Source organism: Medicago truncatula, chromosome 4 (assembly GCF_003473485.1).
Source record: "Medicago truncatula cultivar Jemalong A17 chromosome 4, MtrunA17r5.0-ANR, whole genome shotgun sequence".
Lineage (NCBI taxonomy): Eukaryota > Viridiplantae > Streptophyta > Magnoliopsida > Fabales > Fabaceae > Medicago > Medicago truncatula.
The window spans coordinates 49,016,438-49,086,087 of record NC_053045.1 but is presented as its reverse complement, the minus strand read 5'-3'; the positions used below and the strand labels follow the sequence as shown (position 1 = coordinate 49,086,087).

Here is a 69,650-nt window from a genome sequence, read left to right as displayed (position 1 = left end):
GAGATAGAGGCTTCATTCTTCTGGGTATTCTTATCTTCTATAGTAAACCCTTGAAAAGGTGTCCCTTCGACATCGTCTGCCCCAATGAAAGAGAAAGATGACAAATGACTCACTAATAAAGCCTCTTCACCGTTTACAGTTACTAGCTTCCCATTCTTTACAAACTTCAGCTTTTGATGCAGCGTGGATGTGACAGCTCCTGCCTCGTGAATCCAGGGTCGACCCAGTAAGCAACTATATGAAGCTTGAATGTCCATGACTTGAAAATTAACTTGAAAAACTTGTGGCCCAACTGTGATGGGTAGAACCACCTCTCCAAGGACATCCTTCCTCGAGCCATCAAAGGCTTTCACCATTACCCCACTTCGTCTCAAAGGTGCGTCTTGGTATGTGAGTTGGGTATAAGTTGTTTTGGACAACACATTCAAAGATGATCCAGTATCCACCAGCACTTTTGACAAAGCATCGGTTTTACAGTTCACAGATATATGCAGCGCCCGGTTGTGGTTCCTTCCTTCTGCTGGGAGCTCTTCATCACTGAAACTCAAGTTGTTGCATGCAGTGATATTCCCTACTATTCCGCCAAACTGACCCACCGTTACATCATAATCCACGAAAGCTTGTTCTAAGACCTTCATTAATGCATCTTTATGGGCCTCAGAATTTAGTAATAAAGACATTATGGATATTTTGGATGGAGTCTGCATCAGTTGGTCAACAACCTTGTACTCGCTCTTCTTTATTAACTTGAGAATCTCATCAAACTCTGCACTTGTACCAGCCCCATTGGGTTGATCTACTTCTTTGGCGATACCAGCATCTTTAGTCCGAACCTCCTTGTTTATTGTAGCATCAATCTTCTTTGGGAACACTATGGGAACAACGCGCCCATTTCTCAGAACTCTACTGTCTTCAACAATATTATCCACACTAGACAAAGGCGGTATTGGAACCTCACGACCCTCTTCAATCATGGTGGCATTGTATTTGTATGGAATGGCTTTTTCAGAAGCATATGGCAGTGGGCCTGGTAAGCAGATCACCAGAGGGGTGATAGTTGACTTTCGACTGTCGTAAAATACCTCCAAAGGTCCTTCGGGAGTTATTACACACACATCATCGCACTTCCTTTCGATCACAAGCTCTCCTCGGTCTAGAAGCCCTTGAATATCATTTCTTACTTTCTGACATCCTCCGGAGTTCATAAGGCATATTTCACAGAGGTCATGATCATGCTCAAAAAGGTCGGCTTTGCATAACTTGGCATGTAGCGGGACCAAAGGTGTTCTGATATGTTGCACATTCAGAATGGGACGAGTCTTTTGACAATTTTCGATCATGTTGACTGTTGCGGCACCATGATTCGGCAATGGGTTTGTTTGAACATTTGGCGCCGAGTCTGTGAAAGTTATTTTTCCATCATTAATCAACCTCTGCACTGTGCTTTTAAAGGCATAACAAGTTTCAATGTTATGGCCACGGCCCCTTCATGGAAGTCACAAGTTTGGTCAAGTCTATACCAAGATGGTAGTTTTTCTGGGATAGGAGGAGCTGTTCTGGTTTGGACAAGGTTTTTCTTGAGTAAGCCGGGAAGTAATTCTGCATAGGTGACTGGTATTGGGTTAATCGGCATTCTTGGTGGTCGAGGTTGTTGTGGGCGTTGTTGATAAGGTTGTTGTTGGAAATTTTGTTGAGGGTATTGTTGGTATGGGTATTGTTGGTATGGTTGTTGTTGGAAATTTTGTTGAGGGAAATTTTGTTGTTGAGTATTTTGTGGTGAAGGATTTTGTGGGAGTTGAGGATATTGTGGTATTTGAGGATATTGTGGTACTTGAGGATATTGTGGTACTTGAGGATATTGTGGTATTTGAGGATGGTTATTTGTTTGTTGAAAAGGGTGAGAGGTAGGTGTGATGGCAGCAATGTGTTGATAGGCTGGATAAGTTTGTTGAGGCCCTCCATGAGTCACCATACCGACTTCTTGTTCTTTCTTCCTCGGGAAATGGTTCCCAGTCTTCTTGGTCCCACTGGCAGGAGTTGTATTCTTTACTAAGCGTCCTTCTCGGACTCCTTCTTCTAACTGTACTCCCATACCAACCATTTCCGCGAAGCTCTTTGGTGTACTCCCGACCATCTTTTTGTAATAAAAATGATTTAGAGTTTTTAGGAAGAGCTTGGTCATCTCTTTCTCCTCAATGCGTGGGCTGACTTGGGCAGCGGTGTCTCTCCACCGTTGGGCGTATTCTTTGAACGTTTCTTTATCTCCCTGAGTCATGGCTTGGAGGTCACTTCGGTCCGGAGTCATGTCTACATTGTAACTGTACTGTTCCACAAAAGCTTCACAAAGGTCACGGAAAGTTTGAACCCTTGTTTTGTCTAGGTTTGTGTACCACTTTGAAGCAGGGCCAGTCAAACTTTCTTGGAAATAGTAGATAAGAATCTGATCATCTTGGGCATACGCAGGCATCCTTCTTACATACATTTTTAGATGTTCCTCAGGACAAGAACTCCCTTTGTATTTCTCGAAATCTGGAATCTTGAATTTGTGAGGTACCTGCACGCTTGGTACCAAGCAGAGATCGTACGCAGTCTTCCCGAATTTCCCTTTTTCATGGAGAGCTTTCATGTCTCGGCGTAGTTCATCATACTTCTCTCGTAGGTCGCTTACCTCCTCGTAAGCCTCTGCATTCCCTGAATGAAAGATAGGCTCTTCAGTTTGCGGAATTGTATGCATCACAGGTGCTGAGTAGGTCATGGTGGCGGGAGTGGCCCTCATGGCAGGTAGGGGTACTTGAGCCGTGTACTGGTGAGTGGGCATCTGAGCTTCACAAGTGATAGGACGAAATATCTCCCCAGCAGTGAAAGGTGGAAACCAAGGCGTGGAACGTTGCGGAGCGGACAGCATTGGAGTGTCAGCACATAGTGTCCAAGAAGAAGATGCCTCGGCCTGAGTTCTGACAGGAGGAGGAGGTGGAGGTGCTTGTGATCGGGCCTGCGCTTCTGTTACGGCCTGAGCTTGAGTTTGAGCTTGTGCCAATGCTTGCGCTTGTGCTTGAATCTGTGCTTGAGCTTGAGTCTGAGCTTCCGCCATTGTTTTTATTAATTCAGCCATCTCGTCCATCCTAGTCTGCATGGCTGTCATTTCTTCACGAAGTACCCGATTTTCTTGCTCAAGGTAATCCATCTTCTTCTTTACTTTCGCTCGAGTGTAGTGAGTACGGGTTGACTTGTAGATGATACGTGGGGCCACCGTATGAAACGAGTTGACCCTTTTTCTGGAAAAGGAAGTTTGTGTGAGACTTTGATTTGAGACTATGAAATGCAGGATGATGCATGATTGTTTATGCAAAAATGGACGTATATTTTTTTTATCGAAGGACTTATGAAAGTATTTTTGTAAATATCATAGTTGAGAGTTCCATTTGAATAATTTACATATTACGAGATAATTCCCTTTCTAAACAACGAAGCCAAGGGATAGACTTTGCAAATAAATAAGATAAATATCTAACTTAAAGCTAAAAACAAAAATAAAAGAAAGACTGGGAACTCTCAAACTCTTTGAAGTAGACTATTCATCAGAATCTGAATGTGCATCTTTGAAGAACTCCCAACGCTCTCCTGCGCTGATAAATTGTGATAGCCTTGTGCTCTGAGCTCGGATCTGAACATTCTTTTTTACTATTTGCCGTCTCAGCTTGTGAACCTCATGCTCTTGTTGTTCTATCTCACCACTCATAGTTTCCATTTTGAGCATAGCTTCATCATACTTCCTCTTCCAAGTAGCACCCACACATTCCGATTGGGCCAACCTCTCTTGACATTCCTCCACAGTTGCGGGGGCCAAGGGTAAAGCCGGCGCTGGGGTTGTTGAAGATAGGTACCTCGGCAAATGATATGGTAAGACCAGATCGGAAGCTCTATTGATGACCCATTGAGTGTAAGACCCCTGTAAAGAGTCTGATCTCCTCGCCAATTGGCTTCTATTGAGTGTGCGAATGGCATGCCATGCTTGGACAAATCTCCCTCTTTTGTTTGAGGGATCTTCATGGTTAAAGTAGAATTCACCCTGTAGGTAGATGTTATCTGGCTTAGCTTCCATTGGACATCCGAACTGACGTTTGGCAAGGATAGGATTGTAGCTGATTCCTCCTTGCGTACCGAGAAGGGGTACATTTGAGTATTCTCCACAACTGGCAATGATGTTCGTGAAGTTATAAGTAGCACGGTACCAAGTTATGTCGGATGGGGTAAGGGACATGATTCTTTTGGGCCAGGAGAGATTTTCTGGGTTGGCTTGAAAGGAGTGGGTCTGAGGTAAGTGAGAGGTAAACCATTTGTATAGTAAGGGTGCGCAACCAAGGATAGCTCCACGACCTACCTGGGTTCGATCGTGAATGGAATGATATATATCAGCTAACAATGTGGGGACTGGGTTCTTTGTGAGGAAAATTTGAATGGCATGGATGTCAACATAGTTATCAATATTCGGGAACAATACTAGGCCATAGATGAGTAAAGCTAGGATAGAGTAAAAGGCCTCAACATTGTTTGTTTTGGAAAAATTGAAGGCTTGTTGGTAAAGAAATTTAGTAGGTAAGCTTGGGAGATTCCCTTTTAGGGTGAGTTTTTCTTTTATGAGGGAGGTTTTGAGATGGAGGGCATTTGCAATAGTGGCGGCTTTGGGAAAAGGTTCTAAACCAGTAAAAGGTACCCTATCAAGTACGGGTAGGCCAATTAAGTGAGAGTATTCTTCGAGGGTAGGCATAAGCTGGTAGTCAGGAAAAGTGAAACAGTGGTAAACAGGGTCATAGAACTGGACCAAGGTCTCCAAGCACCCCTTCTCGATATTTGTCCAGAGGACACCAAGCAATTTCCCATGACGATCACAAAAATTCTCCAAGCTAGTTACTTCAAATGCAAGCTTCTTTAAGTTCTCTAGATCCAATTTCCTGAATGTAAACTTCCTAGTATTTCTTCTTTCCATGCCTATGATATTTACAAAAACAAGTATAAGCCCTTCGATATTTTTTGATGAAAAAAGATAAAAATTATGAATGAATGCATGTATGCATGATTATGCGTAGGTTAAGCTCATCATGTTGGAGTTTAAAGGTAGTAACCCCCATTTGGTAAGGACTATGGTTTCATTTGTACCTGTATCACGGGTTCTATCCAGTTCCCAAAGTCATCAACTACCTCCGAATGTTATCAGGTTACAAGACTACTCTTGATCCAATAATATCCGTAGGAAAGTTTCATTTGAGTGTAGTATCGCGTATCAACTAATTCAAGACTACTCTTGATTAGCCACCGCACTACGTCCTAAAAAGGCTAAGATGGGTTAAGGGTAACTAAAGGTCCTCAATTTCGACGGTCACTTGAAAATACAATGCCAACACGACTACTCATGTCAACATAAAATTACTTCCAAGATCCCTCCATTGAGTGGGGTTGTACCACATGAACCTAAACACGAGACTTGACTCTCGGAAAGGCACTTTGGTTATACCACCGTCCTATCTTATGTTTCTCTCAAGCCCGGGTGTCGGGCTTTATCTCACCACTCATATTTAAAAAGAAAGGAAGAAAGAGAGAAGATAAAAGATATATACAAATTATTTCCATCTTTATTTTTTGTTTTTAAGCAAGTTATAGCATAGAGAATTAAATAAGGCCAAGTTAGGCTCAACCCTCTTAGGGGATCCCCAGTGAAGTCGCCATTTCTGTCGCGTCATTTTTTGGAGATCAAGGCTATTTGATTAGCTTTTGACTCACTAATTTATTTCACGACCGAACATTTAATTTTTAAGGAAAAGGGGAAAAAGTTCAAAACACCCCATATTGAAAAGATTTAGGGTTCGGGGGTTAGTTACATAAAGGGAAGGTATTAGCACCCTCTATGTCCGTAGTACTCTACGGGAACCTCTTGGTTTTATTTAATTTAATGTGCTATAACTTGCTTGCTTTTTGAAAAAAGAAGTTAATGTGATGATTAAAAGAAAAAGAAAGTGAGACCTAATTTATCTACATTTTTTATTGTTTGAAAGGACATGGCCCTCTGCCTACGTACCCGTGAAGGATCAAAACCTCGTAGTTCGGGGTAGAAATTGACGTTTGATTGGTTGTGTGTTTTTTATTAGTTTTGAAAAAGGTTTTAAAAATAAAAGCCAAGTGGCAAAATAAGCTTGTTTGTGTTTTTTAAAGAAAAAGGACTCAAAGATGATTAGATTGATTGAAGTTTGATTAAGAAAATAAAATAAAAAGGACGATCACTTGATTTAGGATCAAGGCTTATTATAAAAAATACTTTTTGTGATTTTTTTGGTTATTTGCATGTTTTTGTTGTTTTTGAATAATTGCTAAACTAACGGGGCATAAAGAATAAAAACGCGGCTACCCTAAGTTAGAAATATAAAATCTATGACTATTACATAAAAAACCTATTTACATTCTAAGGTCTGCAATAAAAATTAAAATGCTAAAAAATAAATAAACAAATACGAAAAGGAATAAGAAAAAAAATAAAAAAATGGTCCAAACACAAGGTGGGGTGCAGTAGTAAACAGGGGTATGCAGAAAGCAAAAAAGGAACTGGGCTTAAGGAAAACGAACCGGGTCGCGGGTCATGGGTCATGGGTTGACCCGTTTGGGGGATATATAAGGGCTGTTGGGCCCTTTTTCTTTCATTTTTCTTTTTCTTTCTCTCTCTTCCTCACCGGTCTCTCTCTTCTTCTCTGTTCTCTCTCTAGCTCTCTTCTTCTCCGGCGAAGGGGATGGGGGTTCCGGCGGTGGTTGGCCGGCCAGTGCGGCGGCGCCACCGCGCCGGAACCCTAACAGCTTTATTTTTTTAATTTTTTTTTGCTCTTTCTCTTCTACTTCTCTCCCTCTGCTCACTTCTAACCTTCAAATTCTCAAAACCTTTACCTAAACGTCTAGATCTAAAAAAGAAAGAGATTTATACCTTTTTGTTTCTTGTGGTTCCGGTTTTGTTATGGTGTTGGTTCGCGATTTCCTTTTGTGTGTGCGTTGCCGTGTTCTGTGTTCACGTTGAGTTGTGCGCGTGCGTGCTTGTGTTGCGCGCCTGTGCGTGTGTTTGTTGTGTTACCGTGCCGTGTTGCGATGCCGTGTGTGGGTGTTTGTGCGATGCCGTTGTTGTTGTTGCGGTTCTGCCGTGTTGCGATGCCGTGTGTGGGTGTTTGTGCGATGCCGTTGTTGTTGTTGCGGTTCTGCCGTGTTCTTCCTCTCTTTTTTCGTGTTTTTCCTTTGTTGTGCAGGTCTCTATTTATAGAGTGAGTTTGAAGCTTGAATTTGTTACTGATGAGCACAAAATCAGTGGCTTGTGGAGGAGAAAAAAGGAAATGCGTCTGTTTGTTACTGGATTTGTTTCAGAGGAAGCGTGAATTGGATTTGGATTGGGATGGAAAAGGAACAGAACGTGTATAAGGATTTGGACTATTTTGTTGGACTTATTTTGGACAATTTTGGGATTTTAATTAAAAAGAAAAAAAATTAAAAATAATAAAAGGATAATGTCTATATTTTTGGTTTTAAAAAGGAAAATTTAAAATGGGAATAAAAGAAATTTAATTTAAAATTAAAATTAGAGTTCTAAATTAAAAGATGGAAATAAATAATTAAAGACTGAGAGAAGAGGGCCCGATTCGGAACTTTATGAGGTATTTCAAAATACCTCCCTGCCGAATTTTTCACTGAAATGCGAGTCTGGTCCGAGTTCGGAGACGTGTGTCAGTGGGACCTTAGGTCAAAATTTGGGGTATGACAAAGTGGTATCAGAACTCTGATTCGGTTTAGCGGGGGAGCAAGGTTAAGAGCCTAATATCTGATCCACGTACACATTTTGAGAGACACACACTTCGGAGAAATATTGTTAGATTCAAGTGTGAGCGGTTAGTCCTATTTTAGAGAAAATTGTTGGATTCAAGTATGAGTGGTTAGTCCCCACATGAATATAAATGGACAAAATGTTGTATTTATGTATAAGAGAAATGACTCATAGACCTAAAGTCTTAGGATTTTGGATGGAGACGATGTGTCTCCCTCTGGTATCATCTTGGAGCATTGACTTGTCGTTTTTTTCAATGTTTTTTTTTTGAACAAATCAAAATGAGATTATATATAAACACGAGGCTTAATAGCAGTTTTGGCCCCCTATATTTTAAGAAGTTGTGATTTTGGTCCCCTAACTAAAATAATTTGATTTTGGCCCCTATGTTTTGCCCCCTTTGCACTTTTGGCTCCCTAGGCCAATTTTGACCAAGTCAATGCTGACGTGGCGCTACATGTGTAATTTTTTTAATTAAATTTTTTTTAAAAAAGTAATTTTTTTAAAAGTATTTTTTAATTAAAAAAAATATATATGAAAAAGTATTTTTTATTTTTTTAATAATTAAAAATTTTTTTTTAAAAAAAAATTACACATGTGGCGCCACATCAGCATTGACTTGGTCAAAATTGGTCTAGGGGGCCAAAAGTGCAAAGGGAGCAAAACATAGGGGGCCAAAATCGAATTATTTTAGTTAGGGGGCTAAAATCGGAACTTCTTGAAACATAGGGGGCCAAAACTGCTATTAAGCCTAAACACGATGAAGCCTCCCATACAAGGTGTGCAAAAGAGTAACACCGTCAACAAGTACAAGAATTTACAAGATCGTGGTGCCACCTAAAGAGAGCACCAACCGAGAAGCAAAATAAATTACATCATGACACCCATACAAGAGATGAGGTGTTTCCACCAATCGTGATAATTATAAGCAAATGTGACCTGTTTAGATTTCAACCATAAGAATGAATTTAATTTAACCTTTTCAATGAGAGAGTAAGGATTTGAAATCGTATTTTGGAAAACACGGTTGTTCCGTTCAAATCACCCAAATAGTTGCAAACCAAATAATTGTGAAGAACAAATGCTTAGATCTATTCATGCCACCCATCTTAGTGAACTGAGTAAATTGATGTCGAAGTTCACCAGAATGCACAAAATAAATACGAAGCCAGGTCAATACCTGAGACCAAAGCTCGCAACCAACATTGCAATGGAGAAACAAATGCGTAGCCGATTCAGATGAACCACACCCAGCTGGACAAGCCGTGTCAGACAAATAGAGAACACCTCGATGAGCCAAATTGTCTTTCGTTGAAATTCTATTGCGAAGAAGGCGCCACATCCAGAGAGACACCTTTGAAGGGATCTGTTTATACCAAACATCATCAACAAGAGTCCTATCCATCCTTTCACCGGATGAAGTAATATGACGTTAGGCACCTCGCACTGAGTAACCGTACACATGATCTAGTAACCACCACCAAGAGTCATGAACTGAATCCTGCAAAACAATGTTATTTAAAAGAGAAGAAGACTCCCTCACACTCTCCTCCTCTCACGCAAACAGACGGCGTCTCCACCCCCACGCCCCTTATCTTGCAAAGAACTTCATCAAAGGTTACCTTAAAGTTTGAACCTGCACGTGGTTTTTCTAATTTTTATTTATTTATAAATCTTATGCACGTCTCTACTCTCAAATATTGTGAAACTTCTTAGTTCTTCCATCAGTGTAAGTTTAACCATTCCCAGCAACCGAGTCCAGAAAGGTATCATTATTTGAAGGAAAAGCTGGTTTTAGATCAATAAACATGATCATATATTTGATTGCCAAATAGACTATTTCACATTATCTTGTTTTGTACTAGCATATATAATATAATATATGACCCTTGTGAATCATCATGATGTCAAGTTGGACAATGGTTTTCATCTAATTAGACCACCACTAATAAAATGAAGGATAATCCAATTGGTTCTAATTCTAAATCATGTATTTTTTTTAAAGAAATAACGGTAATTTATTGCTTGTAGAAAATATTTAATAGTGGAGAAATGTTTGACAGTTCATCTCTTCATATTCGTAAAAAAAAATATTTGTCAAAAAATTATGATATTTTTAAATTCACCTAAAATCAAATATATTTCAAAGTGATCATCACCTGTTCGAGTAGATATATGTGTACTACTGTGAAGCCCGGATACGAGATACGATACTGCATCGATACGGAAAAATTTCAAAAATCAAGATACAATACGGCTGGGATACGTTAATAAAAAATTTTATATAATTAAATGTATAATATAATTATAACCATTTTTTTAATATGCAAATATATTAACAAACACAAGAAACCAGACTCGTAGCACATAAACATAAATATAAATAATATTGACAATTAAGAGAGTGGTCATTAGTCAATTACATACGCAATATATACAAAAAGAGCACCATCAGTGCTATACATCAATGCTACACTATATCCAAAAGGAACTTGTTAGTGTTATACTATATCGATTCAAAAAAGAAGCACTATATCCAAAAAAGAACACATCAGTACTAAGAGTTAACACTAACAAGTAACTAACGTTTACATCTCCTCTCCTCCATTCCCATAATCAAGATACAAATCAGCTTCCAAATCCGGATCATCCAAAGACAACTCTGCTAACTCAATTCCAACACCATCAAGCGTTTCATGCGCATCTCCACTAATGTCCCACATTCTTGATTGTCCTTTCTTATATCCATCGTCTTTCCTTGACAAGAGTCGAAGATTAGTATGCACATAAACCAAATCTTCTACCCTTTTGGATCCATTTTGTTTCTTTTCAAAGAATGGATAAAAGAGAAAGTACTCCAATTTCTCTCACAACATAAGGAAGAACAATGTTGCACAAGAAACTTTAAACCCTAATTTCTCGACGGTGGCCAAAGTGGACGACAACCACTTTGGAAGAAAAAGTTGAAACCCTAATTTCTTAGAAAGGGAAAGATGCAATTGTTTGTGTGGTGTGGTGTGGGTCGTACTGACACTAAAGAAAGAGAAAAGAAATGTATATATATTATAGTAATATAATGTTTTTATTCTAATTTTTTTTTTAAAAAAAAAAAACAGAAATTAAAATAATATAAAAACCACAATTATCTGTGCGTATCGGAAAGTATCGGATAATAATTTTTTTTTAAAAATAAAATTTAATATTTGGATACTCTCCGAATACGTATCGGAAAGTATCGGACAGGTATCGATGCAGGATACGCAGGGGATACAGTACGTCATCCATTTTGAAGTATCGGGGCTTCACAGATGTACTACGTTACGGACAAATAAAACAACCAAAGCAACAGGAGGTTTAGTTTATTTATTTATCTTTGTTGAAGAAAACAAGAGGATTTAGCTTTGTGAGTGAGACTAGGGTACCATTTAATCCGGCTTTTTTTCAGCTTCTCTACATTTTTAAGGAGAAGTTAGGCCAAACACAATATCAATAAAGTACCTTCGAAAAGAAGTACTTTTTTAGAATGCATAAAATTGAATGGAATGAGCTTTAACCAAAAGTTGTTGAATATTACTTCAAAAAACTACTTCTCCGTAATTTATTTCACAAGCACCTCTCTTCAACTCACGCTGACAATCTTTTCTTTTATTTTTAAATATTATATTTCAATTTATTTATTTTTTTTCTTCCATTTAATTTTTTTAGGAGGAATTTTATTATCTTTTTATCACTTATATATTTAATTTAATATCGTTTAATTATCACAACGTCACAAATATTTTTATTCATGCTGTTATTGAATGACACCAAATATTTTTATTCCCTTTCTTCAACCTCACAAATACATACACACACATTAGCGTTTAGAGTAATATTTTATGTCCGTATGTCTGTTTTTTTGTTACGCTAATGCGTATAATTTTTTATAGTGTTGCGTAATGCGTATAACTATTTTTATAAAATTTTAATTTTAATTAAAAGTACAAGTATAGATATGCCTAAAAAAATTATACTTATATATATTTTACACATTTATATTGTAACAAACTATGCATATCTTTTTCTTATTAAAAGAACTAAACATATCTTTTTCAATGACACCAACAATGTAACAAATATAATATCATATAATATAAATTCTTATATTTTTAAATGACACAAAAAATATGGTATTCTTATAACAAAATTTGTTATACAGTATAATTGAAAAAGAAAAAACAAACTATTCTCTATATACACACACCATATACATATTATAGATATATTTTAAACAAGATGATTTATGTTTTTAATTTTCCAAATTACTTTGATTCATGTTACACAAAATAAACGTCATTGAGTAAATATAGAATCTGTAAAAAAAAATATCTTTTATATTTTAAACATTTTTTCCCTTAAAAAATATTTTAAACATTTTCTTTATTTATTATGTTAATTCATAATAAATTCAAAGTTTTGTCCTCGTGAGCTTAACTCAGTTGATATAGACAATTCATAAATATATGCAAGGTCGCGGGTTCGAACTCCGGACACCACCAAAAAAAATAATAAATTCAAAGTTTTGTATAATATTTTGCCAAACAACTTTTAACTTAAAAATAACTTTAGAACTAAAAAAAAATATAGAAACCAAACAACTTTGGTTTTTTCCTTAAAGTGCTTTATTTTAACTTTGTGTTAAAGTATATTTTAAACCAAAAAATTTTTTGGCTAAACGATACCTAGGTCCAGAGATATGTATCCAAGTATATAGATAAATAAACACTGAATCACACTTTCCATCTATTTATCTATCCACTTTACTACCACGATTGATCTTATATAGAAAAAGATATAAATATTAACATATAATGTGATCAATTATATTTTTGACAAATAAGACTAAAATTAGCTCCCTTTTCTTGACAAAAAAATAACCTATTTTTTAAATATTGTTTAATGTACCGTCGATGTAGTGTTGTTCTTTTTTTTTTTTTAAAAAAAAATTAGATGTGACTATTTTTAATTAATAATTTAAATTCCTATTGTAGTGGTGTTGCTCTTATTTGAAAGGATTTTTATTTTATTTTGGAGAAGCTAAAATGGAATTATATAACCAAACCAAAAAGCGATTCCCAAGCACAAGATGTGCCTAGGAAACCACTACAGAGTTACAGACCGTCCAGAAAACAAAAATTTAGTCAATGCCCAGACAAGCTAAGGGGCATGACCACCACCGCTGAGTGACATACATAAACATGGCATTCTTTGCCTTCAGCCACCCTAGAGATAAAAATTTGACATTATCTAACAGATGGGGAATCGGGGTTACAATATTATTGAATAGACGGTTGTTACATTCATTTCAGATACACAATAACCAAATAAGTTTCAAAATAATTTAAATGGGATAAAGTTGTAAGTATAAAATTTAAATAAAGGATAAAGTTGAAAGTGAAAAAACCACCTCAAAATCATGTACCAACTTTATATAGATATAGATATTCTCGTGTCAACTCATGCTGGAGAGTAATATATTTACAAATTAGACGAGGACAAGGAATACAGTTTAATTTTGGCAATTTTAAGGGTAGGAAAATGTTCCATATAAACTCATGCGTTTTCTCCAAAATTTCAAATTATTTTTTGCAATATATCGTAGAAATCTTTTTGTAAAAGTTTCTTTATTTTTTTAACAATGAATGAATTCAATATGAATTTTTAAGCTTACACCACTTAAAAACTCACATTTTGTTAAAAAATTCTAAATTTCGGTGCAATATATTTTTTTAATATTGTAAATATTTTTGAAAAATTTACTCTAACGTATGAAGGATAGATATGAGTTGATATAAATTTGATATCAAAAATCATGAGAGAAAACATTTGTGGGATCAAAATTTGCTGAAATTTATTAGAGAGACTAAAAATAAAATCTGAGACATTTACAACGATAAAAAGTTATTTAACTCATTAATATATACCACTCATTGTAAATAAAAGTTTATTTATAGCTTCTCATCCTCACGAATGAAATGATAATTCAATCGACGTTGACTCCACAAAAAATAAAATGATCATTACAATTTAAAACTCATTTTATATTTAATATTTATCATAGAAATACTTTATAACTCTAACTATCGCCAATAATAAGTATATGCATACTAGAATAAATCATCAATTTTTCTACCAAAAAAAGAAGAATAAATCATCAATTTGCTTTTAAATTATTGTTCTCTCCAATTAAGTTTTTTTATTCAACTCCAGTTTAGTCTTTAAACTAATACACACAGACACACACACACACACAATAAGTAGCATGTAAACTATTTTTAAATTTTCTTCTTAAAAAAAAACTATTTTTAAATTTTCAAGTTAGTCGCCCGGTTCTTTTAAGAGTAGGAAAGAGAGAATGATAGTTCAAGGACTATCTTGATCAATTAAAAATAATTTAAAACTATTTATTATAATTTTATAGTTTATAGACTAAATTGAAAAAGGGCAATGCTAAAGAGTTCCTGGGGCAATGGTTAAGCATTCAAAACAAGTAAATTTTCACAAAAAAGTAATGTAATTATTATTTAATCAAAAGTAAGACCTTATTTTTTCAAGACAAAATTTTTATTCATGAATTCCTTAACCAATGCCCCGGGGGCACTGGTTAACAAGACCCATTGAAAAAATATCGTTGATGGACGAATTGATAATATATTTTATTTATTATCAAGGTGGCTTTCGGTGCAATCGTTATTATACTTTTTTTTTTTTTTTTTTGAAAGCGTTATTATACTTTTCTACTCGGGAAAAGGAAAAGCACAAGATAACCTTCATTGACTTGTGTAAATAAAAATCTAACTGTTAACTACCATAACGGATTCCAGTTATCTTAATTACTTTTCATAAAGTTACTCTCTTGCAGTCCTATTGGCATAGAATCACAACCCACCCAAACTCAAGAAAAGCATCAATCATCATTATATGCTATAATACAATGAATTCAAGAGCAGCGTTATCTTATTACTAGACTTTCGATAATGCATATTTGAGTAATTGTGTAATAAAATTAAATTATTTTACATAGAAAGTGTGCGTTCATGTAAATCGTATCAAATCTAAATATTACAGGTGAAGAGTTGGATATAGATTCTAAGATGCTTGCAAGGATATCAATTTTCAATGCATTACCAGGGATTTGATTCAGTTAAAAACTAAATATTTATTATATCGGGTGCATTACCAAGAAGAAAATGAAGATATAGTTGTATAGATAATTGCAAAGTGTGTGAACATACTAAGTTGTTAGATTTTGTGTTGGATGACAGTTGCAAATACTTGAACAAGAAGAAAATGAAGATAATATGATGATGGTTGCACAAATAAATTCCAAAACTCGTGTGAAAAAATTAAGCTTTAGCTTTGATTCGCTTCTATCAATTTATGTTAATCGGATGCAAATGAATGGTGAATTCTCTTTAGAAAACTTTGGAATTTTTGATATGAATTGCACAACCATATCAAATGGATCGATCAATGATACAAATGAATGGTTAAATATAAAAATCATGTTCGTTCGTGTTGTTTCACAATTGCAAAAGAGGCGTTGAACCCATAGCCTCACCTTGTTGTCCAATTTAATCAAAGGCAAGCACAAACCACTAGGTAGAGCTGTCAAAACGGATGGCCCAGCCCTAACGGGCTTCGGACTTTATCGGGTCGGGCCAAAAAGTCCGGTTGAAAAACGGGCTTGAAATATACTACCCGAGCCCGGCCCTACACGGGCCGGCCCGTATTAAAAATTACATTTTTTTTATATAAAAAGTACTATAAAATACTCCTATAGATTTTTTATAAATAAATTTTTAATATGTTTAAATAATGTCTAGCACAAAAATAAATTGTAAACATTTTCTTCATACACTAGTCGTAAACTAAAACGGCGAGGAAAACAATTTTAAATAAATTAGATACGTTATGTTTATAGATAGATATTTACTTCCCTAAATAAAAAAGTTATAGATATTTATATATTTGATCTTTAAAATTATAAATAACGAAACGAGTAAATATAATTTTATATTACATTCATATGTGTTAATTTATTGAATTTTCACTTTTATTTTTTACTTGGATAATCAACTAAGTAAAGAATTATTTGAAAAATATATATAATTTATGGGATTTTTTTGTTATGCGGGCGAACGGGCTACCCGCGGCCCGTTCGGGCTAGCCCTAACGGGTACGGGGCTTTTTAGGGCCGGGTTAAAAAGCCCTATTAAAATTCGGGCTCAATATTTAAGGCTCAAGCCTTATAATTAATCGGGCTAAACGGATCGGCCCGACCCGTTTTGACAGCTCTACCACTAGGCCACACAATACGTTTGTAAATTGAATATCCATCATTATTTAACTATTCAACCAATGCTACTTTTCAAATTATATATTTCGGAAATATCTCCAACAATCCTCCATTTTCAAAACATATCTAAATAAATTATTTCAAAAATCTCATGGTTTCAGATAATGATATCACATGATATTTATCAATTCTTAATAAGTTAAGTTGTCACCCATTTTCAAAAAGATTGGTAAGCAAACTTTAAATTAACTATTCATAAAACAAATGTTCATACTAATACATATTAGAACAAACGTTTTCCTTGTACATATAGAAATAATTTTGGTGGTTCATACATTTTGGTGAAATGATACACATAAGAGATGTAACTTTTCACGTACCATTTAATACATAATCATGAAAGAATATATCTATTAGGCAGTATCAAAAGCCACAAAGAAACACCTATTAGAACAAATCATACCTCTGTCTTTGCTTTATGTTCCAGGACTTCCATTATTTTGAAAATCCCTCACAACAAATGCAAATATAAAGTCAAATCAAAGACCTATACCTCTTAGAGTGTGTTTGGAAGAAGTAATTGAGAAATTTTAAAGAATTTAAAATTCTAAGCAATTTAAATGATTCAATTAAATTATTTTCATTTCTCAATACTTTTGTTTGGATGAGGGAATACAAAATTTCATTGTCATCATTTTTGGGCAACTTTTATAAATTTTATTTTTTTTGGGTCATTGAAAATTGAATTCAAGGGTCAATTCATAAATTTCAAAAAATTTGAGGGGTCAAAATATAATTTATGAAAACTTTGAGGGTCAAATTGCAATTTTTTGGAAATTTATTTGGGTCAATTTGAAAATTTTGGAAAATTTGAGGACCAAAATGCAAAATTTGAAAAACTATAACAAATAAGAAGTTTGAAATTCTTAACTTTTAGGTGCCATTTGAAATTCTCTAAATTTAGCTTAAACAAAATACTTCATAAATTTTCATCATTTTAAAAATTCTTTAAATTATTATCCAAACAATAGAATTCACCTAAAAGTATTTGAATTTCCTCAAAACATTACATTACCTCAAAGCTTCCCCATCCAAACACACTCTTAAGACTCAAATAGTGGGTTACTATTGGTTATTAGTGTAAAATAAATAAATTTAGCATGCTCCATTAGGTTCTTCAAATAAAGCATGAGTAAGGCATATTGATATGCTAACAGGACACATATTTCTTTCTTTCATCCTATGCATAAATTCTTTAATTATTAGCATAGTATTGATGTAGCAAGGTGAGAAAAATGAACTTATTGAAATTCATTATAGGCTCATATATGGGAGGGACTGTAAACTACTATTTATACAGAACGATTCCTAATAAGTAAAGGATTGTCAATTGTTTCCTTTTTCTATTTAATAGCATAGCATACATGCAACCTCCCATTTACAATTGTATAGTGGCCACTGTACTATGTGCTATTTTGTGCACAAGAATCAACTCCAACTATTCTTGAGTTTAGTGCAGAAATATTTTTTGGTGCTTTTGTGGATGCTAATGACATCTTTTCAGTGTTTAGTCTCTATGGAAAAATTTCAAAGATTATGTCACAGTCCATGTTCATATTTTGATATTCTTTTAAGCTATAATTCTTTTTAATAAATATTGAGCTTTTCCTACCATTACTTATTTTAATCACTCTTCTTATTTTTCAATTCAAGCTTTCTTTAAAAAAATCGTTGCAGTTCTTGATCTCTCAAACACTAGAAGCACAATCGTCTGCAACTAAATCTTAGTCGTTAAATTTAGATTCCACCTTGATCTAACCACTAATATTTGGTTACACCGACCACTCATCTTCAGATGATCCAGGTTCGTGGCTTTGAGTAAGATATCCTGATAGAAAGAGTTAAGATCCTCTTGATTTGATAAACGGAGATAATCATAGCACTAATAGAAAAAGTTAGGATTGATAATATTTAAAAACACCAAAGGGTATTTAGGTATTTTGAAAAGGGCAAGCTAGGGACATTAGATGGGGACCTCTTATTATATCAATAGTTAAAAAAAGAAAGAATAAAGCAATAATAATTCCCCCTCCAACTCTTATTTAAAACCTTCAATCCAACACCTCATTGAAGCCAAGAAACTAAGTGCTCATATATACAATAATTTCTATCTAGCATCCACATTACAACAACCAACAACATGACAACATTGTCAAATTATTTCTATTCACTCTCACAAACTCCACACAGACTTAGGAAAAGAATGCTAGCAACATGGACACCAGATCAAGAATTCAACCAAGTCAGGCAGAGGTCTGGTGCAGACATGAAAAGGAAACTTAATTGGTATGATCTTATAGCTCTTGGAGTTGGAGGAATGCTTGGTGTTGGTGTGTTTGTTACAACTGGTCCTGTTGCTCTTCATCAGTCTGGTCCTTCAGTCTTCATTTCCTATATCATAGCTGGAATATCAGCACTTTTATCTTCTTTGTGTTACACTGAATTTGCAGTTCAAGTTCCAGTTGCTGGAGGAGCTTTCAGTTATTTAAGATTAACATTTGGTATAAATAAAACACCTTTTATTAGTCTTCGTAAACTTGGCTCAGTTGGTAGGGACATTGCATAATATATGCAGGGGTTGGGGTTCGAACCACAGACACCCCACTTCTTCATATTTAAAATGTTTGAGCTCTAGCCACTAGGCTGCTACCAGACAAAAAAAACACTTTTTATTATATATCAGCACTTTTAGTATTGTTGTGTCAGTGTCGTATCGAGTGTCTGTCGTTATTTATTTCTTTTTTTACACATGATGCAGGAGAATTTTTGGGATATTTTGGTGGGGCAAATATACTAATGGAGTATGTTTTTTCAAATGCTGCTGTAGCTAGGAGTTTTACAGAATATTTGAGTTTTGCTTTTGGAGAAAATAATCCCAATGTATGGAGAGTAGAAGTTCATGGATTGCCAAAGGATTATAACATGTTGGATTTTCCAGCAGTAGCTCTCATTCTTCTCCTCACTCTTTGCTTGTGTCATAGGTTTGTTTCATTTATTGTTTCTGTTTCTTCAATCCTTTTCCTTCTGTTTTTTAGTTTGATACTGTATTAAGGTTTTAAACTGTGCTTATTACGCTGCAAGCATTTAATATTGATGCATAATGCGAAAAAATGTGGTTGACGCGGTTGAATTGCTGCTGTGATACCGTTGCAGAGACTTTAAAATCCTTTATATTGCAGTTGCAGACCATAATTTAAAACTATACTAATTAGCTTAATTGGGGATCCTTATTTCACTGGGTGGATATTTGAATATATTATCATATTATGTGACAACTAACATTGGTGTTTTTATAATGAAAGGATGGAATTAATGCTGAACCATTATTTACAATTTTGAATATTTAACTGGCTTTAGTGGATTTTGAAAATGATTCTTTCATTCCATTTTTTTAAACCAAATAAATAATTATATCATTCTTATTATTTGATGATTGATTTCAGTACAAAGGAAAGCTCCATATTGAACCTCATTATGACAGTGTTCCATGTGATTTTCTTTGGATTCATCATTGTGGCTGGTTATTACAATGGAAGTACCAAAAACTTGGTCAATCCAAAAGGGATAGCTCCTTATGGTGTTAGAGGTGTTCTTGATGGAGCAGCAATAGTGTACTTTAGTTATATAGGCTATGATTCAGCTTCAACCATGGCTGAGGAGGTCAAAGATCCTTATAAGAGCCTACCTATTGGAATTGTGGGTTCAGTTCTTATAACAACTTTACTTTATTGCCTAATGGCTCTGTCTTTGTGCATCATGGTTCCTTACAATAAGGTCAGTCATATATAGTTTAATATTGACAGTCAACAAATCACAATCTATCGCACATGCGACTTTAAAAATAGTCATGCTTAAAGTCAAGTATGCTTAATAATTTGACGAAAAAATCTATATGCTGACAGTGTATTTGAATTAAATACTTAAAGGTTTAGGGTTCGAACCCTGATAAGGAAGAAAAATACTAACATAACAATTAACATACTAACATCTGTCACTAAAAAAACTAAAAATTAGTTGAGCAATGAATTGGATACAAATATAAATTACTCCTACAATAAAAACTCTAAATTTTAGCTTCTAGTAAGAATTCCTTCTAGAGGTAAAGCAATTAAACATATAAAAATCAATTTTATGTGTATTAAAACACTTTTACACATATTATATTTGTTGTTTTGTAGTGATTATAAAGCTATATATTCTTTGAAATGGTTACTAGATATCAGATAAAGCATCATATTCAATGGCTTTCCTCAAAATTGGTTGGAGTTGGGCAAGCAACATTGTTGGAGCAGGTGCCAGTTTAGGTATAGTGGCTTCTCTTCTTGTTGCAATGTTAGGACAAGCCAGATACCTTTGTGTCATGGGAAGGGCAAGGCTTGTTCCATCTTGGTTAGCCAAAGTACATCCTTCAACAGGAACTCCATTGAATGCCACTATCTTTTTGGGTAAGCAAATTGTTTGTCATCAAATACTTTTGAAAATTTTCAGTTATGAATAAATCTTTTAAAACTTTTGGATTTTATTTTTGAGCTAATATTGTCTTCGAGGTTTTAGCGCAATCATAAAAGTTTGATTTTATAAAATATAGTTCAATTATATTCAGATATAGTTGTAAAATGACTATTGACTCTTTTATTGACGCAGGATTTTGCACTGCATCGATTGCGCTTTTCACAGAACTAGACATTATAATTGAATTGATCAGCATTGGCACGCTAATGGTGTTCTACATGGTAGCAAATGCTCTAATCTACCGTCGCTATGTAATCATCGGCCATACACCGCCTTTACACACACTGTTGTTCCTCTTTCTTCTCTCCCTCACTTCCTTATGCTTCTCCATAGTTTGGAAATTCAAACAGCAATGGTGGGGTCTCTTACTCTTTGGTGGCTTCATGATCACAATCACATCTCTTTTCCAACACATGGTGCCTTGTAACAACAACCTAGTACAACAAGAATATGCTCATTGTTGGTATGTGCCATTCATGCCATGGCCACCTTCAATGTCCATCTTTCTCAATGTTTTTCTCATGACTACGCTCAAAACACTCTCTTTCCAACGCTTTGCTATATGGTCATGTTTTATTACCATGTTTTATGTGCTTTATGGTGTTCACTCTACGTATCAAGCTGAGGAGATTGAGAATTTGGGTGGTGTTAATCAAGTGGTCCCAAATTTGAGTGTAACCAACTTACAAACTAAGGTGGAAATCCAAATGCATTAGTTATTAGTTGAAGCACATTGTTCTCCTACATAGACACTAAAATTGTACATATATATTGTGGGGTAGAATTGATGTTTTCTAAAGGAATGTTGTTTTTGTGATTATGCTATATGTCTTGTAAGGTTTTGGGTACGTATAAAAAATATACATGTTTGAAGACGATAACTTCTTAAACGAATCTTAACTACCTCAAGATATTAGTCTTCATAATTATATGTGAGGATTACATTGATTTTAAATAGGAAAATGAAATTTTCAGCCAAAGTTTCTTGAATGAAATTTTAATGCTACTAAATCCCAAGTTTGACCAAAACTTACACCCATGACTCCTTTATTTTCGACCAGAGCAAGTTTTTATTTGACGACGGGCAATTCACGGAGCTTTCGGGACAAAACTGCTCGCAATAAATAACAGTCCCCTTTTAAATAAGAAGCAAATTAATCAACCACCAATCATTCTTTAGTTGTATATCGAACCAACTCAAATATAAGGCATCACAAATCCTTGTTTAAGGCCATAACTAATACTAAAACTTAACTTCTAATAAGATATGAGATAATTTGTTAAAACTCAAGGATTATTTTTATAAATTGTTAATACTCAAACCCTTACAAATTATCTCATATCTTATGTTCCAGTAAGCATTTTTCTAAAGTTGAACAACGTGGGGGGACAAACTGCAGTTTACCTTCAATTTATGACAATCCCAACGTTTCTCAAAGTTTCTTAATCTATTCGGATTTTAAGATTCATGTGTTTATTTATAAAAGAGTTACGAAATTCGTAATAATATTTTATAACAACTTTTGAAACAACATATTTCATCTCTATTTTGATTCGGACAAAAACAATAAAAAGATAATTGTTTAAAAAATGATTCTAAAATAGTTGTAGAATTATCCGAATTTCAAAACTCAAACAAATCACATAGCTTTGAGGGCACTTTGAGAACCACGGGGGAGACATGAGAAACAGTCTCAATTTACCGAGTCTTTTGGAAAACACTGCCGTCGTCTTGTTATCATGGGTCAAGAGAAAAAGTAAGATTGGGTTAACTTAACAAAGATGTGTTTGGAATGATCTTTTAACTTATTTTTCTGCCACATAACAACCTTATTTATTACTGTTATCTCCAAGTGACTACCCATGATTCCTTCGGCTGCTTACTCTCACTGCATATAATATAAAGACAACAATAATGAATGTCTCTATCTCAATTCAATTCTACAAAATCAGAGTTTTGTCGTCAAAAGAAAATTGGTGCTCATTTTTCTATATTTAAGTTTAATTTAGACAATTTTTCTTTGTCCCCCGATTAAATCCCAAAAGATATAAAATATTGGACAGTATTTGTTCACTTTCTTTACACCTTTCAAATTACATACATCTTTACATATCGCATTTTTGTAACGTGCACTATTCACATGACTTACTTTGTTCATACTTTTTTTAACTAACAAAGTAATGCTATATATGTATAGCAAAACATATCTCATGAAACCTTCCCTAAACATGTATTTCAATTACATGCCATGTTTTTTACCCGATAATATAGTTCTCTTTATCAGTCAACTATGTGTTGCGTTTCATTTATTTTCTACTTCCGTATGTATTGCGTTTCATATTTTTCTACTGCTTTTTTCACCCCCTTTTGTCAATGCTATGCTCATCTAGCCGACGTGCTAACTAACCCCTTCAATATGAAAGTCATACTATATTCTACATCAGTGACGATGAAAACCAAAATAATTGAATCATTAAGTAATTAAATATTACATTTTCAACTAGATCATCCATAATTGATATAATGATAATACATAAAATGTAACTGGCATGGAAACTTTATATAGTCAACTTGAGACTTTGAGTGGTTTGGCGGGATTAGAATAAAAATAGTACAATTATTGATGATAGAATAATTTTAATTAATTAAATAATTTATAAAAAGTAGTACTATGAAGGACACCTAGATCTACCTTAATTTGTGACTATAAAAACCCATGCTAAAGTACAAGTTCAACACCTCTCCAGCACAAACACATTAAGCCATAAAAAGAAACACAAATGTTGGGAGGAGAAGCAGATCGAGTGAGCATAGAGGATGAGACAGAAACAACAAAGGAGATTACGGAGAAAAAGCTGAAAGATCGAAAGGTGTCATGGGCAAAACTACGTCGTGTAGACTCCCTCAATTTAGAAGCTGGAAGAGTTTCTATGAATGCAAACCACAATTCCAAGGTCTTCATGCATATATATTTCATATATAGTATTGTATGTAAGAATTAATATTTTCCTCTTGACAAATTAATTATATGTGACATGCAGGTGGGTTGGAGCGTGACATTGACTTTGGCATTTCAAAGCATAGGAATTGTATATGGTGATATTGGTACATCTCCACTTTATGTGTATGCAAGTACTTTCGCTAAAGGGATTAAAAACAACGATGACATTCTTGGAGTATTGTCTCTCATAATCTACACTATTGTGCTTATCCCCATGCTCAAATATGTTTTCATCGTCTTATGGGCTAATGACAATGGCAATGGTACGTAAAAATTATATATTTGACTCTTTTTCTGGATTGTCTAAGTGTCTAATATTTAAAGTGTATTTCATAAAAGTTGCTTAATTTTTCTATCATTGAAGTAAAATATGTTTGAGTTGTATTAGTATAAGTATGATTTCACGGTGTGAGAATTTAATAGTGGTTATAGAATCAAACTTGTGATTGAAGATGCTATAAGAGTTTGAAAATCAACCTGAATGAAGATTGAAACTCCAAAGATTAACCAAGTTTCGGTTCAACTAGCTAGTTGGACCCGATTCTAAAAACACCGTTTCATTTGAGTACAAAAGGAAAACTATCTGATTTATTAGCCTTGGTTTTAGAGTCAAATTTGTCCTTAAGTTTAGCCAGATCCAATCTTGATTTAATTATTATGCAGTAGTTTATTGTAATTATTCTGGATCATTATGGATAGTTTATTGTAATTATGTTGTCATCGACCAAGATTAATGCACACACATTAAAATAAACAACTGATACATACTAGTACTCCATGCATATGATGGAGTAACAAAGAAAAAACATTAATTATACCTTCGAGTTTTAATTTCTTTTATGAAAAATATTAACTTGTCCCTAATCTTGCACCAATGATAATAATTAAAATTAGGCAAATTCTATGGTACATCTAAAAATATTTTTTTTTTTTTTTTTAAAGATAAACCTTCCCAAGTTCCAAGGTAATACCAAAAAATAAAAACCTACCCTAGGTATTATTTTTAGGGAAACCTACCCTAGGTATGTTTCTCACAATTTGGGCGAATGGGACAAAACCTTTTTTTTTTTTTCATTTTAAATTCGAGAATTGTTTTTAATTTCCATAGGTGTTCAAGCGAAATAATGATATTTTTCAATTGTAACGTGTTAAATTCTTTTTATAATTTTAAATACTTGTCTACAATGGATCACTTATGATATATATATATATAAACATGAAGTAAATTAGTAACTTACACTTACTTAATATTATTAAAGAGTAAGTTAGAAATCAACACCCGCTTTTATAATTTTTATCAAATTATTTACATCCACTTTTTTTTTACAAAAAGTGAAAAATTATTTACACCGACCTTATTAGTTATTTACATTTACTTTAATCATTTCAAATATTGTTTTCTTAAAAGCTTGTCTTATGTGAAAATAAATAAAAAATACACAATATTGTGCAAAAAATAACTTTGACGTTATAAAAAATACACTATTATTAGTTGTCTATTATTTTTCTACGAAGTCTTTTTTCTTGTTAGAAGTACAAATATTAGCAGCGGATTTTGGTTTATCTTATGCAAAAGAAAAAAAAGATTCTAATACTGACTGTAGTTTAAAGATATTTTGATTTTAGAGCTTTGTAAATTAAATAATTTTGACAGTATAAAATGAAGTGATTATTTTGAATGTATGTAGGTGGAGCGTTTGCACTATACTCGTTGATATGTAGGCATATAAAGATGAGTTTGGCTCCCAATCAACAACCTGAAGACATGGAACTCTCTAATTACAAACTAGAAATACCATCTAGCCAGCAGAAAAGAGCCCATAAACTGAAACAAATGCTTGAGAATAGTCATTTTGCACGAATTATACTTTTACTTCTAGCTATAATGGGTACTGCCATGGTCATAGGAGATGGGATTCTCACTCCCTCCATTTCAGGTTGGTTATAAATAAATAGTTTAACAATTTAATACTTGAGTTGTATGTATGAGCTTTGATACAATCATAATATTTTTATTTTATGCAGTCCTTTCTGCTGTGAGCGGGATCAGTACATCATTGGGTCAAAGTATGTACTTGATTTAATTCTTTATTCTTTATTCTTGTTGTAAATGTTTTTATTCTTTAATGCATGAATGAGAATGCTTTGTGTCTTTGTTTTTCAGATGCTGTTGTGGGCATCACGGTAGCAATTTTGGTTGTCCTATTTTCTTTGCAACGATTTGGTACTGATAAAGTGGGAGTCTTATTTGCTCCAGTTATTTTAATATGGTTTATTTTTATTGGTGGTATTGGTCTCTACAATTTATTCAAATATGACATTGGAGTATTAAAAGCTTTTAATCCAAAATATATTGTTGATTACTTTAAACGAAATGGTAAGGAAGGTTGGTTATCACTAGGTGGAGTCTTTCTATGCATAACAGGTGAGTTATTCACTCTATAATATTAATTGATTAATCTTTTTAAGTTTGTATCTTTCTTTCTTTTTATTCTAATTAACTAAGATACATATGATCTTAATTAGGATCTGAGGCCATGTTTGCTGATTTGGGTCACTTTAGTGTACGAGCCATTCAAGTAAGTACAAAAATTATTTATTTATTTATATTGATCAACATTGTTTGTACATATTATAATAAAATTTTGTATGCAGATTAGCTTTTCTTTTGTTACATTTCCTGCAATATTGACGGCATATATTGGGCAAGCAGCATATCTAAGACAATTTCCTGACAAAGTGGGGAATACTTTCTATGAAAGTATACCAGGTAATTATTATTAATTAGTTGATTAATTTTTAAGAGAAATCATACCCACATTATTATTATTAAATGTGAATAACATGCAGATCCCTTGTATTGGCCAACATTTGTTGTGGCTATTGGTGCTGCCATTATAGCTAGTCAGGCAATGATTTCAGGAGCATTTTCCATTATATCACAAGCCCTTAGTTTAGGTTGTTTCCCTAGAGTCAAGGTTGTTCATACTTCAGCTAACCATGAAGGTCAAGTTTATATTCCAGAGATCAACTACATGTTCTTGATTGGATGTATTGTAGTTTGTGTTGCCTTCAAGACCACGGAAAATATTAGCCATGCTTATGGTAATTACTAATTATGTTTATAAATCTTTAATTTCTCAATCTTCTTTTTTATGAGTTTTAAATTCTTAGTAAAATCTTAATGCAGGGATTGCTGTTATTGGTGATATGTTGATCACAACAACACTAGTTTCACTTATAATGCTTGTTATATGGAAAAAGAGTTTATGGATGGTTAGCCTTTTCTTTTTTGTATTTGGTTTCATAGAGATTCTTTATTTCTCATCTCAAATAACCAAGTTTTCAAAAGGAGGATATTTTCCAATTGTACTAGCTATGTTCTTGACAATGGTTATGGGAATTTGGCATTACGTTCACAAAGAAAGATACATGTTTGAACTCAAAAACAAAGTCTCTACCGAGTATTTGAGGGAATTGGCAAACAGAACAGATGTACACAGAGTGCCTGGAATTGGACTTTTGTATTCCGAGCTTGTACAAGGAATTCCTCCAATATTTCCGCACTTTATAGCTAGCGTACCATCCATTCATTCAGTTGTTGTGTTCGTTTCTATCAAGACAATTCCGGTTAATAGAGTTGCTTTGGAAGAGAGGTTTTTGTTTCGGCAAGTGGAACCAAGAGAGTATAGAATATTTCGATGTGTTGCAAGACGCGGTTACAATGATGTGCTTGGGAATCCTGCGGAGTTTGAGTCACAATTAATACAAAATCTCAAGGAATTTATTCAACAACAGGATTTTATGCTTGAGGTTAATGAGGGTGCTGCTACAACTACAACAAGTGAACAATTAGTAGTATCTACTGCCATTAATGAAAATGATCAAATGCAAGATATATCAGGTAAAGAAGTGAAACCAAGGTCAAATAATTCTTCTGGTAGAATTATACCAAGTCATGGTGTATCATCAGATTCCATTAGATCATTGCCTGCAAGTGTGAGAAAATCATCAAATTTTTACGAACCTATCATCATCCAAGGACCTGAAGAGGAAATAAAATTTATAGATAAAGCAACAGAAAATGGTGTGGTATATATGATAGGTGAAGCAGAGGTAGTAGCTCACCCAAATTCTTCCATTTTGAATAAGATTGTTGTCAACTATGCTTATAGCTTCTTGCGCAAAAACTTTAGACAAGGAGAAGATTCTATAGCAATTCCCCGCAAGAGGCTTCTCAAGGTTGGGATGACATATGAAATATGAAACAAAGTGTGATATATATGTTGACCACTGTGTTATTTATGTGTGTTATATGCTAAATATGTATCTTGAGTTCAATTCTTCACCAATTCTTGTAATGTTTGAATCTTGGAGAAGTTAAACTCATTGCTCTAACATAAATAAAAAAAGCATATTGTGAATTAATTATATGTTGAGTACAAATTGATATTATATGATTGATGCTGGCTGAATTAGATAGAGATGTTGTGGGTCAGATTATGACTATTTCTGCCATTTTATCACTCTATAAAGCAAGAAAATATAGCAAGCAAGCATTTTACATCATGTCATGGTTAAGTTAAGAAAACATAGTTCGGTTTCTGTCAAAAATAAACACTTTAGCATTGCATTGTATATTATTATTTCTCTACCCTAACATCAATCGGATCCGTGGCGCAATGGTAGCGCGTCTGACTCCAGATCAGAAGGTTGCGTGTTCGATTCACGTCGGGTTCAAATCCCTCCGATTCATAATAATATTTTTTGTCAATTTTTCACATACGCCAAAATCATCACATCTCAATCTCTGACTATCTCAGCAACCCAAGTTTTCCACATTCAATTAATACAATTTATCTCTTAATTTAAGGCATGCTTGATGTTGGTGCCTTCATATCTTATAAAGTCCTACAAAATATCGTCACGTTTTTTGTCTTGTTAAGGACCAAATCAGATCTTATATCAATGTGAGTCTATGTGCTCTACATTGAAATCACGCACCATTTTGATAAGGAAAATTACTTCAGTAGTCCTATATGAATGAATGATTTAATGCTGAACTCTAATGCCAAAAAATAAATAAAATATGTTTATATATATATATTATTTTTAGTATTACTTTCATATTCAGTAACTCGTACATATCTACTAGCCGAGTTTATGAATCGATTTCATATAGGCAACACAAATTTGCCGATAATCTTGATTTTGACAACCTTGTATCTATTAAAATGATGTAACTTTTATGTCTGGAAAAAGTCAAGTGAATGTAGCAAATGTACATTTTTCATAAAACCAAAGTTTTGGAAGTGCTCATAAACTGTGTATCAAACCATTTTTCCTTTAGTTTGGGATTTACTGATCAATGAAAACCAGTTCAAGCCTTTTTATCAAATGTTATTCACACTCAAATAAACACAAACTCTATTTCAAACCTAGGTATAGTGTGTGCATCTTTAGAGCTGAATGTTGCAGTGTGGTAAATGTTGATAATAATGCAGATCTTGTCTAATAAACAATACAGCCATCCAATCAGACATTTTCATATTCACCACTGACATCAATTTCCTCGTCATCGTCCATGTTCATTGAACCGGTGCTAGCTTGACCAGTACCATCACCGACTTTAGATCCTTGTCCCGGTATCCTTGCCTCTTGTATGATCCTCATGATTTCTTCCACACTTTGGCTTGGTTGGTCCTTCTTTGTTTCCATATAACCTTTTCTTTCAGCTTCAATTATCTCTTTAGGCATATTCTTCAAAAACCAAGGATTCTGTTTGATCTCTGGGATGGTGACCCTCTTTAACAAGGATCAGAAATAATTAGTTCGAAAAACGAACATATATAATCTCATTATACAAGATCTAAGTCTTTTATTTATTTTAATTCTATCAGTTATGTTAGAGGAACTTCATTACTTTGGTTGATCAGTTAAAATATTTTTCATTCATAGTTCTTATATTTTAGGCTGTATGTATAATATAATTATGTTTGTATGCTTTTTATAGAATTGATAAATTATACATACCTTGGCAGGATCGGCAACAAAGATGCGAGACAGAAGATTTCTGCACTCTGCAGAAATGCGTACATAGTCGGGAATGGAGTATTGAACACCTATTATTCTCTACCAACCAGAGAGAATCAGAGTTAAAATTTCCTGGTATCATAAATTATTCATAATGGCATTTTTTAAGTTCAAGCTAAATAAGTACTCACCCCAATAGTCTTTCTGAAATTTCTAGGATCTTCTGGTTCTTCAAATGGATATGCACCAACTAGCATGACATAGAGTGTCACACCACAAGACCAAACATCTGCAATCTACACAAGAGCCAAAAACATTTACCGGTCGAAACTTTCGGATTAAAACGGTAAACCGTTTATTCGATCCGGGACTGTAATATTACTATGTGTCAATTGTTAAACCATGGCTGTTAATAGAAATAAAATGTGGCTTGACATGATTTTTTAGGCCCTCAAGAAAATGAGAGAGAAAATCTCAGGTACCTTTCCATCGTACTCCTTTCGTGACAGAACCTCGGGAGCAATGTATGCAGGAGTTCCAACTGTTGACTTTGGTTGAGAGTGCAGTATTGCAGACTGTAAAATGTGAAAATTAACAAATAGTCTTTTTTTTTTTTGAAGCAACAAGTAGTCAAATACTATTAACCATGGATATAGTATAAGATATCATAATATGACATATCTCCATAAAGGTTCATATAAGTGAAATAATATTAACCTTGGAGTAACCAAAGTCACAAATTTTAAGCCGAGGGGATGGATTTCCATCCAAGAGAGTGTTTTCCAATTTCAGATCTCTATGACAAATTTCCTGCAACACGAAGCGTAATATAAGACACGAATTTGTAATGAAGAACACAGCAATTTCTGTGTTTATGCATACCATTGAATGACAGTAGCTAACACCGGATATTAGCTGTTGGAAGAAATATCTTGCCTGAAATATAGGAAAATTGTCCACTTGGTAAGTTTCAATGTGAATAACGTATTCGTGTATACAAATTTTTCAAAAGGAAAAACAACAGTTCAATTCAAGCACATTAATTCTATAACCTCATCTTCACTAAATCGACCAGCGGAGCATATCCTCTCGAAGAGTTCACCACCAGAAGCATACTCCAAGACAATGGCTAGATGAGAAGGTGTCAGCAAGACCTGCAGAACAGATATCTCAATATTCATCATTCAATTATAACTTCTGAAAGCTCTGAATAGTACGAATTGGAATCGTGCTTCACCGATTCAATGTAAAAGAACAGTTCAACGAAACACAACATTACATGCAAGAAGTTATACTTATTCAGCAACTATTGTTTATTTTTGAAGGTACAATCTATATTAATGGGATAAGACTTAGTTGCTAACCTGCTTCTAGTTACTGTAATGCAGATATTTTCAAAGTAATGATATTGGCTTTGCACGATTTTGTTAAGAAATATTGCAAGATACGATGGTATGTAACATAAAATTTCGCGTATTATCAGCAGTAATTATCTCAATGCAAAGGAATATGACCTTCTTTCTTTCTTTCGGTAATAATGCACTGCACCATATAACTTATTGCACATTGTGATCCAATTTCGATTAGGAGTAATGTAAAGAAGCTAACTGAGAGAACTTTTGGAAAAACTGAGGCGCAAAAATTAATATCAACTTATGAAAGATGCTAGTAGCTGGAATATTCATGTTTATTGTAAGATCATTTTAACATTTTCTTTTCTACAAGAATTAGCAAAAGAAAATTATCCAAACTAACTTTATGTCAATGGTAATTACTCATTAGGGAACTACAAATTATACCTGGATTTCTTTATGAGTCGGTCACATTAAACTAGGAACAAGTCAAATCTCTTTCGAGATAAGTTTCAAGCATTTAATCATAAAGTAATGCAGAAAACCAAATACTACAGTCAAAATGCCCCTCCAAACCTAATGAAGAAACAGTTTAAGGAAGGAAAAACTGTTACCTCTTTGAATCTGATAATATTAGGATGCCTTAACGATCGGTGGTTAATTATCTCCCTTTGAACATTCTCATCAATCTGGCATCACAGCCACAAACTCACTTAGAACAAACACATATAAGAAAGAAGTTGAATGAAAAAAAAAATCCCTGATGTAAAATTTAAGCTTGATAGAGAAAGCAACAAAAAACTCACTCAATTCAATGAAAAAATTTGTGAATATCACTAAATTCCATTCCATTCAAAAGTACAATCTCCAAAATAGAATGCAAGAATATAACCATTTAACAATCTATAGCTAAAAATTATACTACTAAATAACAAAATTAACAAAATAATTCATTAATTAATTTCCAAATAAATTAACTATTTACCAAGAAACATTATATTCATATCAGCATCACAAATATTCAAGAAAAGTAACAAGATTACTCAAGAAAACAGCATTAGTGAAATTAAATTCATGGGCAGGGAAAAAAGAATGAAAATTTTACCTTTTTACCCCTCTCTATGTATTTGAGAGCAACAAGTTCCCCAGTATTTTTGTCTTTAGCCAACCTAGCAACACCAAAATTTCCAGAACCAAGTTCCTTCAATGGCTCATATCTTTCTTCCATGTCAACCCTCTTAACAAAAACTCTCTAAAACTGAAAACAAAGAACTAATGAGATAAAAAAGACAGAGACAAAGGACCCCATATAAAAAGACTATGTCTATAAAAATTATATATAATTCAAGGTGGCTGATATAATATAATGTAGATAATTAAAATTATTTTGGTTATGATAATGTTTTGTAATTTAATATGAAAATGACAGATACAAAGATAAAGAAAAGTTCAATGACATAATTAAAAGGGAATCAAAAGAGTTACAGTTAGAAGTGAAGGCTTACCTCAATAAAGTTATTTATGGTATGTTTTTAATGAGTTCCAAAGTTAGGAGTGGAATGTTATTGTATTGATGATAGGAGAAGTTGCTTTCATGAATATATTTTTAAATACAAAAAATGATGTATGGTGTATAGTATAGGAAGAAGGAGAGGTAATTATTGGATTGGACTTTGGAGGTTATTGCCGTGTATTAATGAAAGACTATATAGTTGGAATTTCATTTCTTTATTTTTGTGTCTGCTGTATTGAATTTGAATGTAGGTGAAGCCTCAAGTAAAATAACAACCTCAACGAGTTTTTTTAATCAGAGTTTGATTTTTGGGTGAAACCATTTTAATTGACTGTATTTAACTTGCGTGAAACCCCTTTTTTGAGAAATTGGAGGTTAACATAAAAGAAAAATAATAACAACTTTTTTAGATAGTTGATAGTGTGACTATGTTTAGTAACATAAATATGCATGCCGATTGCGCCTAAGTGCTAGATGACATATTACATGTGGCCTTCAATTTCCGGGGTCCAAATTCTTTCAAAATATATTGAATAGAAATGTTTAAGGATCCAAATTTTAATCAAATTTAAAATTTTGAACTAAATAAATTTCTTTACATAATATTAAAAAATTACACATTAGTGAAAAACAAAAGATCAACAAACTATGCCGCTAAGAGGCTAAATTCCTACATATATCATGTTTAAAGGTTCAAATTCTTACATATACCAATTTTAAGGGTCTAAATTCATGCATATACTAATTTCGACGCCCAAGTTTATTATTTAATACCAATTTGTCATCATTTTTATAATTTAAATTATTGAAAAAATATTACTCTACATACAACCATAACTTACCCAATTTAAATGTTTGTTTTTCTTGTACTTATCCCTCACTCATTAGTTTCTTTTCTGTTAAATTTTGCAACATTCTTCTCTTTTATTCTCGAAAAAATCATCAAGAGTGACACACATTAAATCGTTGTTCTAGTGAAATTGTTACTACTCTATATTGATCATTATCTATTTAATTTTGAAAGCATCAAAATACTTTGTTGTAATCTCATTGTTAAAGAGTTCCAAATTAGATGAGAGTCGACGATAACATATATTTATAAGGGACAAATCCTACAATTTCCCAAATCTAGGTATTAATTTTGAGCTGCCTCAACCATAAACTCAAATTTTAGGTATTGGAAATGAAACTTAGTTTACTCAGCTGCCTCAATCGTAAACTCAAATTTTAGGTATCTTGTAATGAAACTTAATGATAAAGATTTTCGTTCTTTTATTCTTTTAAAGTCTCCTATGGAAGCTACATATATGTTCAAAAACTTTAAATAGTGTTTAACAAAACCCTATAAGTAGTAAAATGTGTAAACTCGTAAGAGAAATAATCGTTATTAAACAATTCTACTACAATCATACAACCTTATTCGTTGTAAGCATGCACTATAAGCAAGTAACTTGGCATTGCAAAATAGAGGCCAAATCTAAACTATACAACTTATAATGATGTAACAATGGTTTCCCTTTAATTTCTTATATCGCAATATACACCATACACTGAGAGAAAGATACAGCTGAATATACCAAAAAACAAAGAAAGATACCACTAAAGAATTAAAATAATCTTGATTCTTGAATTTGAAATAAAATGATACACATGATCTTAACCAATTGGCCAGAAAAACATAGAATAATTTGCTCACTTAAGGTTTTCCCTGTGGATCAACACCACCATTGTCACCATTCAGCTGTGCTTCCTTTGTTGAATCCATAAAACTTGTATTCAAATTTGCACCAATTGGAGTATTTGAAAAATGAGAACTAGTAGAAGGTGCAGAAGAAAGATTATGTTGTTTACAATAAGCTAGTAGATTTCTTACATGATCTAACTCATCAACAGACTTCTTTAACATGCCTCCGTACATATGAATAACACCGAGACATCCAGTAGCAGGGAATCTTGCACGCATATCCGACTCAAAGATAATTGATTTCATTGCTTCATCTTTTAGATGTTCATCATCAATATTCTTTAGCATCTTCACCATGTTGGAAACACCAAACAAACGATGAGCCTTGTAGAAGATTTCTGGTTTATCGGCTGGAAAATAAGGAGCTAAATCGCAACTTGGAGAACACTTTCTTCTTTGATATTTGCATGCTGCACAAACCATTCTTTTTCTCTGAATATCTTCTAGGAGGAGGAGGAGTAAAAGGATTAGTGTTTAAAGAATCAAAAGGAGAAAGAAAGGGTTTCTTTGGAAATGTTCAGAAGCATGAATCCTAAAGTAGAAAGAGAGGTTTAGTTTATAAATTGGAAATTAGGAGAAGGATATTCTTTTATCTGAGATTTAGTCCATAACGGTATTGGTTATTTTCTGTTTGTTTGTTGAAAAACGGTTAGTAATTTATTTTTTATAAAAAAAAACTATATACTAGTAAGTCTTAACTCGATAAGCATATCAATAATATCCATTAAAATTAAGCATATCAATGATCTATACTAGGTATTATCTCACAAAAACTCATGCAATCCATATTTTTTTGGCAAAATATATGTACAAAAACTATTTTTGTTGTTGAATGTGAGAGACGTTGTCACTTTAAAAATATTGAAATTGTAAATATAATCTTAAAGACTAGCATTGGACTTGAAATTAACATTGTCTCACTTATTCAGAGAATAAAATGGGTGTTTATATACATAGCAGTGCTGTTTGTAGCGACAAATAGCTTCCCGACGGAACTTGGCTCAACCAATTAAATTTCAGGAATGGCCCGATATCAAGCAAGTAGTGGATTGAAATTTTTTGACACTTTTCAAAAACTTGTTTGGAACTAGTGTTGCGATGTTGTCGTTGAATTAATTTTCGCGAGGTTCAGCCTTACTATTATATATAAGTATGATAGAACTACTGATTACTGAGTTAGTTACCACTTATATTTTTATTTTTTTTTGGATAAAAATTACTTCAAATACAATGCCAACAGAAAAGGTAGAATGCCATCCATTCACCAAATGAAGGCCTCAATCACACATTTTCATAGTCATCCCTGACATCAATTTCATCGTCATCTCATCTTCTGACGTTCATGGAACCGGTGCCAGCTTCACCACCATCGCCAGCTTTCGATCCTTGTACCCTCGCTTCTTGTATGATCCTCATGATTTCTTCTACATTTTGGCTTGGTTGGTCCATCTTTGTTTCCACATAACCTTTTTTTTCAGCTTCAATTATCTCTTCAGGCAAATTCTTCAAAAACCAAGGGTCCTGTTTTATCTCTGGGATGGTGATCCTCTTTATCAAGGATCATAAATAATTAGTTTGTAAAATGAACACAATCTCGTTATAAAAGATCTAATCTATCCTTTATTTGCATTAATTCGATGAGTGATGTTAGAGGTGTTTCATTACCACGGTTGATTTAGTTAAATTATTTTCCGTATCTTAGGCAATTACCATGAATATTTGTAATTCTAATGCTATAGGTTGTATGCATAATATAAGTATAATGTTTGTATCTTTTAATAACATCAGTTAATGTTACATTGGTACATACCTTGGCAGGATCGGCAACAAAGATGCGAGATAGAAGGTTCCTACACTCGACTGAAATATGTACATCGTCGGGTATGGAGTATTGAACACCTATTATTCTCTACCAACCAGAGAGAATCAGAGTTAAAATTTCCTGGTATCGGAAATTATTCACAATGGCATTTTTTAAGTTCAAGCTCAATAAGTACTCACCCCAATAGTCTTTCTGAAATTCCTATGATCTTCTGGTTCTTCAAATGGATATGCACCAACTAGCATAACATAAAGTGTCACACCACAGGACCACATATCTGCAATCTACACAAGAGCCAAAAACACTAACTGAATCGACATTTTTTACTAAACCGTGAACTTTTTAATCAATACGAGACTGTACTATTACTATTTGTCAATTGTTAAACCATGGTTGTTTAAGCCATAAGAAGTAGTTTGAAACGTAGTTTTTAATCGAAAATGATAGAGAAAATCTCAGGCACCTTTCTGTCGTACTCCTTTTGTAACAGAACCTCAGGAGTAATGTATGACGGAGATCCAACTGCTGCCTTTGGTTGAGAGTGCAATATTGTTGACTGCAATTGAATATTGAATTTGATGAAAAAAATTAACAAATACTATTAACCTTGGATATAATATAAGATATCATAATATGATATATCTCCAAAAAGGATCATTTTATGTGAAATATTGTTAACCTTGGAGTAATCAAAATTGAAAATTTTAAGCTGAGGGGATGGATTTCCATCCAATAGAGTGTTTTCCAATTTCAGACCTGTATGACAAATTTCCTACAGCACAAAGCATAGTATAAGACATGTGGTTTTAATGAAGAACACAATGAATTCTAAGCGCATGCATACCATTGAATGACAGTAGCTAACACCAGATATTAGCTGTTGGAATAAACATCTTGCCTGTAACAAATATAGGAAAATTTCAATGTGAATAACTTATTCGTGTATACAATTTTTTTAAAAATGAAAAACAACAGTTCAATTTCAACACATTAGTTCTAGAGAAATGATATTTGTACAACCACTTTGTGACAACTTTCTCTCTCCATTGTTTTTGACCAATGAAAAGAGAGGAAAAAAAAGTTGTCTCATTTGGTTGTTCAAATAACACTACTCTTAGTTCTATAACCTCGTCTTCACTAAATCGACCAGTGGTGCGTATCCTCTTCAAGAGTTCACCACCCGCAGCATACTCCAAGACAATGACTAGATGAGAAGGAGTAAGCAAGACCTGCAGAACAGATATCTAATTCATCATTTTGTTATAACTTCTGAAAGCTCTCAATAATACAAATTGGAATCTAGTTTCACCGATGCAAATGATTATGACCTTTCTTTTAGTAATGATGCACAACACCGTATAACTTTTAGCGCAGAATGATCAAATTTCAATAGTACAAAGATGCTAGTAGCTAGGATGTTCATGGTCACTGTAAGATCATTTTAAATATATTTTTCTATAGGAATTAGCAAAAGAAAATTATCCAAACTAGCTTCCCGTCAACTATAATAACTTATTGTACCAAGTGAACTACAGATTATACATGAATTTCTTTATGAGTTGGTCGCATTTCATTATGAACCAATCAAATCTCATTCTGAGATAAATTCAAAGAAGTGTGTAAAATGAGAGCAGTAAGCATGAAGTAATACAGATAACCAAATACTGCATTCATAATGGCCCTACAAACCTAATGAAGAAACAGTTTAAGAAAGAAAAACTGTTACCTCTTTGAATCTGATAATATTAGGATGCCTTAATGATCTGTGGTTAATTATGTCCCTCTGGACACTCTCATCAATCTGGTATCAGAAATAATTTGATTGAAACTTCTTGAACAGAATATCCTTAATGAAGAGTTTAAGCTAATTAATTAAGCTTTGTTAATACAGTAACAGTACACTTCTCCAGAGTGTTGCTGACTGCTGAGGGTGATTAGGAAAGCTACTTAAGCTTGACAAAGAGTTCAAGAAAAAATCAATTTAATCAGGAAAAATTATATGTTTACCTTTTTGCCCCTCTCTATGTATTTGAGAGCAACAAGCTCGCCAGTATTTTTGTCTTTAGCCAACCTAGCAATACCAGATTCCTTCACTTGCTGATTCAAAAAATAATAAAGTTCCTCTAATGGCTCATAACGTTCTTCCATGTCAACCCCCTCTTAACCAAAACTCTCTAAAATCGCAATGAAAGAGCAAATGAGATTTTAAAAAATAATAATAATAAGACAGGGGAAAGAAGGTCGAAGGACCATGTATCCAAGAATATGACTATAAAAATATATAATTCAAGATGGTTGATACAATGTAATGTAATTTTATATCAAGGTGGCTGATATAACACAATGTAATTTATTTAATTTAGTAATGATAATGTTTTGCAATTTAACATTGTTGGATCATCCTTAAAAAAAAAAAAAAAACATTGTTACATCATGGTAAGTCTGAAGATCATTCACGGTTGACAAAGAGTGACCGACCATACAACATATTAATCTAAAATATAGTCTGGAGGGAAGATCACTTTTGATTCGAGATCGGAAGTAAGTTCTTTGGCTCAAATTAGGTTTTGGGCTTTTTATGGTTTCTTTCGATGGATCAGAGGTCGAGAGGTGGTGGAAGCTGAATGATCTTTCGAATAGGAGCTTTGCGGAGGTGGCTCAGGTTTGGTGTTCATGATCGGGAGTTTTATTCTGAGGGGTGTTTTTCTAAAGGGGTGAGTAATGACGATGGGTGGTTGGATATCGTTTTTACAACGGTTGTTTTCGTGCATGAGTCTGTTCTAGGTGGTGATATGTATTTTGGTGGGTGTTGTCCTCATGGTGTTATTTAGGGTGTTTATTTTCGGGTGTTCCGCCTATATACGATGCCTCTTGTTTGTAGTCTCAATTTCACCTGTCTCTGTTCGTCTTGAGCAGAGATCTAGTTGTTTAATAAAATTTGTTGTTTCAAAAAAAAAAACCTAAAATTTTCCCTAAAAAAAAACATATTAACCTAGAATATTAAAATATTTGGTTTACGAGTCATTTTATTAATAAAATGTTCAACGTCCACCTTTTTTTAAACAATGTAGGACTTTTAACTCTCTTGTTTTGCATTACCATAATAAATATGAAAGAAACGCGCAAATTTAATAAAAAGATTCATATATTTAATAAAGAGATTCATAATTTTTTTGATAAAGATGTGGTGTTCAGTTTTATTTTTGTGGTTGTTTATAGTTTAATGTGATGATCTTGACGGTTACTAGTTCCTTGGATTGAAAGTTTTCGTGATAATGGTGATCAGTTCCTATCTTATCAATGGTGAGTGACAATAACCGTGTTTGTGGATGAAGAACTTCACATTCAAAAGAAAAGAGATTTTTTTTAGGGGGGAGCAATTACAAATGAGTGAATGAACTCACATTAGATGAAAAAATGGATGATATTGAACATTTTAAATGGAGATTTGGCATCAAATTCAACTTGTATTTACTCATAACATAATATAATGACACTGATGTTGGCTTTTCTCAAAAATGTCCCCTGGCGACCCATCACAATTTGCAACAAACCCATCAGGAGTCCCACAATTTAGCTCATTGTTTCCCATTCTTCTTCCTGCGTTATCACAATCATCATCTCTAAAACTGTACTAATGTCTGGGTTTGGCATATATGCCCAATTATTTAACGCACTACTTTGTCTTTTCTCAAAAAAACCCATTAAATGATAATAATGAATAAAATAGTACCATTGAGTATGACTTCTTTGCCTAATCAAAACTAGACAGATCAATTTATCTCAATCCCGATGATGAGATTGAGTGATAAGCTAGCAACCGTGGATAATACTTCATCATGTCATATTTATAAGAAACTTTTCATTTTTTTTATTTATTGTATAAATATGTATTTGGTCTATATTTTAGATAAGATACATCAATTACTCAATGAATCTAAAAAGTTAAATTTTTCTTATAAATAGGACCGGAGGAAGTGGCAAATATGACATGTCTTGATGTTTATGCATTGACATTTTATGAGCAACATCCAACTCAAGTTAAATCATTGTTATTAGTTGATTTGATGTTTATGCATTGACATTTTATGAGCAACATCCAACTCAAGTTAAATCATTGTTATTAGTTGATTGCGGAGGTTCGATCATTTCGTGTTTTATTAAGTTTTAATTTTACTTATTTTATGAATTCAACCCTCTTGTATCCAAAATAAAAATTAAAAATACTCCCTTCGTACTTTTTTATAGAATAGTTTTACAAAATTCACAGATATTACGAAAAGTTGTTGAAATAATAAATTTGTTGCAAATATATGTACCTATAGTACTAAATTGCCCTTTGTCTATAAAAATATACTTAAGGATTATGTGAACATGTGTCTTAAGAGTTCATATTAAGGATTCTACAAATAGAAAGTATTTAATGATAAAAATTAATAATTTTTGAACTTTTTAAAAAATAAGTTGAAATAATTTCCACGTTGAGATCTTTAACATGTGTCCAACATCTTCCTATAAGTAATGTTAACTTTATATTCCAAAATACATTGATATTATTAACAAGAGCATCCACAATTGAGACATCCATTATAGATGCTTAAACGAGTCTTATGTGTACATATCACTTATTTATAGTTTTTAAATAGTAGTATCTAATAAACATTCAATCCCACAAACCTAACATCTCACAAAAACTTCTTAAACGAGATCAACTACTCATCTATCAATAACTTTATATTATTATAATTTTTTTTTAATATTAAATAGGCGTGAGACCCACATGTAGCAAGAGTGCTTACTTGAGACCCTCCGCCTCTACCCATTAAACACTAATTTTTTTTTTTACACACACTGATGGTACCTAATATGTACCAATGGTTTGAAGGTGAGAAAAACACAAGAAGGGGGTTTGAATTGTGTTAACTTTTTCTTCGTTTTCTCCTACTGAAGTCGCTGATCAGAAGCAGATAGAGTTCAGCTTCTGAAGTGATAATCAGAATCTTAATGCAGCGGATAAAAACAGAGAGAGAGAGAGAGAGAGAGAGAGAGAGAGAGAGAGAGAGGGAGAGGAAGAAGAAGAAGAAGAAGAAGAAAGACACAAAGCAATTATACAGGTTCCTTCCTCAAACCGGAAGTAGCCCTGTCCCCCTTGCACTTCCAAGGAGAGTTCACTGAAAATGTAATATTTGATTACAACTGCTCACTGCTAAAACTAGCAAGAGACTTTAAACTACTCAAGCACAACTGCAAGAGATTTCCTATGCTTAAGAACTAAATCAAGAGACTTCTTATGCTCAAGCACAACTGCAAGAGACTTCTATTCAAACAGAATTACAAAGAAATATGTTTGAGGTTGAACACTTGATGTACAATCAGTGGTGTTCACAATACAAATCAGGAGACTCTAGAATTTCTAAGATATGAAAGTTGTTAAGAAATTATAAGTGAACTTTTGATGTAGAACAATTTCAGCAGAGTTTTGGCGCTTGTAAATTGTTGTTAAGTTTCTTGGAAGTGTTCAAGTCTTCACTCCTTTATATATAGGTGTGAGAGAGACGTTGTTGATTGCCAGCACATCAAAAAGAGTCGTTTGAAGCTTGATCAAATCACCAATGATCTTTTGCCTGATTTGGTTATTGTCCTATGAAGGATCAATTTCAAATCCATTCCAAGTCTGGAGGAACACTGGTGCAGGCATAGCTGTTGTTCTTGTCTTATTGCATACACAAATCAGAGTGGTGGAAATAGTGGTTGTACACGACGTACAATTGTCCTTTTTCAACTCTCTCCAACAAAAAAGCATCCAATGCCTTCAAATTCATTTGAAATAGCCGTTGCTTCATTCTTCTAGTCTTTTGCAATGACAGGCTTGATTAAATCAATTGAACAACCTTTGAAGCTTCAATTCTCTCAGCTTCTGATGATCTTCAGCTCCTGATGATCTTTAGATCTTCTTATGAAAACTGCTTCTGGTGATCTTGCTTCTGATGAGGTGCTTCTGATGACGTCAGCATTCTAAGAGCACTTGTCTTCAGAACCTCTTTTCTTCATATGCTTCAAGCTTCCTTCTCGTTGATTCCATTGCTCTCATTTGTTCTTCGAGAACCTAAGCTTTAAAAAGAGACACTAAATTTTGTCTATGGTCCTGCACACTTAAACAAATTTAGCGTATTCATTTGACAATTTTTAATACATTGTTATCATCAAAACTCTAAAGGGTAATGTTAAACACATTTTGTTCCAACATGATTATGGACTTAGGTATCATGGTTGAGCATAGGTGGTTGGACTAAAATTGTCATTTCTGTGCGTTTCTAGAGTTGGAAATAGGGAGATATGACTAAAACTGCAAAAAAAACATATAGTTTAAGGACGTTTTTGTTCGATTTAAAAAAGATAGGACCCTTTTCGTGAGTTGGTCAAAATGGTAGGACCAAAAGTGTCATTAAACCTTGTTTTTTTCAGTCACATTGAATAAATAATGTATTTAATTTATATTATAGTCTAAATACATTGATAATTCAATGAATATAAAAAAAAAAAAAAAAAAACTCTTATATTTAGAAATAAAGAGAATATAATTTAAATTAAACAATTTGAGCACTGAACTTTTGTGAAATAGTCAAATAACCTCGCACATGTTAGGGGTACAAATGTCATACTACCTTTAACAAGGGGAATGTGAATTAAGTAACTAATTGATTAATTAACGTTAAGACGGTAGGATCAACAAACTGTAGTTTGATTTGGATACCGTAGCAAAAGGGAAAGACATGACGAAAAATGAATGAAGATGAAAGCAATACACGTTAATTTAATTTTTCTCATACTCCCGTAGGTATATTCGAAATCACAGTCAAAATATTCCAAGTAAAGTTATTATTACCAGCACTAATTCAGGGTTAAATTACACCTTGTGCCGCCACACCACACAACAAACACACACCAACTAACTTCTTCGCCGTTTCCAACTTTACTTCATTTGAAGACAAAACAACATCACCGTGAATCTCGATATTCTCTTCTTTTTATTTAATTTAAACCGTTTACACTTTTTTCCATTCTTCTTTTTTCTCTTTTCACACCCCCCATTTTCGTCCTCACTTTTTTTTTTTTTTTTTTGTTTCTACTACTCGCTGCTAGCTTGTGAGTTTCTCTCTATCAAAGTCTCACCATTTCCATTCCTTCTTTTTTATTTTATTTCAATTTAGTTCTTGTTTCGATCTTACTTTAATTAGGGTTTAAGTAATTACAATGTGATTTTCATTTCAATTATCTGTCTTTTTAATTTTATTATATTTTGATCCATTCTGTTATGTTATTTCATTGGGTATCATAGAATTTTTTGATTTTGATTGTTTCACCTTCATAAAGGGTTGAAAAATCTTAATTCAAGGTCAAGTTTTTCATTTGTTAATAACTATGTCTGCTACTGTATAATATATGTTTATTATTGCTTCTTTGCTTTTCATACGCCAAATTGTTTTAAAAAATCAATTTCTAACAGACAGTCTTCTTTAATAATTGTGATTATGATCTCACACCCATGTTGTTATACTGATCAATTATTCATTTCTGACACGCGGCGTTGAAATCTTCTGACTGCCGGCATTATTTTAATTTTCTTAATTTTTTTATATACTTTTTAGTCATATTGAGTTGATTTTATCTAAACTTGTATGGTTGAATTGTTTACTTATTCTATTTTTTTCATTGTAGTTAAGTTTAGTTTTATTATATTATATGATATGGTGTTTCAATTTTGGGTTTGGATTTGGATGAATGGGATTCTTATGATATTTTTAATCAGGTATACCTGCACTGGTTCTGTACCGTGCATCCTTTGCTAACCAACCAACCATAAATGGGCTGCTTCAACTCTAAGCCAACAAGACAGTATCCTGGGAAAGAGGATCCCGTGATTCTTGCATCACAGACTGCTTGTAAGTCGATTTGATCTTATGCTTTAGTTTTGTGTAGTTATTGGATTGTGGGCTGTTGCGATTCGATCTGTTTACTGAATTTTGAGTTTACATGCTTAGTGTGCATTTACATTTGATCTTTCAATCTTGCTGAATGAATCTTAAAAGTATATATATAATAATAATGATAATGATATACTAAAGCCCCGTTTACTTTATGAAAACATTTTCTGTTTTCATTTTTTTTAAAATTTATGTTTGTTTTAAAATTGTTAACAAGGAGATGGAAGATTCATGTAGTAACAATTGTGATATAAAGGATATGGAAGACAGACTTGAGAGAACGCATTTTCAGAATCAATGTTTTAACATTTTCAAAATTGATGAAAATATTGGATTTTTTAAAAGAAGTTGTAAAAGAAAATGGTGAGGAATATATTGGATCTATATTCTCTTATGTTTACTAATTCAGGTGAAAATGAAAAACATGAAGCATTGGAAATATTTGGGCCGTAAGTTATTGCCAGTTTGCAAGGCAGTTAGCTTTGTGTGGTTTTTTGTTAGAAGTAGGAAAAGGTGGACATGTAATAACTTAATAAGGGCCTAACCTGCTGTCATATGATATATCTTAACATGAGCTATATGAAGGAAAATGAATTTCACCGTGTTTTGTAAATGTGCGTAATATCTGTGGATATATAAATGCTTGGCTACGCTGTTAAACTGTTAATTGCCTTTCTTCTACTCATTGCGGAAGTAAACTAACATGGTTGTTTTTTCTATATTTGCTATTCTGTTACTCATTTGTTCTGTTTGCTTGCCTGCAATCAATTATTTTCCATTGTGTCACCACGTCAACCAGAAAAGGCCACTTTCTCTTCCATTTAAAACTACGCATTCAAAAAGCTCTGTCTGTTTAAGAAACAAAAATGTTTCCATCTTGTGATGGATTTGTTATGGAATTACTTTATTTCTCAAGCACTCAAGTTAGTTTTTGTAGTCTAAACCCGTGTATCAAATTTTGGTTTCAGTCACTGTCAGTGAAGTTGAAGCATTGTTCGAGCTTTTTAAGAGCATCAGCAGTTCTGTTGTTGATGATGGGCTAATAAGCAAGGTACTACATAGCAACTCTGCATAAGAAATTTTAGGGAGTTTATGACAATAAGCTGAAAATAATCTATGGATATATCCTAAGCTGTTGTCACAAGCTCTTACAAACACTTGCTAATGTCATAAGATAAGCCAAAATAAGCTCTTCCAAATGCCTCTTAATCCAGATAACATTTTTGTTCATTTTTTTCATTTTGGTTATTTGTTGTTTTTATTGAACTTTTTGCCTGTAATGTGATTATGGGTATTCTTTCTTTGCAGGAAGAATTTCAATTGGCAATCTTCAAGAATAAGAAAAAAGAAAATATCTTTGCAAATCGGGTACTTTATATCATACTTTTACTTTCTTAATAACTAACTATGCCATAATTTTTTGTTATCTGCAAGCATGTCAACTGCCTACGGCTCCAGTATTTGTCAATTTCTTAGTTTATACACATAGGCTTTAGTTTTCTCATCTCCCGGTTTCTTTGAAGATAGAAATCAATGTTTGATAAGCCTTGCAACTTTCTTATTTATTTCTTGGTCAGCATTATATGCCATTCTTGTGAAATAACTTTTTCAATTGACTGGATATCCATTGATACGATGTCAGAAATTTATACGTGCAGATCTTTGATCTATTTGATGTCAAGAGGAAGGGCGTTATTGATTTTGATGACTTCGTTAGATCTCTCAATGTCTTCCACCCAAACGCAGCGCTAGAAGACAAGATTGAATGTGAGTTAAAACTTGAATCCTCCACTTATTGTTGTTTACCTTAAATCCTCCACTTATTGTTGTTTACCTTAAATCCCTCACTTTGATCTGTCTGTCCTGATATATTATGTTTGGGATTTTCCTGCAGTCTCATTTCGGCTCTATGATTTGCACAATACTGGCTTTATAGAGCGTCCAGAGGTGAGATGATGATTATTTGTTCATATACCCTCAATGAAAATGACATGTTTGTTAATCCACTGAATTTTTTGTTTTTATTCCTAAGTGAAAATTTTCATTCTGGTCTTGGTTTTTGACATTATTCTTTGTTGCTATGACATTTATCCTCTTTTCATGGATATACTTTTAATTTGACTTTTGCTAATCTTTCCCTTATTTGGTGTTCTTTGACAGGTCAAGCAAATGTTAATTGCACTTCTTTTCGAGTCTGAAATGAAGTTGGCGGACGATGTGATCGAAACAATTCTAGACAAGGTATGCTAGCAAAATTCATAGTTAACATAGAATTTTAGATATATGTTAGCAAAGTTCGTAGATACCATAGAATATTAGATATGAAATGAAAGTCCACCTGCAGAAGAAATATTGTTGCTGATAGAAGTTGCCAAGCTGTGTTTGACCTCTTTTTCATCTTCTATAAATGGTTGCAACTTTTATAAAAACCTTAGTTAGACATTGCTTTTTTCTGGGCAGACTTTCTTGGACGCTGACCTGAACCAAGATGGAAAAATAGACATTGTTGAGTGGCGAAAATTTGTTTCTGAAAATCCTTCACTGCTCAAAATCATGACACTTCCCTACCTAAGGTATGTGCTGGACTATTTTCATGTTATATACGAATCTACTTTTATCCATATTATGCTGTTCAAACTATAGTGTAATTTGTTATTTTTGTCATTGATGCAGGGACATAACAACTTCTTTCCCAAGTTTTGTATTTAATTCTAACGTGGATGAAATTGTTGCTTGAGAGCAAACACAGCTTTAGGTTTAGCAATTATTGAGAGAACACAACTTTAGGTTCTCAAATTATTAAGAGAATTGGATTGGATGTGTTTGTAAAAGCTCAAACAGAAATGAATAGATGCCATGCTTGTTATTATATTTATGCCTTTCTCAGTGAGTGTAATTTGTAAATCACATTCTCATTGAAATTTTTCAGTCAGGTTTCCAAGTTATGTCTTTTCCCAGTATTTTTAATATTTAAATTATTTATGAAGTATCTGTAATTAGTGCATATGTTAATATGTTATGAGCAACTTAAAAACAAATTCAGAACATAACTCATACAAATTATATATGTACCTTAATAACAAATCATTTTTGTTGGGAGATATAACGATGATTTGGGGGCTGAATTAGATGATGAGTTATTAAGTAGATTGATAAAGAAGTAATGTTCGATATAAGTGCAACTAATGGATTGTATACTGTACAAAGCAAATGTATTGAATATTTTTTTAGTAAACAAAACCAGACAAAGCATTACACGAGGTGTAGAATTGGGGAATAAATTTCAGAATATCATTAAACTACCATGATATATCTAACGTGCATAATTAACGAGCCAAATAGTCGGTACAAATGATTACATAATATGAAATTAATTATATTTACACACAAGGGCTTTTAAAAATAAAACAAAATGTATTTACTCACAAGGGTTGATCATAAAACAAAAGATCATTTATCAACCATGATCAAGACCCTATTCATTTTTCTACCCCCACTAGATTATGTGCTTCAGTATGCAAAAGCCTCTTAATGTGGTCCTCCCAAATTGTCCCAAGAGTTCCCTGCAATGCAGCCTGAAGTTGGTTCAGCTGCAGCTAATGAACTTTTCCTGTATATGCAATTTACCAACCCTGCTGCATCGGATTTAACTATCTATGCTTTTCTCCAGAGTCCAGACTCATTTTCTTAGCACATTGTTAACACCATCTCAATCATAGCAATAAAAGAGGACACTGTTATTTGCTCTCTTATGCATTATAGTTTACTGCACCAGCTGCAGCTCGGTGCTTGACAATCATATCTCACCCCATGTTTGCATCAGGAAAGCTTCAAACGTGAATTATGGTGCAGCCACTCTCATGACTGGGCAGGTTGGAAAGGTTGATCCTGCACTGATACAGTTGCTTGGTTGAATTCTTGGACAAAATTCTGAGCTGCTCTTGTACAATATAAATTAGACCATAAGAATAATAAGCAAGATAATTATGCAAGTAAAATTGGCCATCCTTAATTCATCTAAACTAATACTTGTCGTTAAGGGTTTATAATCCAATTATATTGAAAAAACTAGTTGAATAAATCACAGTAATGCTACCTCTCCATCTGCTCATGTGTCTTTTCCGCTCTTAAAATGTCACTGTATAAGTGATTTATAAAGTGTTTAGTTGATCAATTTCCTCTTGTTATGGAACCATGTAATCAATGTATCTATTGAGTACGAAAAGATTTTGTGTGAAGTCTTACTAACTTTGTTATAAAGCTGGAACTTTCAAGAGTCAAAAGCATTTTTTATAAGCAAGTATACAACAGAAAGAAGCTTTTAGTCCCACATCGTTTGAAACTAGAAGAACTCAAGTGTTTATATAACACACGCGTGGAGCAATAGTCACGACCTTACTTGAACAGGATCTGTTCTATAGGATCGTACTACTGTGTCCTTGATTTCTAAGGAGACAGGAACATATGTCTGGATGATGAACAAAGACCATGCGATCAGAGCGTGATTAATGGCTGAGATGATTCTCATGTTGAGACATAATCTTGTGCTGTAGATGATCGTTCTCAGACACACGCTGTCTGGGGTGGTCGCATGGTGCTCTTACAGACTCAACAACACAACCTTTTTTTTTGTCATGGTTTTTTATACATGGATGCTAATAATTGCAAACAGGTTCACTACCCTATCACGATTGCTATTGTGTCTGAGATTGGTTATTTGAAGCTCATCGGTGTTTTTTACAGGATCTTTTTCTCTATGGTTATACTAGGACATCAGCTTCTGTGATGAAAATTACAAATATTGTTGTATGGTTAAACTAACTATTATGAGTATGATTGATGATGACACTGATGATAGTTTAGAGGATGTCACTGACAGGGGATCTGTTTTTTCTGAATGATATGTTGACTCATTCTATGTTGCTCCTATTGTTACTTCACTTTATTCTTTTGGAATGATTCAGAGTTTCCTATTATGTCCTACAGTAGGGACATCAAATTAATGCATATTGTGATCTGCTGTAATAAAAGAGCTCCCTAGTTGAGCCACGTTGTTTTTATCGGATTTGGCCTTTATTTGTGTACTGATTTAGCTCCTTGCTGTAAAGATTTTACTATAACTCTATGCCAGGGACAAAGGAATTAGGTGTGCCTTTGATTTGAAATGTCTTGTCCTTGTTCATTGTTTAAATTCCATTGGTGAGAAGTTGAATACTAATATTCTCATTGACAAGGTGGAATTTGTTCAGCAAGTCATGAAGATGTCCGCTAACTTTCAAGTGGCTGATGCACAAGAGTATGCAGTGATTTGTCTCAATGACACTCTCAACTATTGTCTATCATCCTTTATGATTTGCTTAGCGACATATTATGTGGCAAGGAAAATCACGGAGATACTGTGTAGTACATTTGATGCAGATACAGGTGCAGAATATTTAAGATTCAACAAGCCTAGTGTTTTCCTACTGGTGTGGAAGGAAAATAAAGCCTATATCAAATTATGGGGTAATTTGATGATACATTTGATTCAATTGTGCAGTAAAGCAGACATTCTTATGCATATATACAATACATGGCCATGACATTGAGAACAAGGTCAATTTTAATCGGGGAGGTAAGGTAATGCTTGGATACGAATGGAGAAAATTTCAATTACATATACTTTCAAAGTGGAAAATCAATTGAGGAAATGAGACATGAAAATTGATCATAAAATCAAGGAAGCAATGTGAAGCAAGAGAGAGGAGTTCTCAAATAGAAAGTATTTCTTGGATGGTGCGAAAATATCACAATGATTGGATGGTGCGAAAATATCATCCGATGTATTGTTTCATTGATTCAATAGTGGAATTTCTGCATTCGTATTCTACCATTACTTGTTAATGATTGGCAGAATCCAGATGAGTTTACCAAAGATGTTATAAACAATGTATTGCAAAGAATCAAATAACCAAAGGAAGAATTCATGCTTTAAAGGTCGATTCTATTTCTTGTTTCATATTAGTCATTAGATAAGTCTGTAATTTTTATTCTCATTATTTGGTCTTCCCATATATTTAAGGAACTGCTTTAGCTCAACATAGCGTTATGTTTGGGGCAGAATTTGCACAAGCATCTTTTGGAAGAGCTGTAGCAAAATTTCCTTGATGAGGTCCAAACTTTCATTGTTGTTTTACATTAACACGAACTCGGCCATATTACAGCTATGTAGGAGTTGAAACTTCTGGCGCACGCAAAAACTGTACTGTCAAGGGGAGATGTGAGGGTTAAAGTAGAGCATTGAGTGTTATGGTACATATCTTGATGCACTTGGCATGTAACTGTCAATATTTATTTCTCTTTTTGAGCTTTATTGTTTCGTTTGTCTACATAGTGCAGCTCAACAATGCTTCATTATTTGTGTAGCTCTCCTATTTATGTTTCCTGTTTATATCTATAAAACACTAAATTTGGCACATAGATTACACCAATAATTGTTTAAGAATATAGAAGTAATTAAGGTACTGTTTGGCCAGACTTTTTTACGGTCTAAAAACTCCTTTAAAACAAAGATAAAATAAAGCCCTTTAAGAAAGAAGCTAAAGCTGTTTGGTTTCATTATTTTTTTTAGTTTTAAGTTAAAAGTTGTTTGGCAAAATATTGTATAAAACTTACTTCTTGACAATTTATTTCACAAGCACCTCTCTTCAAATCACGCTGGATTTTTTTTTTTTAATATTTATATTTCAATATATATTTTTCTTCCATTTATTATTTTTTTGAACCGGTCCATTTATTATTATTTTTTAAGAAGGGTCAATTTAATTTTATTATCTATTTTTGAAGGAATTTACTATCTTTTTATCACTTATATATTTAATTCCAATATCGTTTAATTATCACAACCTAACAAATATTTTTATTCACGTTGTCATTGAAGACACCAAATATTTTTATTCCCTTTCTTCAACCTCGAAAATATATACACACATATTAGCGATTAGAGTAATACTTTATGTTCGTCTGTATGTTTTTTTTATTACGCTAATGCATATAATTTTTTTTAGTGTTGTGTAATACGTATAATTATTTTTATAAAATTTTGATTTTAATTAAAAGTACAAGTATAGATGCCTAAAAAAGTTATACTTATATATATTTTACACATTTATATTGTAACAAACTATGCATATATTTTTCTTATTAAAAAAACTAAACATATTTTTTCAATGACACCAACAATGTAACAAATATAATATCATATAATATGAATTCTTATATTTTTAAATGACACAAAAAATATGGTATTCTTATAACAAAATTTGTTATTATAGAGTATAATTGGAAAAGAAAAAACAAACTATTCTTTTTATATATACACACACCATATACATATTACATATATATTCTTCAACTCCACAATTCTTTCACTGAGGTAGACGAACATATTATGCAACACTAAAAAAAAATTATAAGCATTAGCGTAACAAAAAAATTGACAGACAAACATAAAGTATTTTTAAACTCTAATATGTGTGTATATATTTGCAAGGTTGAAGAAAGGGAATAAAAATATATGATGTCATTCAATGACAGCGTGAATAAAAATATTAGCGAAGTTGTGATAATTAAACGATATTGAAATTAAATATATAAATGATAAAAAGATAATATAATTCCTTAAAAAAAAAAAAATTAAACGGACCCTCCTTCAAAAAAATAATGGACCGGTTCAAAAAAAATTTAAAAGAAAAAAGCATATTGAAATATAAATATTAAAAAAAAAAAAAATTCCCAGCGTGAGTTGAAGAGAGGTGCTTGTGAAATAAATTGTCGAGAAGTAGTTTTTTGAAGTAGCATTCAACAACTTTTGGCTAAAGCTCATTCCATTCAATTTTATGGATTCTAAAAAAGTACTTTTTTAATAAGTAACTTTATTGATATAGTGTTTGACCTAGCTTCTCCTTAAAAACGTAGAGAAGCTAGGAAAAAGCCGGATCAAACGGTACCTAAATGTAATTATATGTATTTGGGTCATAGCGGCGTTGGACACCAGACCCGGCAACACACATTCAATCTGAAGTGTCACTGTTAAATAACTTTTATAGAAAGAGTGTAACTATCCTATTATGTGTATGTTTCAACGAGCATGGAGTGTTAGAGGTGAGTAGACTTTTCCTAGGTTGGTAAATTTTGTCCTTCTATTGATGGAATGGAATTGATTTAGATTTTTGATTGAGAGTCGGTCTCAATAGTTATTAATGATATTTCTGCTTTAACAATTGGAAGAGAAGTCGAGGGAAGCAAATAAGGATCCCTCTTCACACAAAAATGCAAAAACAAAACAAATTAACTCAACAAAATTTAGAGCTTTCGTTTGTTATATTTTTTTAAGAAAAAAAATCATTTTTTTAAACAAATAATCACTTTTAAGAGTTTTTCTATTCGTTTGTTACAGATTTTTAAAAAAATCAGAATCTAAACAAAATTTAAAAACAACTTTAAATGAGAAGTTTTTAAGAGCAGTTTTTCAAAATATATTTTTTTTAGAGGAAAGAGAAAATATGATTTAAAAGATTGAACTAATTTTGTAACAAAAAGTCCTTTTATATAGTTGTATCGAAATAAACTGGATTATTTGTTTAAAAAAAGTGATTTTTGTTACCGTAAACAAACACAAAATAGATTTTGATTTTTCATAAAATCTCTAAATTATTTTATGTGAAAATCACTTTTATTTTAATCCGTAACGAACGGACCTTTAAAAGGTCGTAAAGAGAATGACATAAAAAACAAGAAAGTCAAAAAAAAGAATGACATAAAACATTGTGTATCATTTATTGAATGAATCTAAAACATAGGTTTTTTCGTTAAACAAAATTACCAATGTATCCAAAGTAAAAATATTGTATTTGACTTCATCTCCAAAGTAAAAATTAGGGTTTACGCTTTAACATTCATATTTCTCCAAAATCTTCCATTTTTATGCTTACTCAACTCAGAAATTTTTCAGTCTCTGTTACATTTCCGTGCAATAAATAAATGGTGTTATGGTGCTTCCTTTTGCCAAATACATTCTATTCCAAAACCCCTTTCTCAAAAAGCTTCCACCTTTGCAAATCATTCTTCATGGGCATGTCAATTTCAACCAATTCAATACATTTTCGCAAAATATTTCAACTTTCTCTGACAACTGTGAGAGGCTTTCATGGGAACGTTCCACTCAAGAAATTCTAGTGGGTAAGCTTAAATTTGCTTTGAGGAATCATCAATTGCAAGAAGCATTGGAAACTTTTCGTGATTTTCGAAACCTTTATGGTTACCCTGAGATTAATTTATTGAATCAGCTTATTGTGCAATTGTGTTATTCTTCTAATCATGTTTTGGTGAGAAAAGCATGTGATTTGGTTTTGAGAATTGTTGATGAGAATTCAGGTTTGATTCATGTTGATACGTTGACAAAACTTGCTTTGTCTTTGGCTAGAATGCAAATGCCGTCTCCTGCATCCGTTATACTTAGGTTGATGCTTACTAAAGGGTTTGTGCCATCTATGAATTTTTTGTCCTTGATTGTGTTTCATATTGTGAAGACAGAAATTGGAACACATCTTGTATCGAATTATCTGTCTCAAGTTTGTGATTTTTATAATGGTTTGAAGGATAAAAAGGCGCAACATGCAATCATGTTGAAGCCGGATACTTTGGTATTTAATCTTGTTCTTGATGCTTGTGTGAGGTTTAAGTTATGTTTGAAGGGCTTGTGTCTGATTGAATTAATGCCGCTAATGGGGACAGTGGCTGATGCACACTCAATTGTGATAATTTCGCAGATTTTAGAAATGAATGGTTTGAGAGATGAATTGATGGAATTGAAATGTCATATTGATGGAGTTTCGGCGTCTTATGTTCGGCATTATCGTCAGTTCTATGATAGTTTGTTGAGGTTGCACTTTAAATTTAACGACATTGATGCTGCCTCTAAGCTTGTTTTGGATATGAATAGCTCGCATAATTGTCACAATAATGAAGAATATAGGAATCACTTACAAAAGCCGAGCTTTGTTGCCATTGGATCACCTAACCTTAAGAATGCATTAAAGATACATATAGAGCCTGAGCTACTGCAGAAGGACACTGTGCTTAAATTGGAAGGTAGAGAAGGTCTTGTTTTTTATAAGGGTGGGAAACTTACTCTTAGTAATAGAGCTTTGGCTAAGTTTATCATTGGTTACAAAAAAGATGGTAGAATTAGTGAACTTTCGAAACTTTTACTTAGCATTCATGGGGAACTATACTCAGCGACAGGATCTGGGTTGTGTTCTGATGTGATCAGTGCTTGCATTCAGATGGGATGGCTTGAGTCTGCTCATGATATTTTGGACGATGCAGAGGCTGCCGGGTCTCCAATGGGTTGCGATATGTATATTTTACTCTTGTCTGCATATCAGAAGGAGGAAATGCAAAGAGAAGCTCAGGCACTGCTAAAACAAATGAAAAAGATTGATTTTCTCCCAGAACTGTCTAATGATGCTATTGACGAACACGTCCTTTGTCGAGAAACATCAAATTCAGTTGGTAAATCAGATTTGGCTGTCGCCTTAGCTCAAATATTGAACGCTGAAGATCAAACAGATATTCCTTTAGTGTATAACTTCAATTCTTCGATCTTCTTTTTCTGCAAGGCAAGAATGATAGAGGATGCATTGAGGGCATATAGAAAAATGTGCGAAATGAAAATTCGACCGACGAATCAAACTTTTGCTCATCTCGTGTGTGGATATTCTTCTCTCGGTATGTATCGTGAGATTACGTTCTTTTGGGGAGACATCAAGAGATTCATGAAGAACAACTATTTAGTTGTAAATAGAGATCTATATGAGTTACTGCTGCTAAACTTCATTCGAGGAGGTTACTTTGAGAGAGTGATGGAGGTCATTGGCCATATGAATGACCGTAACATGTATACTGACAAGTTACTGTACAAAAGCGAGTTTCTTAGACTTCATAAGAATCTTTATAGGAGTTTAAAAGCATCGGATGCAAGAACAGAAGCACAAAGCAAAAGGCTTGAGCATGTTCAGGAATTTAGAAAATGGGCCGGTATTGATTAATTGTCTTGTAAATATTCGTGTGCTGATCTATGTTCATCTTTTCCAGCAGCGGGTCTTGTGAATGTTGTGTCTGCTTGTACTTCTTTGAAGTATATTTAATTTTGATTCTGGCTCAACTTTAGCATTCCGGAAATTATGTGGAAATTTTTGCTTCATTAGTCATTTACCATACCATGATCCTAGGAATGAATTTCTTCATACTGATGGGGTAACTCTAATTACCCAATTATGTGGGATTCTTGGGCCGCATTGACCATTCTAAAAATCTCAATGCTGAGCTTCTGGTTGTCTTCAATGGTTTGAAGCTGGTGCAAAGAGGGATTATCTACTTGGACTCAATGGGTGCTATCAGCCATGTCAAAGATCCTTCCTCCTGGTTCCATATGCTTATGATTCTTTGGAGCAAAAAACATTTAAACGGACTTTGACTGTGTTTGGTGTATTGCTTATGTGTGTTTGGGAGTGCGTCTCAGTGACAGCCACCGCAGGTCTGATTGCATTTCACCATGGAAATGCACAAGCTACAAACTGTAGTCTCAAAAGGAATGTGCGGTCATGTTGATATGAAGAGATAGTTAGTCGGACTTAGTTTGGTTTCAAATGCCAATTGATATGAAAGCAAGTTTACTTTTTCATTTTTCTTTTGTTGTTGAAGAGATTTCATTGACCTAAGTTGCAGTCATCTGGAAGACATTGCTGTTAGGGGGTTTGGAACCGATGAACTTCTCAAATATATGGCTCATAGGTAATTAGTTTTCTTTGTTTCAATTCCAGTTTGCAGTTTCATAATAATATAATAATTTGTTATCAACTGTACTGATCCTTCTTGATATGTTAGCTCAACGATGGTTATACTTATACATACTCAAAATTATAATTTAACTTAATATTATTTGTCTCATATTCTCCTTTTTAGTCATTTAGAATAATTTGCAATGCACTCAATTAAACCTCTTTTGTAACAACTCAAATAGAGGGTAACTGGTGCATCTATTTGCAACAGGGCAAGTCACTTACGAAGTTTTGACGGTTATGACTTTTTGGATGGAATGAAATTTCAGATAAAGGGTTGAGTGAAGGGGTTTTCACTATTAGAAGTGCTTTCATGTAGCAACAGCCTATCTAAGGACCTCAAAGTTATTGGTTGATGTTGCCCTCTTTTGAAGTCACTAATTCTTGAGACCTTGTTTTTCAATCAAAAGTACTAATGGCGGGTTTGTGTACTCTTATGACGAGGATGATAAAGCATTTGTTATTGCAAAAATAATGTCTGGGTTACGCCATCTTGAATTGAATGGATTTTTGCGTAATTATGGTAGATTGCTTGCTCTTCTTGATGGCTGCCCTCTTCTTGAATCTCTTAATCTACGAGGTTGTCTTTGTCCTAATTTCAGTCCAGGTTTGGGAAAAAGGTTCCGTGAGAAAATTAAAGATTTACAACTTTCAAATTACTTGTAGATGATGGATTAGCTTTTATGGACACTTGAAGATACATAAGCTAATGATGATTGGGAGTATTAGATAATTGATTGTGACTATGAATTACTAATTCTAGGTTTTTAAGAACAGTGACGAGAATATTATTGTTTTCTTGGCATGCTTTCATCTCAAATGTTGATTATGTTGCTTTAAAGTAATTTTGTTATGGACATTTGAAAGTCTGATATTTTATTTTTGAACAGTGTACTTGAATTTCTCAAGAACCTTGTATGCCAACATGGGCTTGCATGTTTTTAAATCAGATTATCTATCTTTTTTAATTTCGTTCTTGAATGATTTTGTGGTTTTTTCATTTAGCTCCCGGTTGAAAAGATAGTGCTTATTGTTACAAGATTTTCCAAATACGAACTCAGGGAAACTGATCAACCTAGTTTGGAACGACAATGAACACAAATGTGTTGTGCTCTCTACTTTCAATTGACGGGAATTCAATTGTGAGCTTGTTAAGCTTCAATGTGAATGGACAACAAATGTGTCGTATTCTCTGCTTGTTTTAAGCTTCAACAAGGTTTTGGCACAGCGTGCATGGACGGCAAGGATTTCAGATAGATAGTAATTTAGTACTACGGAGGACTGATAATGTGATGAGTTTATCATGACTCTTTTTTTCCTCTTGTACATAGAAAGCAAACTTACATTTACCAAATTTTTCAGATTACAGAAAACTTGCCAAAAATTGTTTTCGGTGTTATTAACTTTACAAACACCTAAGCTCCAGATCATGTCACTGGATGTTGGAATAATTTATGGTTGAGTCAATTTTCTTTATACAAAAAAAAAAAAAAAAAAAGGAAACCTTTTTGTCTTCTCTACCTGAGATAGATCATGGTCATATAATGCCTCTGCGTTAGTTAACTAACGCAAATGTAAAATAGTGTGTTAGTTAACTAACGCAACGTAATTTAAGTCACGCAAGTGTTAAACTAATGTGACGAACTCAAATAGAGAGATTAACACATGCGTGCTCACGCCGGTACATATTACACTAGTTAACTAAACTGACATTGTTTTCTCTCCACATGGTTCATTATTGTTTGAGTTTGAAATAGCAACCACTATAAATTTCGACACCTAAGCTAATTTGCATGTGAGACTATTAAGAAAGTCCTTTCCTTTTTGTTCTTTATATATGGCATTATTTTTTGACAAAAGAACCAATAGGATGGATGGAACATATGTCCTTTATTGCTGTCGCATATGGCAGACAAGTGAAAACATGAAAATAAATAAGGTAACTAGCGTAATGGTCCAAGAAATTGAACCAGCGTGAGTTAACGTAACTCACGCTGGGTATAACAACTGCTACGCATGTGTAAAATTAAAGTTACATTTGATTTACGTATGCGTTAATAGGGGCATTTTTAAAATAGCTGCAGGGCGCGAGCGAAAAGTGCTGGAGAAAGAGCAGAAATCTTTTCATTTCATATTGCTAAATGATTGTCCACTATGAAATAGTAGTTGTAAGGACTTATTAAAGTTCAAGCCCCGTTTGCTGCAGTATGCTGAATGCAATGTTAAGTGCTTACTAGAAAAATTACCCATCTACTTGTTAAAACTAGTCTGAATTATTTCCAGAAAAAGATTAGTTTCCTCATATTGTCTCTAGTTTATAAGGAAACCTTAATTATTTGCGTAACTCTGGAGAGGGGTATTTTGAGTTTTTGAAGGGCTTGTAAGCAATTCAGGGGCCCATTGAGCAATGTTCCGAAATGGCCCAATAGAAGAAGATCCAAGAAGAAAAGGAACATATATAAAGCAACAAGTTCATGTTGTTAGAAAAAAGTATAGCGGTAAAAGAAAATAATGGAAGTGAAGCAGAAGAAAAACGAAGTGAGCGAAGAAGCGAAGGAGAAAATCTCAGAAAGACTTTCAAATGTAGAGAATCTATGGTTTCCACGCGCACAACAATCCACCGCCACACTCCCTTCTCAACGCAAATCCATCTTCCACTCTCTTCTCACTCGCGACCCATCTCTCTTCCTAGAACGCTACGGTTCCAATCTCACTTCCACCGAATTAACCGAATTCGAAACCCTAAAAGAAGATTACGAGATTAACTGGCATCTGACGCGGTTACGAAGCGTGTTGACTCCGACGACCGAGGAGTTGAGAAGGAAAGCAGTGGTGGCGAAGAATAGAAGAAGGGCTTATTTGGATAGGTTGATTGTTGGTGGGGTTTATTTTTCGGAGGAGGCGATGAGAGAACGTGAGGCGTATTTGCATTATGAGTATGTTGGGAAGTTTCAGGATAGGTTTGGGAGGAGGATGGCTAGGCCGGGGGAGAGGTGGTCTGATACGTTGTTGAGGAGGTGTGAGGAGGCGGTGATTGTGGCCAAGATTAGAGGGGAGCAAGAGAGGATTGGTGTGCCGAGAAGCGAGTGGATTGGTAATGAAGGACTTCAAGAAGAGGAAGAGGAAGAGGAAGAGGAAGAGGAAGAGGAAGAAGAAGATGACGATGATGTTGAAAAAGACGAGACTGTGGAGGTATTGCTCTTTAAACTATCAATCTATGTCGCACTGACACCGACACATTCACCAGACACGACACTGACACTAACAAATCAACAGTTCAATGGAACAATGTTGATCAATTGCTCGACTTCGGTCCTGTTTGGATAAACAACTTAGTTAGGCGCTTATAGCTTTAGTACTTATTCTTATGTGTTAGCTGTTTCTATAACAAAAGATAAAAATTAAGTCAAACTGTTTTCATATTACCTATAAGCTGTTTTCATAAGGCTGTAGAGATAAGTTGAAAATAGCTTATGGACATGTCATTAGTTGTTTCTATAAGCTCTCCCGAACAGTCTCACAAGTGCTTTTGACATAGATAAGTTCAAATAACTCAATCCAAGCGAGCCCTTATTTACAACAAAATAAGAAGGATTCTAAATTAACAATTAATCTTTATGCCTGTGGCTTGCAGTAATTATTTATGTATGCAACAATAGTTCTATTTTCTCACATTTTGCAGAATTTATATAATTGGTTAGGTGGTTGTAGTTGGACTTGGAACAGGAGGGCTTAGCTTAAGAAGTTGAAGGGTTAGAAACTAGAAGAGGAACCCTTTGGTGAAAGGCCTTGGAAGCAGAATTCTCATTATTTTCCGCTCATGTTTTGCAGTATTCAACAATACAAGCGTGCCTTTACTTTCTATCTTCCATTAGTTTTATTCGTTCTTATGTGCTTTTCCGTTATAAAGTCCGGCCTTCTGAATTTTCTATTCGGGGATATGGACGGAGTTAAAACCTTGGGGCATTCAGTTGAACTCATGTAGAAAATGGCCTTTGATCATGGAATACCATTGCCTAAGATCAAGAGTCAAGATCGACAACTTTACTACTCTGGCTATCAGCGTCGAGTTAACTGCCTTACAAAATTGTTTGTGTAACCTCGGGTAGTCTTGTGTAGAATTGTGAGTTTGAGGACGATTGAACAGGTCAGCAATATTGATTAATGATTATTCACCCCAAGAGATTCAACGCTTTTGAAGAAAATCCAAAATACTACAATTGAGTGATAAGATTTCTTGTTGCAAATTGCAATGGACCCAACAGGCCAATGTGTTGATTGAACCCAACCATGATTAGCTGAAATCTATCTCCACCAAGCTAAATCCAGCTCCAAGGAGGGTAACTTAGTCCTACCATCCTTCACACATTAGTAAAACTTGAACCTTGTGATCTGCAAATCTTCTCTTTTGTACATATAAAATATTAGCTTCACAATTAAGACTTCTCGTTGCAAGTCTGCAATGAACCCAACAGGCCAATGAGGTGAATGAACTCAACCATGATTAGGTGAAACCTAGGTTCACCGAGCTGAATCCAGCACCAATGAGGGCAACTTAGTCGCCCCATCCTTCACTCCATAGTAAATTCAAACTTGTGATCTGTGTCAATTCGCCTATTGATTTTGAACCAACAGGCCAATGACCTTGTGAAACTTGAACCCTGTGATCTGCAAATCTTCTCTTTAGTACATATAAAATAGTAGCTTCATAATTAAGACTTCTCGTTGCAAGTCTGCAATGGACCCAATAGGCCAATGAGGTGAATGAACCCAACCATGATTAGGTGAAACATAGGTTCACCGAGCTGAACCAGCACCAATGAGGGCAACTGAGTCGCCCCATCCTTCACTCTATAGTAAATTGAAACTTGTGATTCGAGTCAATTTGCTTATCGATTTTGTACTTGTTATGTTCTTTTTTCGGACCATCATGTACAGTGGAGGAATATGTGCAAGAAATTAAGGTCCTAGTGGCTCGAGCATTGGTGACTGAGGAGTAAGTTACTGGGGTATTTCCTGGGAGGGTAAACAGAATGTGAAGAGTAGAGTTCTTACCTGTAATCCCACAAAAATGAAAATAGTTGTGGTACTAGATTTAGAAGAGCTGTGGAAGAAGAGCTATGAAGCACATACTTCTGTAAAAATTGTTTAGTCTCAATTTCATGCACTGTGTTAGGAACCCAAAAATTGATTGAATAGAAAGAACAATTAGATTAAGAAAATAGGAAAGATAGGAGAGAGAACTCTCCTCCAAAGGGTTTTCCTTTTTCCAATAGAGTCACTACTCTATTCACAATTTTATAAATGATCAATGATACCGTCTCTAACTCCATAACCTCCCTATCTATACATAATAGTCCTAACTACCCCCATTAACTAATAACTTCCCTAACTAGCTCCTTAACAACTTTAACTACTCTAATATCTTTATTCTATAGATAAATGCTAGGAACACTCTCTTTCTACCACTCTCTCAAACACCCACTCTCCTATTGGGGGAAACCCATGTGGGACTCATTTCAAAAGTGTGGTACTCACATGGATTTCAACTAATAAAAGAGTGGGTGTAAGAGAGTGTCCATAACACTCCTCTTATTCTATATCCTAACACTATGGATAGGTACTTGGGTTTCAAGCATTATTGAGATACAGAGTAGTATCTGAAGGGGAACCATTGGATCTGTTTTGTGGTTTTACCCACCCCAATATAAAGCCTCATGTTCTTGGACCCCGTTTGAAGTAGTTCTTGCCAACCCTACTACTAAGACAGATGCACAAAGAGGAATTAGTCTGTCAAACAAGCAGCGGCTCGCAGCTGCACCCACTGTGAAACAGAGGAGTGCCACCTTTTATATCAAGAGTATAATAAATGACAACTAATTCATACTGTGTATAATATATTCTCATAATGCTTCTAATGCCTAGGGATTTCTCAATTGCCAAGGTGGAATTTCAAGGGGACGGGGTAATTGATAGAACACATCAAGTTATAGATTTAGTTGTCACTGGATATAGAATTAGTTGGGTGGTTATAGTTAGAAAGAAAGTGAAGTTTGATTAAATAGTAGAAGAGGTTGAACTTAGAAAGGAGGGGGATTCAGATTTAGTTTTGGAAACATAGAAAACCATTGGAAGGAGAATTATCACCATCTTCTCTGTTTGTAGTTGTGAGTTGTCCTGTTTGATGAATACAATCTAACTTAACTGTATTATATTTCAGTCCTGTCTTATTCAAATCTGTTGCATATTCTCAACTGCAAATGACCATTTAGAATATACTGCATGATCTTTTTCTACATTTAATATCATCTACTTAGTTGCGTATTTTAATCTTATATCTATCTTACATGGAGCAATCAATGACATGGTAAACTGATATGTGAGCAATAAACAGTTTGAGGGTTGCTAAAACTACGTTGTTTTTTAATCCACTGTTTCTTATCTTTTGGGCTTTGGGGAGTTAAAGTATAATGGTATAACTGTATGATTTGTGGACTGATCATCTCTTCCTTTCCTTTTATTTCCGCTACCAGCAGATACACGTGCCTCAACCTGATGTAAGCGACAATGGCACATCTGATCCAGCTCGAATGAGACATGATGTAACTAACAATGGCACATCTGATCCAGCCAGAGCAAGGCAGGATCCAACCTTATCTTCAGAAGAGTTGGAGGACCGGATGAATCAATTCACTTACATCATGCAGCAGAAGTTTCTATTAGGAGAAGATCATGAACATGTAGATTACACTAAAATAGATAATGATGAGACCCTTGACGATCATTGGCAGAGGGAGGCCAATATTGATGCAGAAGAGAGGTATTTTGCTGATGATTAAGTTGTATCAGCTTAATAGTTGCAGAGTCAGATATGTAAATATTGCTTAACTTTTACTCCGTTTGCCAATCTTCAAATCTATATTGTACTTAAATTAACGGATTGTGTTTGTAATAGTAGTAACTTGCTGTAGCGTTTTATTTTCCAAGTTTCCCAAGTTGGGGAGAACTGGGACCCACTCGATCTCTTGTTGATTTGGTGAGGATATGCCTCCCATGTCAATATTAAGAGGTTCATTTTCAGCAATTTGATCAAAAAACAAGTTTCTTTTGTATGCTGTCCAAAAACTGTAAACTTACGTTAAGATCTAAAATAACTACATTTCCTTTTGATCTGGACATGTCATTACAAGCAAAATAAATGGATGTTTTGGATTAAATAAATGGATGTTTGATTGCATAACTCACCAGCTATAGCACATGCAAATTTGGTGGTCTAACATTGATATTACTTGCTCTATTTTTTTATTTATTATTTTTTTAATGCTGATATTACTCATTTTGTATGTTAACACAAATTGCTCATTTTTGACGAATCTGTTGGTTAGGGATATAGAATATATATGGAATGAAATTGTGTATAATGCAAATGTAGGGGACGTTTGAGTTTAACATAAATCATAAATATTTTATATGCTCACCCAATATATGAATACAAAATTGTAAACTTATGACTGTTAACATGAATAATATAATCACATTTTTTTTGTCTTAAGCTTAACCAACAATGTTGATATTGATAGACTAGACATCTTCGTTAGAGTTTAAACATGAAACTTCAAAGTTGTGTGTGAGTAAATTAAAAAAAAAAAATATGCATCTTATTCAAGAAGACAGCAACAATAATTTGGTTTGAAGTGATTCTGGAGCAGGCTTGCTACTAACACATGAGGAAAATTCTTGTAAAACACCGGTTTTAAAAAATGTCTCAACTGGAAGATTGCAGTCTAGTTTAATCAAATCAAATAAGAGAGAGCTACTTGGTCAAAATGTGAGTGCAAGAATTGAAAGGTGTGCCCTTCTTTTCACCAAAAATAATTAATTAATTTACAACCGTCGGCTTTGAAATTTTTGTCCAAAAAAACTTTTGAAGGGATAATGAAAAGGAAACATGGAATGAAAGCCGAAATTTTCTGCAATCTAACTATAAAACTACTAGATTCTGATCTTTTATTTTTGTCGTACTTCCATAGATTGGCATTTTTTGTTGTTTGTTCAATATTTTGATTGCAGAAGAAGCTAGTAAGGACATAGATATTGACATATGGAGGCGCCATACATATACCCTATCCCGAAATAACGAAAACCAAAACGGATAAGGACAAGAATTTTGTAATGTAAGTAAGGTCATCCATCACAACATAACATAACATAAAACAAACAATGGATAAGAACAAAACAAGACCACTCAAACCAACAACATGTACGCTGGTCATGTACACATGGAGGCTTCACCCATGTTTCTTATCATACTTAATAGTATATGTTTAATTATACATTGAATCCCATTTGATTCTCATTTTAGCTGTTATAATGTTGTCATCGTAATTATTAAGTTGTGTAGTCAAATATCTTGATTAAGATGTCGCACTATCTTTGTTTATTAATATGGAATAACTTGACACTGTTCTTCTACATGATTAAATTAAAAATGGTATCATGTCATTGTCAAATCACTTGATTGCATCAAATTTATTTTTATTTTTATTTTGTACAATTATAACAAGTTGGTTAGTAAAAGTCAGCTTAAATGAAGAGTAAAAGATAAATTTTAAATATGCATATAAATATATTGATGAAATTGAGGTTTGGAATATGACATATTATTATAACTTTGTATAATTTCAAAAAAGATATTTCATGATTAGCCAGCCAAAACAAGATAAAAAACAAAATCTAATCTTGTTGATAAATAAATCCCATTGTAGAAGGCTTTCAATTTGTTACGTTTCTTGGTGAAAAGGAAAGGAAAGAGGCGTTTCCGTAAATTTAGCATAACCATGTTACTGTTCCATTCCATGATGACTCGGACACTTTTCATATAAAGGGTGGATATGATTGCAACGTGTACGTGAGGTAGTTTGCCACGTGTAAGATGACTCATGGGACAGTTACAGTTAATATGCCGCGCCGGTTTGCGCGCGTATTGATAAGAGGCAACCCGACCACAGGGCGCAGCTTTGTGGTTACGCTTTTACATATTTACCCCTTTAATGCACCTACTATCTCAAAAAAAAAAAACTTAAAACACTTTTTTTTTCTTTTTCTTTTTGAAGGAATACACTCTTTATTTGTTGTTTATTCATATTGTTTCTATACTAACAATGCTAGACAACTCTACCTAGACAGTAGACATAATAGTTCAATGCAATATGTATAAATTAGAGTTTGAAATTCATATCATTAAGCTGTTTGACACAAAAAATGCAAAATAGCTATAAAAAAAAATTAAAAAAAAAGTCAATTAGAGTTAACCCAATGCCAATAACTTATTTACTCAAACAAATGGAATTAATTTTATTCCATTTACTTTTAATCGTAATTTATAATCCATCTTATAATTTTTTATTTTTTGTGAAACAAATATACAAGGAAAATGTTTATAAGAAACAATATAAAAGATAAAATAAATAAAAAGATACTTGCACATAATAATTTATGATTATGATTACCCCTCAACATGTTTTGCTACTTGCCTAGTTGCAACCTACTTGATATTTTATATAAACTCTTATTATTTTCAGAAAATCCAAACAGAGCACTCAGGTTTCTTTCTTTGTCTGTTTTTTCAATTTCAATTTCAATACACAAGACACACACTACAGTTTCTAAGCTCCGGTTTTATATGAATCAAACAAAAAAATCATGAACAAAAACATTACCATTATAACATCAATATTCTCAAAACACTGATACAAAAACCAAACTAGTTCCATTTTCATTCTTGTTATGTTAATGCGTCACTTTAACAAATCTGATTCTGAAATCGGAAAAGAAAACTTCAATCTTTCTTCCGATTTCACCCATTTCTCAATCCAAGTTACACCTTTTTCTTCACCTTCTCCTCATCATTTTCACCATGAACAACGCTTCTCAAGCAACACTCCATCATCACCTTCTCAAACACCTACACACAACAAAACCCATCAAAACAAACCTTCTTTTACAATACCCTTTACCTCAAAGTTTCAATCTTTCAAGCTTCTCACACGTTTTCATTTCATCATCTTCGTATCTTTAACATCTCTTTACTTTCTCTTTTCACGTCCAACTCTTCTTGATTTTCTCTTTGTGCTACTTTTCTCATCAGCACTTTTTGTTTCTATCAACCTATTCTTCTCAAGATCGTTGAATAATAAGCTTTCTTCATCGCATTCTCATCAACAACGTGTTGTATGGTCAATTGGGTCGAAGGATGAGGAGTTAAAGAGCTTAAATTCTGGATCTTGGGTTCAAGTTTATAGCAATGGGGATGTTTATGAAGGTGAGTTTCATAAGGGGAAGTGTTCAGGGAGTGGTGTTTATCATTTTCATATGAGTGGAAGATTTGAAGGTGATTGGATTGATGGAAAGTATGATGGTTTTGGTGTTGAAACGTGGGCTAGAGGAAGTAGGTATCGTGGACAGTATAGGAAGGGTTTGAGGCATGGAATTGGAATTTATAGGTTTTTTGGTGGTGATGTCTATACTGGTGAATGGTGTAATGGTCAGTGTCATGGGTTTGGAGTTCATACTTGCAATGATGGGAGCCATTATGTTGGGGAATTTAAATGGGGTGTTAAACATGGATTAGGACGCTACCATTTCAGGTTAGTTCTTTTTTTTGTGTTTTGTTTTTTAGTTTACATTTGCTTGTTCCTTAGCATTATCAGAATGGTTATTTGTTGATTCTTTGTTAAGTGTGGACTTGGATTAGATGTTTTAATTTGATCATGAATTTGTTACTAAAATACAATTTTGAACCTGTAGAGATTTGACATTATCTGTTTTGGTTAATTGTACTTCTGGTTGTTTGATGCAGCAGGACTTTGATTTTCTGGATTGAAGTTGTTGACTTTTCATTAACTATGATTTTCTGTATGCATCTTATTCAACCCAATTTTGTGTTCATAAGAGAATTTACTTTTATTTGGGCAAAGTTTTAGATAATGGAAGTTATTAGATGTAATTGTGTCAATGTCAAGTCGGTGTCGGATACCAGACATTCATTCAATCTGAAGTATTGGTGTCTTCGATATGAATTATCAATGCTACAAGTCAGTACTTCACTCAAAATTTCAACAACCTGTGGTTGAAGCACCTGTTTGATTCATTTACCTTGCCAATCGCTTTTACAAGTTTAGGTGCGATATTGATTTAGCTTTACTATGCTTTATAGCTAGCCAAACAAACAATGCTAACAACATTCTGTTGTACTAGCTCACATGATATGTTTTCTTTTGTATTTTAGTCTGATGTTCAATCATTTTATAAGATTTATTTTCAAAAGCCTAAAGGATTGGCCTAGTTTCTCATTAACCAAAATTCAATATTTGGTGTACTTTTCTGCTTTCATGGAACAAACTCTGCATGTATGTGTTCGTTTCTTCTAAATAGGAAGAATTGTTAAGCATACCAACTATCTAATGTCTCAACCAGTTTTATCTGTATTATATGTTGTATCCAGCTAAAATACTTGGAAAGGGATTGAAATATTGAATCTGTTACTTTGTAGTGATGTAAATGTGCTTGATATATCTGTTACTGTATCCGTGCAAGAATATGGTCAAGCTGTTTTCTTCAATCTTACATCATTATTAGCTTGAACTCGTTATTCAATTTGATTGACATTTCTAGCAATGTATATTGTAATTAGCATTTTTTATCATGATTGAAAGAACAATCTCCGTGGAATTAGTTTATCATGATTGAAAGAAAATCTCCGTGGAATTAGCTTTGACAGCTATTTTTAAATTTCTATATTTGTTATTACTGCAGAAATGGGGACATATATGCCGGAGAATATTTTGCAGATATGATGCATGGCTTTGGAGTTTATCAATTTCAAAATGGTCACCGATATGAGGGTGCGTGGCATGAAGGAAGAAGACAAGGACTGGGAATGTACACTTTCAGAAACGGGGAAACACAGTGTGGTCACTGGCAGAATGGGATTCTTGATAACCCTAAAAAGCAAGACAGTCATATTGGGTCTCCATGTGCTGTAGACCATGCCAAGGTTTTCAAAGCTGTCCAGGTAATAGTCGTTTTTGGCTTTTTGCACATATATGATTGATCAATACATGTTAATGGATACTTATATGAAAAACTACTGTAAGGTATTACTTTTTAGAAATTTAAAGGGAATTAAAAACAGAAACATGATTATATATTGTTTTGTGGCTTTCCTTGTATCTTCGGTGTTGCCATCATGATTCGTGATGGACATTCAAATAATGTAATGAGAAAGAAACCTGAATGTTAGCGAGAGCTTCTGTGAACAACATATAACATATCATATATTTTTTCTGCTTATTTTCATAACTTATATAAACAATTTTACTTTATTTTATCTTTTGTTGTGAAAATAGTTTATACATAAGCACTTATATGAAAAATATTTATGCTGCAAACGCTTAATTAAGTGGCTTATCCAAATAATAAGTAATACCTATGAGAAATGTAATATTTAGTACTTATTTAATTTTGAACAGGATGCTCATTGTGCGGCAGAGAAAGCCTACGGCATGTCAAAGAAGGATGAAATGGTGAATAAAGTAGCAGCTGCAGCTAATAAAGCAGCAAATGCGGCTAGAGTTGCAGCTGTGAAGGCTGTGCAAAATAGTATGCACCGTGATTACAATGTTCAATGATGCTCCCTCATTTCGTCTGTCGTGTGATGATTGAAGAGTATATCTTCTATCATTCTCCATCATAGGTTGCACACAGAATACTACTATGAGAAAGCAACGGAAGCAAAAGGAATGAAGATAAAAGAATCATAGAAATGCAGGAAAACAAATGAGATCTAATTCGATTTTGGTAAGTCATGTACCTTGTTCTCATCGTCACTTAGGAGGTGTTTCTATTTCTCTGTATTGGTATAGCAAGTGAGGTTCATATTTGGAACCACTTTTTGTCATTGAACTCTATGGCAGATTGTGGAGCAAATAGGTTCCTCACTTTTAGTAGCTTATTTTATCATTATGAACATAGGAAGAGTAAGGATAATATACTATAGAGTTGCAATGTGTATTGTGGCATAAGTGCCAAAAAAATTACCAAAGTTAGTATAGGGTTTGATTTCACGCCAGAGAGCATCAAAATATAATTGATTATGCCTCTTGGTGAAAATACAAGTGTTTGGTTGCTGTCATACAAAATTGATTTTACCTCCAAATTTCAATTTGACTAAATGTCTGTTTGTTTTTGCATCTGCGTAGCAGCTGCGTGATTTACTTGAAGTTACATGTTGTAGTGTTGGGCCAATTGCCACTCTGACAAATATTCAACTTGAAAGCAAACAAGTACTAAAAGTGGTAATAAACAGTTTTTGTGTTGGTTAAATTTTTTATACCAAGCTTTACATTGAACTTGTTTTCAGAGTAAAAATATCAAATTTTTGAATAATTTCACTTTAACCTCATTTATCATAAAATCAATTTTTTGTAAAACCATAGTTGTGTTCCACCTAAGTATTCACATGTGGTGCATATATAAAATTGCCCACTGGTTATTGTTGTAT

General features: G+C 33.6%; 9 protein-coding genes and 2 non-coding genes across 16 annotated transcripts; 8 read left to right on the top strand and 3 right to left on the bottom strand.

Moving 5' to 3' along the window:
- The first annotated feature begins 18,306 nt into the window (after positions 1-18,306).
- On the top strand, positions 18,307-21,576 carry LOC25493587 (cationic amino acid transporter 6, chloroplastic). Its single transcript, XM_013602124.3, has 5 exons — positions 18,307-18,745; positions 19,003-19,225; positions 19,688-20,018; positions 20,461-20,689; positions 20,889-21,576. The coding sequence occupies exons 1-5, from the start codon at positions 18,385-18,387 to the stop codon at positions 21,470-21,472; spliced, it is 1,728 nt and encodes a 575-aa protein (XP_013457578.2). The 5' UTR covers positions 18,307-18,384; the 3' UTR covers positions 21,473-21,576.
- Positions 21,577-23,477: 1,901 nt separating this feature from the next.
- Positions 23,478-28,189, top strand: LOC25493586 (potassium transporter 5). The gene is made up of 9 exons (XM_013602123.3): positions 23,478-23,711; positions 23,799-24,021; positions 25,447-25,695; positions 25,784-25,825; positions 25,923-26,183; positions 26,285-26,337; positions 26,414-26,528; positions 26,609-26,863; positions 26,949-28,189. The coding sequence occupies exons 1-9, from the start codon at positions 23,538-23,540 to the stop codon at positions 28,022-28,024; spliced, it is 2,448 nt and encodes an 815-aa protein (XP_013457577.1). The 5' UTR covers positions 23,478-23,537; the 3' UTR covers positions 28,025-28,189.
- A 237-nt stretch (positions 28,190-28,426) lies between these two features.
- On the top strand, positions 28,427-28,498 carry TRNAW-CCA (transfer RNA tryptophan (anticodon CCA)). The gene has a single exon. It is a non-coding gene; the product is annotated as a tRNA-Trp (tRNA).
- A 487-nt stretch (positions 28,499-28,985) lies between these two features.
- Positions 28,986-32,465, bottom strand: LOC25493584 (serine/threonine-protein kinase SAPK3). The gene is made up of 9 exons (XM_013602122.3): positions 32,249-32,465; positions 31,758-31,832; positions 30,844-30,945; positions 30,674-30,727; positions 30,509-30,601; positions 30,274-30,366; positions 29,983-30,087; positions 29,792-29,890; positions 28,986-29,563 (listed from the first exon to the last, which is right to left on the bottom strand). Exons 1-9 carry the CDS (start codon positions 32,369-32,371, stop codon positions 29,294-29,296), a joined length of 1,014 nt encoding a protein of 337 aa, XP_013457576.1. The 5' UTR covers positions 32,372-32,465; the 3' UTR covers positions 28,986-29,293.
- Positions 32,466-34,352: 1,887 nt separating this feature from the next.
- LOC25493583 (LOB domain-containing protein 24) lies at positions 34,353-34,823 on the bottom strand. Its single transcript, XM_013602121.2, has one exon. The coding sequence runs from the start codon at positions 34,821-34,823 to the stop codon at positions 34,353-34,355; it is 471 nt and encodes a 156-aa protein (XP_013457575.1).
- Positions 34,824-35,543: 720 nt separating this feature from the next.
- LOC25493582 (serine/threonine-protein kinase SAPK3) lies at positions 35,544-38,479 on the bottom strand. The gene is made up of 9 exons (XM_013602120.3): positions 38,230-38,479; positions 37,949-38,023; positions 37,350-37,451; positions 37,067-37,120; positions 36,902-36,994; positions 36,686-36,778; positions 36,402-36,506; positions 36,211-36,309; positions 35,544-35,948 (listed from the first exon to the last, which is right to left on the bottom strand). The coding sequence occupies exons 1-9, from the start codon at positions 38,368-38,370 to the stop codon at positions 35,727-35,729; spliced, it is 984 nt and encodes a 327-aa protein (XP_013457574.1). The 5' UTR covers positions 38,371-38,479; the 3' UTR covers positions 35,544-35,726.
- A 4,562-nt stretch (positions 38,480-43,041) lies between these two features.
- On the top strand, positions 43,042-47,152 carry LOC25493581 (calcineurin B-like protein 1). 3 transcript variants are annotated; one of them, XM_024780887.1, is made up of 9 exons: positions 43,042-43,060; positions 44,033-44,165; positions 45,176-45,258; positions 45,516-45,575; positions 45,866-45,974; positions 46,102-46,154; positions 46,368-46,448; positions 46,668-46,780; positions 46,881-47,152. In XM_024780887.1, exons 2-9 carry the CDS (start codon positions 44,087-44,089, stop codon positions 46,942-46,944), a joined length of 642 nt encoding a protein of 213 aa, XP_024636655.1. In that variant the 5' UTR covers positions 43,042-43,060; positions 44,033-44,086; the 3' UTR covers positions 46,945-47,152. The 3 variants fall into 3 exon arrangements, with proteins under 3 accessions (XP_024636655.1, XP_013457573.1, XP_024636654.1); XM_013602119.3 differs by lacking the exon at positions 43,042-43,060 and adding an exon at positions 43,130-43,226; XM_024780886.2 differs by lacking the exon at positions 43,042-43,060 and adding an exon at positions 43,170-43,368.
- A 1,444-nt stretch (positions 47,153-48,596) lies between these two features.
- Positions 48,597-48,816, top strand: LOC112421544 (small nucleolar RNA U3). The gene has a single exon (XR_003011869.1). It is a non-coding gene; the product is annotated as a small nucleolar RNA U3 (small nucleolar RNA).
- A 4,309-nt stretch (positions 48,817-53,125) lies between these two features.
- Positions 53,126-57,057, top strand: LOC25493580 (pentatricopeptide repeat-containing protein At4g17616). 3 transcript variants are annotated; one of them, XM_039833615.1, is made up of 2 exons: positions 53,126-56,042; positions 56,272-57,057. In XM_039833615.1, exon 1 carries the CDS (start codon positions 53,237-53,239, stop codon positions 55,295-55,297), a length of 2,061 nt encoding a protein of 686 aa, XP_039689549.1. In that variant the 5' UTR covers positions 53,126-53,236; the 3' UTR covers positions 55,298-56,042; positions 56,272-57,057. The 3 variants fall into 3 exon arrangements, with proteins under 3 accessions (XP_039689549.1, XP_024636663.1, XP_013457572.1); XM_024780895.2 differs by having other exon boundaries at positions 56,359-56,946; XM_013602118.3 differs by having other exon boundaries at positions 56,301-56,946.
- A 1,506-nt stretch (positions 57,058-58,563) lies between these two features.
- On the top strand, positions 58,564-63,267 carry LOC25493579 (coiled-coil domain-containing protein 97). Of its 2 annotated transcripts, none has more exons than XM_013602116.3 (2): positions 58,564-59,281; positions 62,626-63,267. In XM_013602116.3, exons 1-2 carry the CDS (start codon positions 58,601-58,603, stop codon positions 62,926-62,928), a joined length of 984 nt encoding a protein of 327 aa, XP_013457570.1. In that variant the 5' UTR covers positions 58,564-58,600; the 3' UTR covers positions 62,929-63,267. The 2 variants fall into 2 exon arrangements, with proteins under 2 accessions (XP_013457570.1, XP_013457571.1); XM_013602117.3 differs by having other exon boundaries at positions 62,623-63,267.
- Positions 63,268-65,670: 2,403 nt separating this feature from the next.
- On the top strand, positions 65,671-69,339 carry LOC25493578 (MORN repeat-containing protein 1). The gene is made up of 3 exons (XM_013602114.3): positions 65,671-66,735; positions 67,904-68,162; positions 68,620-69,339. The coding sequence occupies exons 1-3, from the start codon at positions 65,876-65,878 to the stop codon at positions 68,776-68,778; spliced, it is 1,278 nt and encodes a 425-aa protein (XP_013457568.1). The 5' UTR covers positions 65,671-65,875; the 3' UTR covers positions 68,779-69,339.
- The last annotated feature ends 311 nt before the right edge of the window (positions 69,340-69,650 follow it).

Coding starts and splice junctions, on each gene's coding strand:
- LOC25493581 (XM_024780887.1), top strand. CDS start 44,087: ATGGGCTGCTTCAACTCTAAGCCAACAAGACAGTATCCTGGGAAAGAG. Junction 45,576..45,865: donor AAAATATCTTTGCAAATCGG/GTACTTTATATC, acceptor TTATACGTGCAG/ATCTTTGATCTATTTGATGT. Junction 45,975..46,101: donor GCTAGAAGACAAGATTGAAT/GTGAGTTAAAAC, acceptor ATTTTCCTGCAG/TCTCATTTCGGCTCTATGAT.
- LOC25493582 (XM_013602120.3), bottom strand. CDS start 38,370: ATGGAAGAACGTTATGAGCCATTAGAGGAACTTTATTATTTTTTGAAT. Junction 36,995..37,066: donor TTAGCTACTGTCATTCAATG/GTATGCATGCGC, acceptor TTTGTGCTGTAG/GAAATTTGTCATACAGGTCT. Junction 36,507..36,685: donor AAAAGGAGTACGACAGAAAG/GTGCCTGAGATT, acceptor GCTCTTGTGTAG/ATTGCAGATATGTGGTCCTG.
- LOC25493584 (XM_013602122.3), bottom strand. CDS start 32,371: ATGGAAGAAAGATATGAGCCATTGAAGGAACTTGGTTCTGGAAATTTT. Junction 31,833..32,248: donor ACATAGAGAGGGGTAAAAAG/GTAAAATTTTCA, acceptor CTGTGATGCCAG/ATTGATGAGAATGTTCAAAG. Junction 30,367..30,508: donor GTGACTTTGGTTACTCCAAG/GTTAATATTATT, acceptor CACATTTTACAG/TCTGCAATACTGCACTCTCA.
- LOC25493586 (XM_013602123.3), top strand. CDS start 23,538: ATGTTGGGAGGAGAAGCAGATCGAGTGAGCATAGAGGATGAGACAGAA. Junction 25,826..25,922: donor CAGTACATCATTGGGTCAAA/GTATGTACTTGA, acceptor TTTGTTTTTCAG/ATGCTGTTGTGGGCATCACG. Junction 26,864..26,948: donor AAATATTAGCCATGCTTATG/GTAATTACTAAT, acceptor ATCTTAATGCAG/GGATTGCTGTTATTGGTGAT.
- LOC25493580 (XM_039833615.1), top strand. CDS start 53,237: ATGGTGCTTCCTTTTGCCAAATACATTCTATTCCAAAACCCCTTTCTC.
- LOC25493578 (XM_013602114.3), top strand. CDS start 65,876: ATGTTAATGCGTCACTTTAACAAATCTGATTCTGAAATCGGAAAAGAA. Junction 66,736..67,903: donor TTAGGACGCTACCATTTCAG/GTTAGTTCTTTT, acceptor TTATTACTGCAG/AAATGGGGACATATATGCCG. Junction 68,163..68,619: donor AGGTTTTCAAAGCTGTCCAG/GTAATAGTCGTT, acceptor AATTTTGAACAG/GATGCTCATTGTGCGGCAGA.
- LOC25493579 (XM_013602117.3), top strand. CDS start 58,601: ATGGAAGTGAAGCAGAAGAAAAACGAAGTGAGCGAAGAAGCGAAGGAG. Junction 59,282..62,622: donor AAAAAGACGAGACTGTGGAG/GTATTGCTCTTT, acceptor TTCCGCTACCAG/CAGATACACGTGCCTCAACC.
- LOC25493587 (XM_013602124.3), top strand. CDS start 18,385: ATGACAACATTGTCAAATTATTTCTATTCACTCTCACAAACTCCACAC. Junction 20,019..20,460: donor TCATGGTTCCTTACAATAAG/GTCAGTCATATA, acceptor AATGGTTACTAG/ATATCAGATAAAGCATCATA. Junction 20,690..20,888: donor GAATGCCACTATCTTTTTGG/GTAAGCAAATTG, acceptor TTATTGACGCAG/GATTTTGCACTGCATCGATT.
- LOC25493583 (XM_013602121.2), bottom strand. CDS start 34,823: ATGGTTTGTGCAGCATGCAAATATCAAAGAAGAAAGTGTTCTCCAAGT.